Source organism: Schistocerca nitens, chromosome 4, assembly GCF_023898315.1.
Source record: "Schistocerca nitens isolate TAMUIC-IGC-003100 chromosome 4, iqSchNite1.1, whole genome shotgun sequence".
Lineage (NCBI taxonomy): Eukaryota > Metazoa > Arthropoda > Insecta > Orthoptera > Acrididae > Schistocerca > Schistocerca nitens.
This window is the reverse complement of record NC_064617.1, coordinates 358,718,923-358,791,011: the sequence shown is the minus strand read 5'-3', so window position 1 is coordinate 358,791,011 and position 72,089 is coordinate 358,718,923. Positions and strand designations below refer to the sequence as shown.

At 41.9% G+C, this 72,089-nt stretch overlaps 1 protein-coding gene across 1 annotated transcript; it reads left to right on the top strand.

Annotated features, from left to right (window-relative positions):
• The first annotated feature begins 14,903 nt into the window (after positions 1-14,903).
• Positions 14,904-58,712, top strand: LOC126252050 (monocarboxylate transporter 14-like). Its single transcript, XM_049952846.1, has 8 exons — positions 14,904-15,137; positions 23,382-23,508; positions 29,948-30,088; positions 35,041-35,549; positions 41,779-41,909; positions 44,390-44,688; positions 54,869-55,060; positions 58,025-58,712. The coding sequence occupies exons 1-8, from the start codon at positions 14,907-14,909 to the stop codon at positions 58,162-58,164; spliced, it is 1,770 nt and encodes a 589-aa protein (XP_049808803.1). The 5' UTR covers positions 14,904-14,906; the 3' UTR covers positions 58,165-58,712.
• Positions 58,713-72,089: the final 13,377 nt, after the last annotated feature.

Genomic DNA, 72,089 nt, shown 5'->3' with positions numbered 1-72,089 from the left:
ACGAACGCTGGTCCAACTGAGGCGCCAGGTGGAAATGGCATGGCAAGCCGTTCCACAGGACTACATCCAGCATCTCTACGATCGTCTCCATGGGAGAATAGCAGCCTGCATTGCTGCGAAAGGTGGATATACACTGTACTAGTGCCGACATTGTGCATGCTCTGTTGCCTGTGTCTATGTGCCTGTGGTTCTGTCAGTGTGATCATGTGATGTATCTGACCCCAGGAATGTGTCAATAAAGTTTCCCCTTCCTGGGACAATGAATTCACGGTGTTCTTATTTCAATTTCCAGGAGTGTATATTAACTTCTTTAGTATTTGAGATATTGAAGACATTTGCTTCACTGATGCACATCATTTCTCTGAGGTCGCAGTAGTATTCAGATTAGCTTAATTGTTTAACTGTGATTTACTGTAGAACTTCTAAGGGCTGTAAGTAGCCATATTTCAGACAGACTTACACTCCATCATTTCTGGTGTATCCGGCTAAGTGAGCAACCGACGTCCACATGCTCTGCAGTGTCCCATTTCCGGCTATGCCGACAGCCTTTGTAGCTGGGCAGAGCTTTGGCAGTCGCTTCGGCTGGACCGGCCGCGGCGTGCCCACTGCCCTGGGCCCGCTGGCTACTATTCAGCTGCGCAAGGAAATTCTTCTCCTCCCAGTTGTAGGTGGCAGAATGATCCCATCCCTCACCCCCCTCCCCCCACGTGTAACATTACAATACGAAGTGTTACACCTAGGTATTTCTATGAGTAGCCCGCACTCAGTTGCGACCCGTTTGTATTGTAGCTGTAAGATACTTTGCTTTCTCGTTTTCTTAAGTGCACATTTTTACAAGTATGAACATTAAAGCAAATTGCCAGTCTTCGCACCACTTTGAAATCTTATCAAGTTCTGATAGAATATTTGTACATCAGTTTTCAGACAATACTTCATTAAAAGTAACTGCATGCTCTGCACGAATCTGAGGTTACTATTTATATTGTCTGCAAGGCCATTAATGTACAGTATAGTGCATGAACACACCCTGGGCACACTTGAAGGCCATTGATATACAGTGTGATATATGAACAACCCCCAGTTCACACTTGGCGTTATTTCGTCATCTGTAAATGACTCTCCACCCACGATATCATGCTGTGTCAGCTCTAGCGAGAAATCCTCACTCCAGTCACAAATTTCACTTGATATCCCGTATGATCGCCCATTCGATAATAAATGTATGTGTGGAACTAGGTCAAATGATTTTCGAATGTCAAGTAATACTGCATCTACCTGACTGCCCTGTTCATGTAAGAAAAATGCATGTTGGGTATCACATAATCGATATATTCGGAATATGTTGTACATTACTTCTTACACAATGGTAAGCAGAGGTGGAGCAGCAGCTTTCGTCGTAGAGAAGCTGTACAGGTGCAGAAATGATTAGCGAACACGCAAATATGGTAAATAGAAGTTTTACTTAACTTGTAGCTTTCTCCAAGTGTTGCGAAGAAAACCAAACGTCGAACAGCAATAAAGTCCAGGTATTATAAGCAGCAAGATTCAGGCAGTGCAAGGCTTCTGCCACTAATGAATGAGCGAACTGTCAAACGCTAAGACCAAGACTGCTGAAGACTGTCACCGAGAGTGTCCCGTGTAGCTGCTGTTGCCAACACTGTATCTGGCGGCACAGCAGCCACTGAAGGCGTGCCTCAGCGGGCATGCGCCATGGGATCCACCAGGTCCCTGCGAGACCGCTGTCGGCGTCTGTCGGAAACATGTCTTTCCGTTGCCAATTGTGAGACGCCATCGGGGCTGGTGTCGATCTGTGATAATACGGGATCCATGCTGGTCGGCATGGAGGAGATCATTTTGTCCGAGATACGCTACCTCACTACGTTTGAACTCAGAATTTGTTCTAAGTTTCTACAACACTACTGATCGCTAATTTTGTAATTCCCTTCTTTCACCCTTCTTGTAAATGGGTGTGACCCACGATTTTTTCCAATTACAGGACATGGGGTTTTGTTCAACAGATTTACGGTATACTCTGGTTAAAAGAGGGGTTAAATCAGCTTCAAATTGGATACAAACTGTGATAGATTCAAACGGGCCCAGGAGCCACATCAGCAGAGTCAAGTGGATGCGCCACAAGCAGCGACAGTTTCTGTTTATACACACGATTTAGTTTAGTTCTTCTTCTCACGAGTTTGTGCAAATAAGTTCAAAAATGGTTCAAATGGCTCTGAGCACTATGGGACTTAACTTCTGAGGTCATCAGTCCCGTAGAACTTAGAACTACTTAAACATAACTAACCTAAGGACATCACACACATCCATGACCAAGGCAGGATTCGAACCTGCGACCGTAGCGGTCGCGCGGTTCCAGACTGTAGCGCCTAGATCCGCTCGGCCACTCCGGCCGGCTTGCAAATAAGTAACTTGTATATATCTATTTTACTGTGTAGACAAGTGTATACTAACTTTTTGCAAGTTTCAGCGTAAATTTTAGTGCATGTGCATTGCGTGAGCTGACTGTAGAGTGCAGTAAAAATCAAAAGTGGTGTGGTAGCAGTATCTACGAATACATTGTAGCCGGCGGCTGCTAGGGTTAGTGTTATATTCCTTGTGTTATAGACGAACATTGATTAAATCTGGGTGAGCCTATGCCCGTTGTGTAAAGGTGCAGGGAAACTGATCACTGTCTATAAACAGCTGGAAGCTGTGTTGGTCACGGTAGACAGATTTCTCGCTGCTGCCCTGGAAAGCGGTGGTGTGGAGGCTCTAGAAACGAATGATTTAGCACCTCAAGTACCGGCAGCTTTACCTATGATCGCTGACGTCAGCACTTTCTGATTCCGTCGACACTTTTCCTGACAGTGAGTGGCTAAAAAGCACGTTAGATCCTAGACGGGTCATATGTCGGGAGTGGCGTCGATATTCTTGAAAGGTCTGGACAAGCGCAGAGGGTTGGATTGCTTGTCACTGGCAGCTCCAACGTGACACGAGTGATGGAGCACCTAAAGGAAATAGTGGACAGTTCACGGAGCTTGCTAGGATGTCAAGTGTCTGGAGGAACCTCTGCCGGTAGTGAATAAAGGCATCTGCAAATCGTCGCTCATATCGGCACATATGAAGCCTGACTCCTGGGTTCAGAGGCCATCCTCGGTTCCTACACGCGGCTGTCTGCTTTGTTGATGATGTCGCGGACGGAGTGGCAGCAGACCTCCGTTTTGCAACATCGTTCGAAGAAACAATCGCGATACTCTGGTTAAATCAGAAACTCAGACGATTCTGTGGGGATCTTAGAAGCAGATTTCTCGACCAGCGGTATCTGGTGGGAATTTTATGCCTCTCTTTGTAGGTCAGGCGTGCACTACACGCAGGAAGCAGCTGCTAGTGTAGAAGAATGTTTGTGGCGTACAAATGTGGGTGTTTTAGGGTAGAGAAATTCCCCACGAGCCCGAAAAGATGCGTTCTGATTTCAGGCAAGGAAGAATACCACCCATTAATTAAAAAGAGTAGCGTACGTCACAGAAGATCGGAGAAAGAAACTGGCAGGAGCTCCTATGTAAGGCTCCCAGAACTGGTGTCTCTTGTAAACGTTAACAATGATGTATGGGACAGAAAGGCAGCTGAAGCCAGATGGTAATATCAGCGAAATTCTAAATGTGCATCGCAAACGTTGGTTGAACACCGTCGGTGGAGTCTATTTATAACTGTAAAAATTACGATAATATGTAGTGAGGATAGTACAGATAGTGAATTCAAAATAATTTGGGTGAAGATATGTACTGAAAGTGCATCAAACAGTGACTTAAAGAGCATAGATCTCCTGTCTCAGGAGCAGTAGTGGCGGAATTTTTGGTGGGAAACTTTGAAAAAGAATTCAGATGAAGTTCTACGTCATGTTATAGTATTAGATGAAAATTTCAACTAACCAGCTACAGATTGCGGGACTGAAATGATATTATGAATATTTTTTCCTTGTCCGCATGCCATCGAAAGTAAGTGCGCTGAATAAAATCCATTTTCTCGAGATTCCAGGCACATATTAATCTCCTCCCAAGTTTAAAGAAAATTCCAAAAGTTATCTAGGTTTTATATAAGGCAAGTTATGGTCTAATATGCACCAAATGTGAATTCATAGTGATCCCTATTTTTCACTGTATTTTCGAATTTCGTGCAGTACGTTACTTATATGTGACATATCGTAGTAACTATGGCCATTGTCTAAATAATGGGTCCCTCATCATTAGCATGACATAACGCTGTAAGTAAGGCGAAAAGTAAATATTTTAAAAGACTGGTTGCTGTTAAATCTCTTCATAAAGATTGCAGGATGCGTGCATCAATTCCATCAGCACAGCGCATCGCCATCTCGTACAGCAAAAGCGAGCAGAGAGAGTCTGGAAGGTATGGGTCCACATCTGTCGGGGCTGTTAGTTGGCTGCCACTACAAGCTGCCTCATTAGATAACAAGGGGATATTTTAGTGGTGGTTCAGACTACTTCATGCTATTTTCTTTTTGTGCACAGCCTTATACATGAATCAGATTTCACAAGACTATACCATATGCTGAATGATGGTAGCAACTTGAGCTGAAATATAACTTGCATATAAAAACTAAAAGCTTACCTTGACGTTAGTTTAGTGGTGGGACAAAAGTCTGGTTTTAACAACCAACTGGCCAATAGATTGCTTTTCTTTCCATTTGGTCGGTTTTTTAAGTCTAAAAAACAACAAAATGCAAATACTCTCTGCAGGAATGGCAGCTTTGTTAATGTACTAAAGGTTTGAGTACTTTTACTCAATGAGAGACGATCAACTAACACAAGTCTCTGTCAGTTATATCAGTTACACGAATGCTTTCCCTCACCTTGGTTAGAGTTATTTCACTTACATACTTTTTCAGCTTTTTCGGTTATAGGTGAACCATGACTAGGGTTACCAATTTTTTTAGAGACAAATAACGTATTTTATTTGAAGGATATATGAATAAAACGTTCGATTATGTTTCTAAAATTGAACTACTTAAAAAAATTATGCATTTATTAAGTTCCATTCGAGTGTTTCTTATTTCTGGCACTAAATATCGATTTTTGTTTGGTTTTAAAAATTTAATAACTATTGTTACATTATCAGCTTATGTTTCAATAAATGACAACAATTTTTATTTGAAAGTATTGGAGCTCTGTCTGTTTCTTCCTGCTGATTTGCATCCACCACCATTAATTGTCTTTTGGTAAAAATGAGGTGTCACAAACAGATAGTACTTTTTTTAAATTATTTGACGACTTCATCATTTCCTTTTAAGTGTATACTGTTACTTGTGAGAAGTATTTTTTCGCAAGATATTCTTGTCATTTGTTATTTTTCTTTAATTAATATAGTTCCAGAATATAGTTCATCCTTGCAGATAGTGTGTACCGCATTGAATTTGTTATGACGATGACTTTTTATACAGTCATATGCTTTCTTCCAATCCCACGCCACTGACATTTCGGCAGTCTGCTCCAGACACAAACTTAACTATTAAGAAAACCCGCACTGACTAATAACTATGGACGAAAAACTGGATTAAAAGCGTCTTATTAGCAGAATCAGAAGCAAATATCTGAACTGTAATAATAGTGACGACAGGCTATAACAAAGTATGGTCAAAAGTAATGATGTAACAACGCCAGTCTGCTCAGGAGTCAATGCGCCGGACTGTGTCGACTTGGCTGCTCCCACAGACTGCTTTTACTCAACAGAAATCGGTGAGTAATTCAACAGATACGTACAACTATAACCGAAGCTGTTGGTTTTTTTCCAGTAACCAACTGAATCGAATGTTTTCATTTGGTTGTTCCTATCACTATGCTAGTTGTAAGTCGCCCATTCCTTTAGTTGCCGGTAGGGATCTCTCTGATGAAGCTTGATCACTAGTTCATTGAAAAGCTGCGAGAATATGCTGAAAATTTCAATTTTCAACACAACTGAAAACCATCGCACTGGCACCTGCGTGTAAGAGCATTTCTTTATAATGAGCTTCTTAAACATAACAGTAAAAATCTCACTTCGCACTATTGGCCGCTAGGATCGTCTCTCCTCACGGGATGTGGTGTTTTGCCCTTAAAGAGCGCAGTTAGACTAAACTACATGGCCAATTCCTTTTGCTGCTTTCTTTCCTTGCTGCCCAAACTTTTCTCATTCGCTCGCTGTGTTTCGGTTTCCGGTCCTCTGTCAATGCTTCTTGTCGGCTTCGTGTCTTCGGCTTCATCCTGGTTGCCTTTTTGTTTGCCCATATATCTTTCATCTTCCGGCTGTGATCTTGTTTGCGTTCTTCGATCCATTTCTTTGGTCTATTTTACGCCTGTTCGTTTGTCACAGTGTATCTACTTTTCCTAATGATGTTTCTGAATGTTGTTCGGTCGTTTATTGTGTCTGGTGTGATGTTGAGTTGGTTTATGTCGTTTTTTACCTCTGCCACCCATTTGTTGTTTCTATTGGTTACCCAGTCAAAGATCTGTTTGGTCAGTCTGTGTGATGACATTCTGTATAGCTGTTCATAGAATTGTAGTCTGCGTTTTCTAATCTTTTCTGTGATTGTCTCCGTTGTGACAGCCTCCGTCTACGTGCCTCACCTTCCAACACCATTGGGTGATCTGCAATACCACATAGCAACAGCAGAGAATGCTGTAAGACATGACGGTACACGTTTGGGACGAGTTTGACAACCATATGACCTTTTTTTAAAGTGCGCCTCGAGGAGGGCACACCAAACAATTCTGAAAGGTAGACGAAAACCTTGAACCTAAACGTAAATGCAAATTGTGCCCCAAGTTTTTATGTTCATGTGTATACCTATGCAAAATCGGATGGTTTTCTTTTATAATAAAAACTTTGTAGTTGCAAGCGTAACTTAAAATTTTAAATTCACCCCAAGCTTCTAATTACACTCATGTAGAAGACATATGTGGCGAAAATAGTTTAAACCGACAGACTCTGTGAGGTTACATGGGAGACCAAAACAAATATTTTTCTCTAATGTCATACCTGTCTGTGAGCGGTATTCAATCCTGCAGAGAACGTATTTCCTTTTTAGTCGTAATGACTGGTTTGTTTTACTAACGGCTCCTGTTGCAGAAATTGCACAAATAGAGGGCGTACTTCACTCTTCCGTTATAGTAGCTGTTCCACGTTTAAATTTATTTGTATGTCTTGACGCACCGCAGTATTTGTTTACTAACGGAGCGATACACCGATGTGGTTGGAACTTACTACATAGCGATGGGGTCTTCTACATCCACAGTTCACATGTTTGCAGTGAGTTTAATCCACCTGCCACATTTACCAGCACTCATCAAGTGCGGTTCTACATGAACGTATGGGCTGGTCTTGTCGGCGACTTTTTGATTGGGCCATATCTCCTACCTAGTCCATTAAACGGTTGTCGTTATTACAATTTCCTCGTCACAGCCTTGCCAGAACCGCTGGATGTTGTGTCACTCCTCTTATGTGGTTCCAGCATGGAGCGCCGCCACATTTCAGTCTAGTTAGTCGATTCTTGAACAGACAGTTTCCAGAAAAGTGGATTGGCAGAGATGATTCTGTGCCATGGCCTGCTCTGGCCTTTTTTGGTATGGGAAGAGTTGCGCATTCTTGTTTACAAAACCGCTGTTCAATCATAGAAAGACCTGGTTTCCCATATAGTAGCAACAGCAGGAAAAATTGAAGACACTCCTGCAGTCTTTGACCGTGTCAGACCGAACATTTCCAGCCGGTGTAACCTTTGTTTACAAGTCAGTGGGGTCATTTTTGAGCCTCTAGTGTACTTGACATAATCGCGTCTTGTTAACGTTGTGTCTCTTGATAATAAAGATTAAAAATTGTTTCTGTTAGTTTTTGTCTACTGTAGGGCTTGATGTCCTAATAAAATGGTGGTTCACAGGAAAACACATGTCCCTTGTAATCTCCAATTTTCAGCCAGATAAAACTGCTTGTACGGGTTTAAAAAGTTCTCACAGCAAAATATGACATTAGAGAAGACATTTGTTTTGATGCTTCGTTCAACTTCGCGGAGTATGTCGGTTTAAATATCTTTCGCCCTGCTTAGGGTATGCATAAAGTCTCGATATCATTTCAAGAAGCCATAATTTTATAACTACTGGAGAAAGAGTATCGCGTTTGGTTGTAAAACATTTAGCATCTCTCAAAGTTACTTTCAGTTATGCCATTCAATGTGATTCCCACTTGTCGCCCGTAGAATAACAAGCCAATACTCGAGCTCTGCCTTTGTATGGTTCATCAACAATTCTAATTGCTACACTGATTCTTGCAATAAGGGTAGCAATGTCACTGACTGCTGTTGTGTACACGCTTAACCACACAAAAAGAAGTGTAAGGGGATGACATCGGGAGAGAGCGGACTCCATGTCATGGGACCATCACAAACCATCCATCTATCAGGAAATATGTCATTCAGCACATACCTCATGTTAAAAATCCACTGTGGAGGTGCACCATTACGCTTGAACATGGTGGAAGGCTGCAGCCTTTCAATATATGACAGCAGGGACTGCTCGAGCATGTCCACGTAAACATTATGGTTTTCTCTGCGAGGAACCACCTCATTATGCTTGTTTTTACCAGTGGTGTGCCCTCATGCTGGCGTCGATAATTCCGCAGTACTGTTGTCACAGATTCTGGTTCTGCATTCCAGATGATAAATTGCCCCTTCTCCTGGACTGTCGCTATTTTGATGCACTCCAATTCAATCTGCAATAAAGCATAAAAGGATTAAAAAACTTTTGGAACTGCTGAACGTTTTACAAGAAGCCACGATGCTCGATCCGCAGTAGTTACAAAATTATAATTTTTTTGAAATGATGCCAGGACTTTATGGACATGCTTTCTGAAACAAATCGAGCGAAGTGGCGCAGTGGCTAGCACATTGGACTTGCATTCGGGAGGGCGATGCTTCAAATCCGCGTCCGGCCAATTTAATTTTTGTTTTCTGCGATTTCCCTAAATCGCTTCAGGCAAATACCGGTGTTTCCTCTGAAAGGGAGTGAATTTTCTTCCCCATCCTTCCCTAATACGAGTGTGTGGTCCGTTTGTGATAACCTCCTCCTCTTTGAAACACCTTGTGTTTGTATTTCACTGCGTATTATGAGAATACCCGCTCGATACTTAAATCTAATTTATCAAACATTCGATGTACTTCCAACAAGGCTATTTTTCAAGTGTTACATTTTCGTCTGCTTCATTACTGCTTCAGAGGTACTAAACAGAGTCAATACTGAAAAGTTCCTAAACTAAAAAGTTTCTCTTCTAGCAAGCTGACTCATTGTGTGTCCATATTATGGAACAATGCATACCCAGTGCAACAACCTACATTCACAATAATGTGTTGTGCAAATAAACGCCAACACACAGCAGTTCAAGGTAATGAACACCGTTATCTTGTTTTTCACCTTACGGAACAGATAGCGGAAATAACTTTTGGTAGCAGAATTAGCTACAAGGCGGTTGATATATAGGATTCTTAGTCGCTACAGCACGAAAGTATGCTCCTTCTGCTGTGAGGAAGTATAGAGAGATTAGCTGTTCATAGGAACAAAATCGGTGTTCTCTAAAGTTTTGACTTTATTCGGGATGCTAAATTCCTATTACAAAAGTAATCGCGTTAGTTCAAGATCACTTTTGGTTGGAACAGTGGAGATCGTACATGTATGTGCTGCATTCGGCATCCTAATCGGGTTGTAAACAGCCTCTCCCCATGTCTGTCATACAAAGAATGCTTCAGTTAATGTGAAATCTAGTCACAATCAAGTCGTTGTTGGCCTACACTTTTTGGAGCACACTAGTGTTATGAAGAATGTGTGAGCCTGGAAAACCATACGAAAATAAGATCAAAATCAAACAAGTCAAATGTTTACGGTAACAAGCAAGAATAGTGTCTTGAAGACAATATTACATTGCGAGATGTTCCGTGATTCACTCATAGTAGGTAATCGCAATGACTGCCATGATCGTTTTCGTGGTGATATTTCAGTATAGTATAGTGCGCCCGCCCGGTTAGCCGTGCGGTCTAACGTGCGGCTTTCCGGATTGGGAAGGAGCGCCTGGTCCCCGGCACAAATCCTCCGGCGGACTTGTTTGGAGGTCCGGTGAGCCGGCCAGTCTGTGGATGGTTTTTAGGCGGTTTTCCATCTGCCTCGGCGAATGCGGGCTGGTTCGCCTTATTCCGCCTCATTTACACTATGTCGGCGATTGCTGCACAATCAAGTTCTCCACGTACGCGTACACCACCATTACTCTACCATGCAAACATAGGGGTTACACTCGTCTGTTGTGAGACGTTCCCTGGGGGGTGCACTCTGAAAGAGTGGTTCGGCGTGGGGCGTCGGAGGGGTGAAGTGGACTGCGGTAGTCGTCGTGGGGTTGTGGACCACTGTGGCTACGACGGGGACTGAACTTCTCCGTCGTTTCTAGGCCCCCGGCTAATATGCAATACATACAATATACGAGTATAGTGAAGTACAAAGGGTAACAGATATAAATACTCAAGGAGATGAACAGAAACGACATTTTCGCTCAAAGGCAACAATTACACTGAAGTCACTACGTTTCATGTTTGCCCCTGGACATCACAAAAGGCCAGATATTGTTCTTAATACCGTTGGTAATGCACGCTCTGCAGCGTTCTTCTATTTCTGGCCATAAATTTGATGAGTTCTTTCGGTAGGGCGCTCCATTACTACACTAGTGTGGTTGACAACTGCCGAATGGCCGTTGATGCATGTGAACGTCCTGCAATACATCCCCCCCCCCTCTCTCCCCCGGGTCCCACAGGTATTTGGTGGGATTTCAGACCAGACGCAAGAACAGGCAAGCCGATCCATTCCTCCAATATCCTCTCGTTCTAAGAGCTCCTCCACCTGAGCAGTCTGATGTGGTCGCACATTGACATCCACGAAAATAAAGTAAGGTCCGAATAACAACCCCGAAAAGACACACATGGGGAAGAGTACAGTGCCACAATAAAGTTGGCCAGTGAATGTACTGTGTTCAAAGATTTCGAGGTCATCACGCCCATGCAACATACTGCCTCTTCACACCATAGCACCTGGATCACCGAAAACATCACGTTCGACAATGTTCCTTGGTGCATCACGAGCTCCCACATTTCGCCGTATAAGGGTGAGTCGCGGTGACTTCAGCGTAATTATTGCCTTTGAACTATACTGTTGCAGTTCTTTCTATTTATGATGTGTGTTGGAGTGTTGCTTGGGGGAGGAGACCAAACAGCGACGTTATCGGTCTCATCGGATTATGGAAGGAAGTCGGCCGTGTCCTTTCAAAGGAACCATCCCGGCATTTGCCTGGAGCGACTTAAGGAAATCACAGAAAACTCAGATCAGGATGGCGGGACGCAGGATTGAACCGTCGTCCTCCCGAATGCCAATCCAGCGTGATAACCACTGTGACACGTCGTTCGGTCTTACCCCGTGATTGATAATACACGATTAACTCTACTTGATTTATTTGTTTGTATATCTCCGTTATCAGAGAATCTTTTTAGAGTTATAATTCTCAAGATTTATAATTATAAAGTATTTCAGGTCAAGGTGCAGCTTATAATTAAGAGGAGGTGAGTTACAATGTCTGTTTATGGTCTAACTTTCATCGAGGTATGTTAATTGGCAGTGACATGTCATGCTAATTCAGGATTTTTTTCTCCATACTGTAATGTAGTAGACAAATGAGGTTTTCTGCAATGAATGAAGCATGCATTGAAATTTTTTGTATTTTTTATTGAGAAATGTTAATGTCTTCACTGTAACTCCAGATGTGATTATGAGAAACATGAAATTAATATTTCACCGTGATCTGTACAGATGCAATTTTGGTTCATTGTAGGGATTTGCAAGGTAAAAAATTGGTGAAATTATAGATATTTGAAGAAAATGGCAATTTTTGGAGTCCTATTTCTTGGACCAAAAAAATATTAAATATCAACATAAAAAAATCGGCTGTGATGAACCGAAGAGAATTCGATTTGTTTCAAGGGAGACCAAAAATCATTAAAATCGGCTGAAAATTGTAGCGTCGGCGACAACCATGCCGAAAAACATGGTTTTGAGAACAACGCGTTTTAAGCTTGACAACTATTTGTCATATAAGAAAAAGGGGCAAAACTTGAAACGTACGGGATATCATCGATGTCTGGTCCATAGTAACTATCGCCCCGGCTAGTGGATGGTCGCTTTCCGCTACTTTGAACTGATAAGCCCTCATTTCCGTCCTCAAATCGCGTTTCGTCGCTGAGCGCATCGCCACTGGCGTCTCTACCTTCACATAATCAGCGCATTTCATCACCAATTTTGATTTGAATGGCATTTGCCACTTGCATTAATGCAGTATGGCCTATATTGAATAGATCGACTGACAAATTAGAAGCGATGTTGACAATTTCGCTTCGGCTGGATGTTATTATTGAAGCGTACCTCCAAACGAGACTATCGAAACTTTCGTTCACATTTTGAGCAAAACCGCTCAAACAACACTCCAGCAAATCAGGTTTACTCAAATCGGTATAAACAGGGGTGACGGCAACGATAACGACTTGGGGCAGTCGCGTTATATGTTTATAACTTTCCAATTCACCTTTTGCTTTAGCTTCAAACGCTCACAGAATCATTATTTTTTTGAGTTCGCGCGTAATATTTTGGGAAATAATTCTTCAATATATATACATTCGAACTACGTAATAAAAAAATTTCGTGTTTTTTCGACCGTCACCCTGTCGTTCCCCGTTAAGTTTTGCACACAAGATAGTTAATGCTACAGCCACATCATTTTAGAATGACTTAAAAACACACCAGTTTGCAAGAGGCGGCATGTGTGTCGTCCGACCCCGGATCTCCCTCTCCATCCCCTTGCGAACACTGTAAAGGTGCAACATTGCAACATAAGGAAGGGAAGAAAATATTTGATTATTTGCGCGAATTGAGTACGGAGAAAAAAACCTTATTAAATTTATACCTGTTTCGAGGGTGTACAGAACGCAAACTTTAATATACAGAGATGCCACTTTCGGCAGTAACAATGGCTCTAACAAGGCTAGGCATCCAAGCTAATTCAATTATATGCCACAGTTCATCAATCATAGTGGGTGGAATGTAGTGGCGTGCCTGCTTCTTGGCAACCCGTCTCTAGATATTTTCAGTTAGCGAGAGATACGGTTAACGTGCTGACCAGACAATAAGTAGCGTATCCAGGTAGGTGAGGGAGGATTACAGAGGTAACGTGTGGTTTTGCTTTGAACAACTGAACCGAAATTCGTATGAAACGACGGTGTCGTGGTACTCCTGTGTTGTCGCCGGTGCTCCACTGCCGGCTCACCTTTCTCTGCTCCCGCTTCAATAAGAGCCGCAGTTGACAGTCCACGGTGCTCCAGGTGCCACCGCCCCGAAGTGCAGACATTTGTCTAGTTGCAAACAATATCACTATTCAAGGTGCTTTACTGGCTGTCTGATCCTGCACGGCTGCACAAACAATAAGTTATGTCTGTCCTGTCGGGCGCCAGTCGTGTGAGCGTGGGGTGTATGGCTCTCCTGAACCCACCCTTTCCATATTCGAATGTCAGGAGTGGAATGGCGACCAACGAGAATAGCAACATCACAGAACGTTATCCCTATGAGTACTAATGATATCTTGAGCTCGTTGTTTTAAACTACGTGCAAATGCAACCACGTTCCCACATTTTAAGTGAAATGAACTGCGGTGGCTGTAAAATACTTTTGTTCATTATGACGACCGGTTTCAATCAACTGAAGACGCATCCTTACGTGATGTGTACAGAAATTGATAAAGAAAACTATTAATTTTTGTACATACCGCCTTAGGATGCGTCTTCAGTTCGTGGAAAACTGATCGTGACTTTAAATAAAACTATTTTACAGTCAGTCGTCTCCGTCTGAAACTACTATTATTATTATTTTTTCTCTTTAAAGTGGCATTGCCTTTTGCATGAAACCACAGATGCTACTGCAAGACAGAGACATTTAGTGGTACACTGAGTTTCCTCTGTGTAATCATATTTCTTTCAGTGATCGTATTGAGGACATTATTGACAGTGAAAGCAAGTGTATTTACAGTTACTGTAACGTAAGCTTGAGTTCGTCCTATTGCTGTTACGAGTGGTTTCGAAACGAAACCACTGAAGCAATATGTAATTTTGATACAAATTTATAAATTTTAGGCCCAATTTGCTTATTGTGTAGGACTATAATTTGTTTCAGGCACTATGAGTGCTTGAAATTTTCGAGATGTGTGTTTGTACCTAGGAAAAAAGCGACATTGTTTTCAAATATATTTCATCAATTGATGGGTGGTTGAAAATTTTATCTCCCAGTGGCTACGAAGGGAAACGACAACTTTAAAGGCATTGATTGTTTACTTGCTGTCAATTTCTTCTTGTATTCGTTGTTTACTGTGTTGATAAGGGTCACTCCCTTGCAAAATTTTAAAATTCAATTTTTGTTTTTAATATTTGTGACTCAAAGGTTAAAGTGCAGTATCGTCAGGCCACTGGCACTGTCGAACTCCGACGTGTGTTTGTAGAAGTTCCTTCTTTCTGCAAGAGGCATAACACTGTCTTTTCACAACCAAATCAACATACTCATTCAGTTTCTGAACAAGAAACCCGTACGTAAATGCAGTTGACAATACTTCTAACAAGTTCGCTCTGTCGCAAAGAAATTTTATCATTTGCGCATACTAGTACACAGAATACGCCATGCCATTTCGACGTTTGTTGTATACGGTACACACATTGTTGAAGTTTTAATGACCAGCAGTACATTTCTTTGGTGTTGTACGTCTGGCGTTTCGTTTTTGTTACAGCTGTCCCGCTATAGCGACAGACAAAGATGCTGATCGACGCACAGAAACAGCAGAAGAAAGAAGCTGAGGATCAAAAGCATGAGAACGGAGGACTACAGCAGGGACCGGAGGCTCCGGAGGGCGACGAAGTCCCGGGGAAGGCCAAGGCGTCCACTGGCCACAAGCAGAAGGAGGGGCCGGCCGCGGGCGGCGGACACCCTCCGGCTCCAGACGGAGGTTGGGGGTGGGTCGTGGCCGCCGCCGTCGCCTTCAGCGCCGTGAGTAGCACAGCGCGCTGAACTCTCACCTGCTCTACTCACAACCACACCAGGCTAGCTCTGTAGCGCAACCAGCCCAACCACCTTTCCTAAAGGCAGTACCACTATTCAGCTATCTGCGTGGATAAAAGGCAAAGTCCCTATTCACTGACTCACACACTGACTCATCATCGCCCACCCCAAACCACTAATGGCAGAAACTTGAAATTTGCACAGGGCGCTGACCTCATACTGTAGACGACATATAAGAAGGGACTTTTCGAAATTCCACCCCTATAAGGGTCAAATAGGGGTAGAAAGTTTTTTGAATATATGTCTCTATTAAGGCAATTTTGAAGCCAGGCATTTGAAAATTGGTATTTCTTATTGAGTCAGTAATAAAGAAATATGTGTTTCAGCAGTTTTGTAAATTTAACGTCTGTAAGTGTAAAGTATTGTTAAATAACTACTTAAGTAGTTTTGAAGCTAAATCAAAGAAAATTGGTTTTAGACTTCAAAATTGCAAATAATAAAATGCGTCCTTCAATGTTTTTGGAAATTCAATCCATAAGAGGGTCAAATAGGGGGTGAAGTGTTTTATGAAAATATTTCATTGTGCAAATATTTTTAAAACCGAATCTTCGCAAGTTTTACTGTTTTTGGATATTCATCTCGTAAAGGAATGAGGTACAGGCAGACTGATCCGCTGACTCGTCATTTTCCAGCCCAAACCGCTAAGTGTAGAAACTTGAAATTTGGAGAGAGTGTGCATTTTATACTGTAGGCAAAGTTTAACAAGGGATTGTTCGAAATCCCATTCCTAAGGGCGTAAAATAAGGGCTGAACATTTTTTGAAAGTATCTCTCTATTAAGGCAATCTTGATGCTAAAACTACAAAAATTGGTAATTGGTTCCCATCAGGAATAAAAAATTACTTGTCTCAGAATTTTTGTAAGTTCGACATCTAAGTGGGTAAAACAGTGGGTGATATCTTTTTAGAGCATAAATCATTATTGAAGAACAACTAAAGCAGTTTGAAGTTACGGTTATGAAAGTTAGTATTTGACTTCTCGGTTAGAAATAAAAAATACGCGTTTCATTGTTTTCGGAATTTCAGTCCCATAAGGGAGTGAAATAGGGGGTGAAAAGTTTTATGAAATTATTTAATTACGAAAACATTGACTTTCTTTTTTTCTTTTCGTCACCAGTCTTCTGACTGCTTTGATGCGGCTCGCCAAGAATTCCTCTCTTGTTACATTCTCTGCATCTCAGAGTTGCACTTACGCCCCACGTCCTCAGTTACTTGTTGGAAGTATTCCAATCTCTGCCTTTGCCTACAACAGCCCCCTCTAGTACCACGGAGGTTATTCGCTGATGCTTTAGCACATGTCATATCACCCTATGCCATCTTCTTATCTACGTTTCGCTCACGTCCCTTTCTTTGCAGGTTCTGTGGAGAACTTCATTTCATATGTCTACCTAATTTTCAACATCCTTCTCCAGCTCCACATCTTATATGCTTCGATTTTCTTCTTTTCCGATTTCCACAAAGTCCATGCTTTACTACCGTGCAATGATATGGTCCATATGTACAGTCTCAGAAATTGACTCCTCAAATTATTTCTTTTCTGCTTGACATTATCAATTTAGGGAGCGATCGAGATTAATGTCGAAACAGAAGTGCAACTTCAAACAGCTAAGATCACTTGTGTGCAGTATTTATTGCGATTACCGGTTTAGCAAAAAACGTTGTCATCATCAGATCTGTAAAGCATAGATGAACATATTCAAGCACACTGACATCATATGTGAAGGGTCATAATACAGTGTTACATAAACATCGACTATACCATGGAATATAACATATCCTTTGCCGTACATTGTTTACTTGAGAATCTCAGTCTTCATTCTGCTAACATGAGTTCGTGTAATCAGTGCAATATATTCGTTATTTTATGTAATAGTTATTGTTCTCCAGTTCATGAAGTATCATTATCATATGACGTGTAATATGTATATGATGAAAATTCAGTGAAATGTGCTGCAGAAGGCATATTATATTCCATGGTATAGTCCACGTTTATATAGAACTGTATTACGACCCCTTACATCTGATTACGATATTCTTGAATATGTTGATCTATGATTTACAAATCTGGCGATGCAAACGCAGTTTGCTGAAACTGTCATCACAATAAATGCTATACAACAGCGTTCTTGGCGGCTTGGAGTTGTACTTCTGTTTCTACTCAAATTATTTCTTATGTTTGATACTAGTAGAATTCTTTCGGCCAAGAAAGCCTTCTTTGCCTGTTCTTGTATACTCTTTATGTTTTCCTAGCTTTGTGGGACATGTTATACACTCCTGGAAATTGAAATAAGAACACCGTGAATTCATTGTCCCAGGAAGGGGAAACTTTATTGACACATTCCTGGGGTCAGATACATCACATGATCACACTGACAGAACCACAGGCACATAGACACAGGCAACAGAGCATGCAAAATGTCGGCACTAGTACAGTGTATATCCACCTTTCGCAGCAATGCAGGCTGCTATTCTCCTATGGAGACGATCGTAGAGATGCTGGATGTAGTCCTGTGGAACGGCTTGCCATGCCATTTCCACCTGGCGCCTCAGTTGGACCAGCGTTCGTGCTGGACGTGCAGACCGCGTGAGACGACGCTTCATCCAGTCCCAAACATGCTCAATGGGGGACAGATCCGGAGATGTTGCTGGCCAGGGTAGTTGACTTACACCTTCTAGAGCACGTTGGGTGGCACGGGATACATGCGGACGTGCATTGTCCTGTTGGAACAGCAAGTTCCCTTGCCGGTCTAGGAATGGTAGAACGATGGGTTCGATGACGGTTTGGATGTACGGTGCACTATTCAGTGTCCCCTCGACGATCACCAGTGGTGTACGGCCAGTGTAGGAGATCGCTCCCCACACCATGATGCCGGGTGTTGGCCCTGTGTGCCTCGGTCGTATGCAGTCCTGATTGTGGCGCTCACCTGCACGGCGCCAAACACGCATACGACCATCATTGGCACCAAGGCAGAAGCGACTCTCATCGCTGAAGACGACACGTCTCCATTCGTCCCTCCATTCACGCCTGTCGCGACACCACTGGAGGCGGGCTGCACGATGTTGGGGCGTGAGCGGAAGACGGCCTAACGGTGTGCGGGACCGTAGCCCAGCTTCATGGAGACGGTTGCGAATGGTCCTCGCCGATACCCCAGGAGCAACAGTGTCCCTAATTTGCTGGGAAGTGGCGGTGCGGTCCCCTACGGCACTGCGTAGGATCCTACGGTCTTGGCGTGCATCCGTGCGTCGCTGCGGTCCGGTCCCAGGTCGACGGGCACGTGCACCTTCCGCCGACCACTGGCGACAACATCGATGTACTGTGGAGACCTCACGCCCCACGTGTTGAGCAATTCGGCGGTACGTCCACCCGGCCTCCCGCATGCCCACTATACGCCCTCGCTCAAAGTCCGTCAACTGCACATACGGTTCACGTCCACGCTGTCGCGGCATGCTACCAGTGTTAAAGACTGCGATGGAGCTCCGTATGCCACGGCAAACTGGCTGACACTGACGGCGGCGGTGCACAAATGCTGCGCAGCTAGCGCCATTCGACGGCCAACACCGCGGTTCCTGGTGTGTCCGCTGTGCCGTGCGTGTGATCATTGCTTGTACAGCCCTCTCGCAGTGTCCGGAGCAAGTATGGTGGGTCTGACACACCGGTGTCAATGTGTTCTTTTTTCCATTTCCAGGAGTGTATTTTGTTTCCAAGCTAACAGAATTTCTTAACTTCATCTACTTCCTTGTTACCAAATTTGATGTTAAGTTAATCGTTAATCTCATTTGTGACATTACTTATTATTTTTGTCTTTCTTTGGTTTACTGTGAGCCCATCTTCAGTACTTAGATTGTCCATTCCATTCAACCCGCCCTTAATTCGTCTTCAAGTTGAGGATGCCAGTGGCCATCAGCAAATATTATCGTTGATATCCTTTCACTCTGAATTTTAATCCTACTCCTGAAACTTTCTTTCATCACCGCCATTGCTTCTTGGGCATATTCGAGCACGATATTGTTAGTCTGAAAACTTATTGCCCCCCTTGGTTATTGCACATATCGTATGTTACCAGTCTTTCCCTATAACTTATTTCTATTTTTATTAGAATTTCCAACATTTTGCAGCGTTTTGCATGGTTTAAGGCTTTATCCAAGCCAACAAATTGTATGAACCTGTCTTGATTTTTTTAAAACCTAGTTTCCATTGTCAACTCAGAACTTCCTCTCTGGTGCCTTTACCTTTCCTAAAGCCAAATTGATCGTAATCTAACTAGTACTCAATTTCCTTATCCATTATACTGTATATTATTCTTGTCAGCAGTTATGATACATGGGCTGTTAGCTGGTAGTCTCACACTTGCCTGCCCTTGCCGTCTTCAGGGTAGTTTGGATGATATTTTTTGGAAAAGTCTGATGGTATTTCTCGGGTATTGGGTATTCCACATGTCAACTTCGGTAGTCGTTTGGTTGCCACATCCCCTAAATATTTAAGAAATTTCGAAGCGATGCCTCTTATACCTTATTTCATCACAAGTCTATCAAAGTTACGTTGAACTCTGACTGTAATACTGGATCCCCAATGTCTTCCTTATTTACTGCCATTTCTTCTTGTATCAGGCCATCAGATAGTTCCTCCCTCTCGTAGAGGCCGTAAGTGTACTCTTTTTCCCTATCCGCTCTCTTCTCAGTGTTTAACAATGCTTCACCGATTGTTAGAAAGGCTAAATTGCAAGAATGGTACTTGTGAATATCAGGGTTACACATTAAAGTCTCTACCGCACAAAGTTTTCAACTTATTACAAAGTATACTCCGCTACAGAGAAAATTCATTGTAGCTCGGTTTTGCTTGCTGTTTAAATATCTCTTTACGCTGATTTCTAATGTTCACTGCTTGGAATTTGATTTCGGTGCAACAAACGTCTTATAGTTACAATTTACAAATAATTCCCATTATCTCCTTTATCATTTAGAAACTACTTTCACTGGCGCATAGAGAAAATGCCCGAAATTTTGCCTTAGAAATGACATTGTAGTTTAACTTCCTTCTTTGATTCTGGGTGCTTCTACCTTAGTAGAAGATGTACTTGCACTGCTCTAGCATCTTTCATCTGAATATGTTCCTTCATATCTAAATAAAAAAATAAAAATAAAAAATCCAAATAATCTTACTGGCACAGCATTTCCTCATTTCCATCATTTCCAGGCTGTTAGACAGTGTGTCCTTCAGACGTAAGTAATCTTTGAGTATTTTCTATTTATTATACACAAACCTCTTCTCCACAGCCTCACCTGTGTACTTATTTGACACATATATCGAACACACCTCCTCCTCCCTTCTGTACATTCACCTATTCCACTGTCTGTTCACCTCATCCTCCTCAGTTCCTACACCCCCCCTCTCTCTGACCATATCTTTCTCCCTCCTCCCTTTGACGACATCCTCCTTCCCCTCTCTTTTCCCATCTCTGCCTCCCCTTTTTCCTTTTCCGTCTGCACATTATTGCTCTAACTTACTGCCTGCCTCATGCTTCTCCCCTCCTCCCCCTCTCTTTCCTCTTCCCCCTGCTTTGTTCATCACCCCCTCTATCCATCTCAACCTGTCCCAGTCACGCTCATCAGCATGTGTAGGCCCTGCAATACTTTTCAATAAAGTAGGCTGATATTACTCCCACAACACACATTTCATGCAGGATAAGTTGGATATTAGGGGCTTGAAAATCATTTATTTTCCCTTGACATACAGGCCACTACGCAAAGCACGTTGATAAAGCAGGCTGATACTACTCTAACACAACGCACAAGTCTTGTATGACAGCCTACATGTTATAGTCTGGAAAACTGTTTCTTGCCCAAGACATGTAGGCTCTCCTACAAAGCAGACTGATTTGGCAGAGCAAATCCAACATAAGATGTCTGTCATGCAGGGGACACTATATGATAGGGACTTAAAAAAAAAAAAACAATTTTGGTTTGTATCTACACTTCTATTGGAGAGAGGACGTTATAAAGCCCACAGTGCTCATACTCGTGATATCTGTTGTTCCTGTGCTAAATTTGGTTGAAATCTATCCACGAACTTTGAAGGACAGCTGAAACATACACACATACTTACACCCTGCTTTACTTCTGTAATGGGTTTTTGCTGAAGTAGTTTAACCATCCATTTTTCTAATGTCTTTCTTTACAATACATCATAATTTAGTAATCTGAGGCTTCTCATCTACTAGGGATAGTGTTTCGATTCTATGGAGGCTGGATGTCTTGCTAGTTTTCATCCCAGTCTCCTAGCAATATATTTCACAACTAAATCCGTTAGAGACAAAGTGCATGTTCAGTTGTGGATGAATGGGTACTGGAAGAACAGATAAGTTAAAAAAAATATCCTGCTGTCCACCTAGAGTGACTTAGTGTCAAGATTCCCAGAAGGGGATTTGAACCACTTTCCTCTTAAATATAAAGACTACCTCGTAACTGCTACACCACGTCTTTGGTTTAATACACAGAGATATAGAACTATGTACTTCATCTCTTCAGTATACGATACATGGATGGTGGCAATACAATTTATTTCATTGTTTTCACAGTACCATATCAGAATAAATAACACTGACTTAATGCAGAAGAGAGAATGTAATGGGAAATCATGAGTAAGAGGTAAACATGCTGTAGTACAGTTCCGTAGCTCTTTGTGATCGTTAACTGGAGATATGGGAACTAGATAATAGATTGAGAATGTGCTATAAACCTACATCGCACACCAATTTACAGTGTGTGGTGAAGGGTGCTCCCTGTCACCTTTCCTGTTCCAGTCGCGGATGGTCTGCGATATGAACAATTAGCGGTAAGCCTCCTCGTGAGCACGAATTTCTCTAATTTTACCTTCGGGATCTTTTCGCGTGAAAAGGAGGAAGCAATATATTGCTCTTCTAGGAACGTAGTTTCGAAACTTTAATAGTAAACCACACCGTGTTGCAGAACGCCTCTCTTTCAGCATTCCCCATCAGAGTTGGTTGATTGTCTCTGTGACGCTATCGTGCTTACTAAATGAACCTGTAACAAAATGTGCTTTTCTTCTTTGGATCATCTCCATTCCCTCTATCAATCCCATATAGCACAAATCTCAGACTGGCTAGCTGTTTTAATGTATTGGTCGAAAGAGTGTTTTGTAAGCTACTTCCTTCGTGAGTGAATTACACTTCCTGAAGTTACTTCCAATGAATATGTCTGGTATCTGCCTTACCTGCGAGTGGAGAGCACGTGTGAACCCAAGACAGTGGTTTTTAATTTTTTTACACCAAAAATAGAGGTTAAACAGAGGAAGTAACTACAAGGGTGGATGTTGCACTTGTTTACATCAAACCTTTATTTGCGTCATATCACATGACTCGAAATTTCCCTTGCCGTGTTTCGTAAGACACAAGTTGTGTGGAGCGATTAGTTTTATGCTATCATTCTACTTTAAATCACTTTGTACGCACAATTCCATGTATTTAATGGATGTCATCGTTTGCACGGATTCTTCTGGAATCATATAATTAAACAATAAAAGAGCTTTCTACTTATTTGTCCATAATAGGTTAAATTTATTGATTATGAGGTCACTCATTTCGGCACCTGTCATTTTGACGGTTCTGTGAAAATTTAAAGAAGGATGCACAGTACGATGTTTCTCAATGAAACCATTTTGGAATGAAGAGCTTAAGGTTTTCGGATTTTACCTGTCACTCACCGTGTCGAGCGTCTAGATAAACGCTTTAATCCGTTTACTGATTTAACATCAGACCAAACCTTATTAGGATTTTCTGTCAGAACGGTTTTACTTTCGGATTCGGTGAACGCTTCACGGGAGACTATCCTCAAGCTAATTTTGGTTTCATTCAATTTTTGTTTGTCTATGAGGCTTCAGTTACATTTTCAATGAAGCTCTTTTCACTCAGGTAGAAGCTATCCAACGCTGCTGCCAAAGTCTGATAACTTTGCTTAGCATGCACCTGTCTACAGCGTATTATACAGAAGTGTTGAACTTTGTCCTTGTGTACACACCGTTTTCATGTTGGTCACTCATATAATGTGAAATCCATTTATTATTACAGTTGTTAAGCAGAAATGTAGCCAATGGCTAATGAGTTTAACGCCAGATAAAATGATATTCTCTAAATTGTATCGAGGATTTTCATTTGCAGGCGTTGATGATTATACCCATCCTGTCATTCCCGTTCGTCTTCGCGGACTACCTGCAGCAGCTCGGCGAGGGTGCCGAAGCGATGACCACCATTGTCAGCGTCTGGACCTGCGTCAGTTCATTCATAGGTATGCTGTTCTCTGCTGTGTAAATGCTGAGCAGTCGAGGGCGCCCACTTTGCAGGCCATTATATTTTTTCTTTTGCATATCAGGCAGTTTCAGGTTCAGCAATCACCAGTGGCTGTACGAGGTGGGGCTCCTACTTCACTGCAATTACAGGCGCCCATCCATAACAGATTACAGCATTGACCCCACGGTGCTGAGTACACTGAGGTGACAAAAGTTATGGGGTAGCGATATGTACATACACAGACGGCGCTAATATCGCGAACACAAGGTAGAAAAGGGCAGTGCATTGGCGGGTCTGTCGTTTGTACTCAGGTTATTCATGTGAAAAGATTTCCGGTGTGAGAATGACCGCACGGCATCCCGCCCGGCTAGCCGCGCGGTATAACGCGCTGCTTTCCAAGGAGGAAGGCTTGCCGGCCCCCGGCACGAATCCGCCCGGCGGATTAGTGTCCACTGGCGGCCGAACCGCACCATAACCCTGGGTTCGGTGTGGGGTGGCGGTGGGGTGGGTGGACTGCTGTGACCTGTTGTGGGGTTGTAAACCATTGAGACTACGGCGGGACGAAGGTTCTCCGTCCCTTCTAGGTCCCCGGTTCAATACACAGTACAATGGCCGCACGGCCGACTTTGAACGTTGAATGGTAGTTGAAGCTAGATGCAAGGCACATCGTTATGAAATCCAGTATTCCGAGATCGACAGTGTCAAGAGTGTGCCGAGAATACCACACTTCAGACGTTACTTCTCACCGCGGACAACACAGTGGCCGCTGGCCTTCATTTAACTACCGAGAGCAGTGACGTTTGCGTAGAGTTGTCAGTGCTAACAGACAAGCAACACTGAGTGAAATAACCGCAGAAATGAATGTGGAACGGCCGGCCGGAGTGGCCGTGCGGTTCTAGGCCTACAGTCTGGAGCCGAGCGACCGCTACGGTCGCAGGTTCGAATCCTGCCTCGGGCATGGATGTGTGTGATGTCCTTAGGTTAGTTATGTTTAAGTAGTTCTAAGTTCTAGGCGACTGATGACCTCAGAAGTTAAGTTGCTTAGTGCTCAGAGCCATTTGAACCATTTGAATGAATGTGGAACGTACGACGAACGTATTTGCTAGGACAGGGCGGCGATATTTGGCGTTAGTGGGTTATGACAGCAGAATACCGACGTGAGTGCCTTTACTAACAGCACGACATCGCTTTCAGTGCCTCTTCTCGTGTCGTGACCATATCGGTTGGACCATAGACGGGACTGGTCAGACGACTCCTGATTTCGTTTGGTAAGAGCTGAGTGTGGTGCAGCCTCTATTAAGCCAAGTTGTTAAAAAGGCACTGTGCAAGCTGGTGGCGGCTCCATAATGGTGTGAGCTGTGTATACAAGGAATGGACTGGGTCCTAAGGTCCAGCTGAACGGATCAGTGATTGGATATTGGTTATGTTTGGCTACTTGGAGACCAGTTGCAGCATTTCATGGAATTCATGTTCAAAACAACTATGCATCACGCCACTGGGCTACAACTGTCCGCGACTGGTTTGAAGAACATTTTGGATAATTCGAGCGAATGATTTGGCAATCCAGGTTGCCCGACATGAATGCCACTGAACACTGATGAGACAAAATCGAGAGCTCAGTTCATGCACAAAATTCTTCACCGGCAACACTTTAACAGTTATGAGTAGCTGTACAGGTGTGGCTCAGTATTTCTGCAGAGGACTTCAAACGACTTGTTGAGTCCATGCCACGTAGAGTTGCTCCACTACGCGAGGAAAATTGATGTCCGACACCATATTAGGAGGCATCCCACGACTTTTGTCACCTCAGTGTATATTAATGTCTCCTAAAATTATGAACATCAGAGTTCAGCGATGGCCCACCATTTCAGTGACTCAATCCTCTAGTGAGGACCATCAGTTGGCGAAGAAATGCGTGCATCTCGGGCGATTAGGAAACGTCAAAATTCGTAGATCAGTTATTAACGACATCAGACTGGTCTTCCTCATTGGTTTGTATGTAGGGCTTTTTGACTGCCTGGTTTCCCCTTCTCTGTGCCTTCTACGACACCATTTAACGTCCGTTTGCTGTCATTGGTCAGATGCGATGTATCATTCCGCCAAACCGTTACTGTAGTTCTCATGTGACACGGCTTGTGCGAGACCCATTGCGCTCGCAGAAGGATGCAGAATACTTTGCAGTGTCGCCTCTCCAGTTTGCTCCTGGTGTCTGTCTTTCCCACGCCTCACGCCCCAGCCGTTGCTTACCATGCTAACTGGCAACGCCGGGGTGAGCGCCAAGTTGGGCCACTGTTTGTACTTCTGACTCTCTCTAGTGTTCCACATGGTGTAGTCGAGCGATGTTTGGGTTATTAAAGTACGGAATTACAACTCAAACATTTATTAATTAAACACTTACAATTTATTAGTAAAAAATTTAAGGGAAAATCTTAATTCCTACGGAATAGAGCAAAAATATTACATAAATACAGTCATATGAAGAGTATCACTGGCAGCTACTTATACAGAGGGTGCGTCCACAGGTTACGTCAGTTCACATAATTTGCTGTCAAATGTACAGTTCGATTTTAGAAATGGTTTAACAACTGAAACTGTAATATTCTCTTTTCTCTAGAGGGCTCTGGACGGATTAAATAAAAGGTTGCGAACGCTAGGCATTTTCTATGATTTAACTCAGGCGTTCGTTTGTGTTGATCGCAAAATATGGCTGCAGAAGTTGGACCATTATGGAATAAGGAGAGTAGTTCACTACTGGTCACCTCTTACTTTAAGGATAGATAGGACTGCGACCGGCTACTACGTACAACCCCAACGGGGCACAGTTAAGTGGGGGGGGGGGGGGGATGGTGGGGTGACCAGGGGGTCGGTGCTGGAGCTGTTACCGTTACTTATTTATATATAAATGATATGCCTTCAGTATTACAGGTGATTCTAAAATATTTCTGTTTGTTGATGACATCAGCTTGGTAATGATGTTGTGTGCAATATTGACGCAGTATTAAATAATGCAGTTCAAGACATAAATTGATACTAAATCACAGTAAAACTCAGTTTTTGCATTTGGTAATAAGAAATTCAACAATTCAACAAGAAGTTTTGTTTGATTATACAGAAGGGGCATGTGATTGGTGAGACTGACCAGATCAAATTCCTGGGCGTGGAGGTAGCTGTCGTGGAAGACCCATATTCAGAATCTTGTTTGAAAACTAAATTTTACTTCATTTACAATTAGAAGAGTATTATCTTCCTTCCTGCCCCTCCCCAGATATGGATATTATAGCCCAGTTTAATCGAAGTTAGCTTTTCAGAATACATTAATAAACCCACAAACTACACTCTGCACAGTAATTATTCTACACAAGAGAATATGCCTTAAAACAAAACTCTTTCAGAACAAGGCTCAACATGTAACAAGTATTTCCATAAAATAACTGAAAATTACGCCCCATTAACCCACTATCATGACCAGCCCCACTTACGTTCTGGAACCCCAAGGCAATGTGTCAAAGATAGAACTACTAATCACTACAATATCTGTCTTAAAATACATTACATGAAATTTTTACATCACACTTTCTGGCCACGACTGTGGTCCAGGATATTAAATCAATTAAATACAGCAAACACTTGCGTAAAACTTATGTTACTATCTCAATTCTCACAGTTGGGCCGTACAAGATCAACGACCAAGACCCACAGTGGTAACAACTGCAGAAACTTCAGCTCCAGTGCTCAGCTAGTTATGTCAGCAACATCCACTGCCATACGGGAGGCGCTGTTACGTCTGCAAGCTCAGAACAATTTTCCTTATTTAAGCCCGTACACACGAGTTCGGAAACGAAACCTCAGATCAGCAGGTAAGAAATCCACAATCTCGGAGGACACAGTATAGATTAAACAAGCCACGTTAGGTAACAGAAGAAACGTACCGCACGTGTTTAATACTCCTTGGAATGCCGTATAACTAATCGAAAAGATTTCCACTCCTTGAAGTTCAACCCACTCTAATACTCCAAGGTGTCGTAGCTAATTAGACAGCAATTCCAGCAGAAATGCTATCCAGCAGCGTGCCGCAGAAAACGTGGCCGAGAGTCAAACGACTACGACGCCTAGCTTCCCGACGCTGCGTCAACCAACCGGAGCCCTCAGTGTTCAAGTACAGTATTCCGACACGATCACAGCAGACTGCCTGCTCAGGCTGTCCGGGCGCCCTTCAACCAGTCGTTTACAGCTGGCGCCACCGCACGAAGTCGAAGAACCTCATGACAACTAGAATTTGAAGCCAAGCGGCACACTAGACAAATTTATATCTGCTCAACAAACTGTCGCTATTGCTTCTCAATTTAAAACTGTGTTTTTTCATGGCAGCTCTAACAGAAGCTTCATTCTTGAAGTATCTCGATCGTACCTATACTAATATGAAAATCAACGCTAAATGTTCCACGTCATCCACAAAGTGCACGCTTCAGTAAGCGCAGCAGAATGACGTTTCTGATATTGGTAACGGAGCGTCACGTGCTACATTGCCCTACGCCAGCAACCATCGTCCCGTCACCTGTGTCCTTACATGCACACAGCCAGGGTGCTACCAGGCGAAACTGTAATAAGTAATCCCCAAAAACATCTAAAGAGCATTTTTTATGCAATAGGCTTTAAAGCAGCAGTTAAGGTCTAGTTTAATTGTATAGAATTTTACTATACAATGTAGGGTTGAAGTAACGACCAGCCCTGGTTTTGCAAGAGTAGCACTAATTACCTATGGCTGGACGATTTTCGTGAAGCAGTCTGTCTATTGGTGAAAACCTGTCAGAGTTCCCACAGTAGTTCCTGAAATTAGCCTTTACATACAGATAGAAAAACGCAGCGGGACACTTTAACTTACTAACATACAAAGATGAATTCATAAGATGACAAACTGAAAGGAATGTAAATCATGAAGGTATTCTACATGATTTATTAACATTGATTTGAACAACTATATTTTTTAAAGAAATGAGCGAAAAGTTGAGATTCATGTCCATGCAAAGGTCGGTAATTCAATACTAAATGTCAACTATGTAACAAAAAAGTCGAGATGTTTGTTAGGAAAACGAAAAATGTCGAAAGGAACGTATCAGAAAAAGGAGTCACCTATATTTCATTAAAATACAACATTTTCGAAAATAATCAGCCTTAAAATGAAGGTTTTATATACTATTATTGCCGAACACGATGGTCTTCCCTGTGGGTAGTTTCTCGTGGCCGTCTGGAACCCGGTCTTCTTGTGACAGTACATTCCCGTGACCACCGCTGCCAGTAATCATGTACAGTGGCTACATTCCTGCCAAGACTTCCTTCAATATCGCAGAAGATACACCCAGCTCCTCGTAGTATGATTACATGCCTTCGGTCAAACTCAGTCAGGTGTTGCTAAAGGCGTCTTTATCGTCTTAAAGGCATTCTTTACTAACATCAACTCACCACGTCCTATCTCAAAGATAAATAACGCTTACGACCTTTACAGCGTGTATTTAGAGAAAACCTGATTAGCATCCTTATATTGGCGCTACTAGTGCCGCTCTTATGCGACTCTCGCGAAATCTTTCAGATGTTGAAACACGCCTACCAACTTTTGTTTATGTCTTATAACTCCTTCATGGTGGTTCAATCCTTTTTTCCATCAGTGCATATTCGAAGCAGGCGCCGCCTGATCTTCTGTTTCCTATGTTCAACAAAAGCATATTCCAATATCGGTTCGTAATAAATAATCTGTCTCACAAACTCAAAGGTATTATAACACTTCGTGGGGACGTCATACGAAACATACTGTTACGTAAGCGTGTGGATATTGTCTTGACAGTATTACCCATATCCTTAAATAACACTTTGTACTTTTGCTAGTAAAATACGGCTCTGAGTACTCAGTGAGTCTCTTCTACACCAGATAAAGACTAAAAATAGAGTAATAGTTATGATAAGAGGCTGTTGGTATCAGAAATTATAGTTACATCTGGATATTTACCAAACAATAAGTTACATGAACCAGAGCGAGAGAGAGAGGAAGAGGGAGAGGGAGAGAGAGAGAGAGAAATACGAAAGCAGTGTGAGTGCTCACTGATCTGACCTAACTCGCATTTACTGTAAATTCGTTTCCTGAAATGTCGCTTGCCTCATTGAAGCGGCTTTCAGAGACAAAAATTTTAACGGATTGAGAAATGTCTTACATCAACCAGGGCATTAGGTTAAACCCTGCGTCATATCTGTAATAATCAATTGATTTCTATCAGGCACAAATGACGACCTTTCATCGAAACGATGCAGTCACCTCATTTCAGTTAAACCACACCACAATGATATAATGTGTCTTTATGGTTGCTTGCTTCCACCCAAGAAAGGCATTTTGTTTTGGCAGATTTGTAATCTCTAATCGAAGAATATTTTGCCTCTGTGTGTTCCAGGACTCTTATGCAACACACTCTTCAGGAGATTCTCCTTCAGACAGATTGCAATGATGGGCGGCCTGCTATACGGATTAGGAAACGGGTGTATTGCACTTGGGACGTCTCTCGTGCAGTTCATACTTTGCTCTGTTATCATGGGTAAGTACAATGATTGCCCCAGTAACTGTCTATATTACATTGCACTTGAATAAATTAAAAATTGTAGAACTTTGTGATTATCCTTCATCGTGAGCATTAAGGCATATATGAGACACTGATGGCATGTAACGGGCTGCGGATGTGACACACTCTCGCGTACTTTAATAATTGATTGTTTAAATGTCTTGACACTGGCTGAAGTTTCAGTTGTTTTCTTTATTTGTTGGGCTATTGCAAAATTTCGGTTTTAGGCTATTTTCAAGGATGCTAATAAACAGAAGCTATACGAACTCATTGCCTTAGTAGTAGGTTAAAAGTTAAATGCAGTATAAAATCAAATCCTTAAATATGCTAGGACTAATTAAAACTCACCGTACAAAAATTCAGTAGTGGCACGTTATGCCATACTGCTGTATGCGCATGTTGTATACCAGGCCGTTGGGCCACACATATTTATTATTAATCCAACATGACGGTATAGTTTAGGGTCGGGACATTCGTTATGCTTAACGGCCATGAAAAGCGAGCGCTTACATCTTGAAAGCCCCCGTATTCACCTTCAGAGGATAGGTCTCAGCCGGCCGGTGTGGCCGAGCGGTTCTACGTGCTTCACTCTGGAACCGCGTGATCGCTACGGTCGCAGGTTAGAATCCTGCCTCGGGCATGGATGTGTGTGATGTCCTTAGGTTAATTAGGTGTAAGTAGTTATATGTTCTATGGGACTGATGACCTCAGATATTAAGTCCCATAGTGCTCAGAGCCATTTGAACCAATTTTGATAGGTCTCAGAAACTCCACAACTTGTTGAAGGGATTCAGAAGGCGATATAATCACACGGTTTTCTCATGTAGAAGGTGAACTGGGACCATATGATGCAAGTTGAGCGCAGCGTTTAGAACAATGAATTTAGACTAAGCCCCAATTCATGAAACTAAGTACTGTTACATGAATGTTCATGATCCAATTATCAGTTTGTAAATGCTACCTGACTGCGAAGTAAGCAAAAGAACTAATCACAATAACAAACACATACAGAATATCCACCCAACGTCAAACAGATATGTGTAGCTTGTGTAACTGAACATCCAAGAGGGTGTAATCACTTATAAATGCCTCTCAGAAATGTAGAGTGTAAATGTGGTTAGCTTGTAGCTAAGCAGGGTGCAATGGGCTGATTCCCCTTGAATGTAATCACAATATTCTTATCTGAAAATAAACCGGAATGATGTAGCACTGAAAATAAATATCTCACCAAAGTAATTGAATATGGTACTGATGTAGCTCAGGGAAAAATCAGAACGTGCTGTTGCAAAAGCTAGATGCCTCTTATTATGTTCTGCGCTATTACATGTATACATCAAAATACATTCTATAAAAATCCGCCACAGCAAATCTCCGTCCCTGCGTCATCGACGAAACTCTCCTTGACCTGACCTGAAAATTATACATGCAAAGGGTGGGATATTTATTAGTAATTCATGGGAGAAAGTGTGCATGACTGAACTACTTCATTATATGAACCGTAGATAATCAGTAAATTAACGGAAGAGGATATTAGCAACACGTGAATTGAACAGTGAGTCGCGTAACACGTGCTTCAAGATTACTCACGAAAATTACAAAAATGACTGAAGAGAACATACACGGGAACCACAAATCAGAAAACTCAAAATAATCAAACAGTTCATATGTACCACTTGGGCTTTACAGTACGTGTATGTGAACGTGAACAGGATTTCTGGCAATCAAAGAAATACGAGTTTTCTATATACGCCTTCCAGAAACACAGTAAACAACCTAAGAAGCAAGAGAGGATGACGGAAAGTGAGTGCGCAAAGCATTAGGTTGAATCACTACGACATGGTACTGTAAACAGCTTCCAATTTGCGAAAAGTAATCTACCTCTGGACCTCTGATATACCACGTGACTAAATACTAGACCGCACTCGCAATTCATCACCACTGCAACACACGAACTGACAGCAATTAAGAGAGCAAATACCGGAACCCCCCCCCCCCCCCGGCTGAAATATATTACACATTGCGTACTAACAGTCACTGAAAATAACAGTGACTCAGTAGTTAACCGTGCTCGCAATTAATTACCATTGCCACGCACGAACTAATAGCATTAAATACAAAATATCACGACGTTGGCATCAGATTTACCACAATTCTGCCCAGCGTCACCCTGGATGTGTCGCACAATGGAAAGGTCGCCCGAGACGCTCTTTCCCACATTTCACCCCTTCTTGTGACGCCTACTTGATGGAGGTCATAACCACGACGCTCAGGGTTGAAATCATGCCGTTTTCTTATGTGTGGTCGACGAAAGCATTCCAGATTCAGCGCCGATCAAAATCGACAAGAGTATGCCCCAGGGAGTGTCATAAAGGGCATCAATAAAATCATTCCTTACCCTGGAACGTTCATTTCCACGAATTTCGCGGTAAAAAAACAACAGTTCGCAATCCGATGAGCAACAGGACGATGTTCTTGACAACCTTTGATACAATTTACACCTGCTAGATGATTAAACCCTTCTCTAAAGGCATTATGGGGCTGCAAACCCACTGAACATGATCTCATCCCTTTGGAATGCAGCGCGAGCGCAAGTTTTCTCTGATGTACAAGTTAGAACCACTAGGGACCGTACAAAAGCATTCGATGAAATTTGAGCATTAGACGGAGCAGCAAACGGTGCGTATACCTTTCCAGCCCTCCTGTTCTACGTACACCTGTGGCGAGATCACAGGAAGGGATGAAGTGGGGTGCGACTTGGGCACATGCGTGAATAAAATGGCGAGGAGTCCCACTAATAAGACCCCCCCCCCCCAGTTCACCAAAAGCGTGTGTCACCTTTGTTGACAATTTTAGAAGTGAACCTGTAGAGAGACAACCTGTGAGATAGCGTAGGTGCCCGAAGGCAAAAGCACTGGAAAGCGTTGGTGCAGGCAGGCAGCCCCCAGACGCACCTCCAAGAGTATCCTTCCCAGCAATAAGCATTCCGTGTCTCTCTCCTAAGTAACAACATTGTTACTCTTACTGTAATTATTACAGTATGTGTGGAAATTTAGTATCAGTTTCGGGAAGGTGAAATACTAAACACATCAAAAGAAGTTTTGCATCACCTCGTTTCCTAGAGTTCCGGAACCTGTACAGAAAATTGGAATAGAGATCAACATAAACATCGTATTGCGCATTAAAACCACACATTGCATGTTGTACCACCATACAGCGAGACCTTCACAGGTTGTGGTAAAGATTTCTGTACACACCGGTACCTCTGATACCCATTAGCACGTCATCTTGCATTGATGCATGCCTGTATTCGTCGTTGCGTACTCTCCACAAGTTCATAAAGGCACTGTTGGTCCAGATTGTACCACTCCTCAACAGCGATTCGGCGTAGATCCCTCATAGTGGTTGGTGGGCCACGTCGTCCATATACAGCTCTTTTCAATCTATCCAAGGCATGTTCGATAGGGTTCATGTCTGGAGAACATGCTGGCCACTCTAGTCGAGCGATGTCGTTACCCTGAAGGAACTCATTCACAAGATGTGCACGATGGGCTCGCGAATTGTCGTCCTTGAAGACGAATGCCTCGCCAATACGCTGCCGACATGGTTGCACTATCGGTCGGAGGATGGCATTCACGTATCGTACAGCCGTTACGGCGCCTTCCATGACCACCAGCGCTCTCCGTCCGCCCCACATAATACCAACCCAAAACAGCAGGGAACCTCCACCATGGACAATGTGCCTAAGGTGTTCAGCCTGACCGGGTTGCCTCCAGACATGTCTCCGACGGTTTCTGATTGAAGTCATATGCGACACTCATCGGTGAATAGCACGTGATGCCAATCCTCGGTCTATTCGGCATGTTATCAAAAATGGCTCTGAGTACTATGGGACTTAACATCTATGGTCATCAGTCACCTAGAACTTAGAACTACTTAAACCTAACTAACCTAAGGACAGCACACAACACCCAGTCATCACGAGGCAGAGAAAATCCCTGACGCCGCCGGGAATCGAACCCGGGAACCCGGGCGTGGGAAGCGAGAACGCTACCGCACGACCATGAGCTGCGGACTCGGCATGTTAACGGGCCCATCTGTACCGCGCTGCATGGTTTCGTGGTTGCAAAGATGGACCTCGCCACAGACGTCGGGAGTGAAGTTGCGCATCATGCAGCCTCTTGAGGACAGTTTGAGTCGTAACAAGACGTACTGTGGCTGCACGAAAAGCATTATTCAACTCGGTGGCGTTGCTGTCAGCGCTCCTCCGAGCCATAATCCACAAGTAGCGGTCATCCATTGCAGTAGGGCGGCCTGAGCGAGGCATGTCATCGACATTTTCTGTCTCTCTGTATGTCCTCCATGTCTGACCAACATCGCTATGGTTCACCACAAGACGCCTGGACACTTCCCTTGTTGATAGCCGATCCTGCTACAAAGTAACAATGCGGACGCGATCGTATCGCGGTATTGACCGTCTAGGCGTGGTTTAACTGCTGACAACACGAGCCGCGTACCTCTTTCCTGGTTGTGTGTCTGGAACTGATCGTCTGTCGGACCCCCTCCGTCTAATAGGCGCTACTCATGCATGGTTATTTAAATCTTTGGGCGGGTTTAGTGACATCTCTGAACAGTCAAAGGGACTGTGTCTGTGATACAGTATCCACAGTCAACGTCTATCTTCAGGAATTCTGGGAACCTGGGTGATGCAAAACTTTTTTGATGTGTGTATATTAAATTAATTAACTATGTTTTATTGTTTTTGTTCTGACTGGGACTCGTTTCTAAACTCTTTCACACTTTCACACTTTTTGATGTAAGAGGGTAGCGGTGTTCCCACAGGAAGCATTATTTCAAGGGGCTGCCAACGGGGCACTATTTCGTCCAATGTATTCGTTCAGTAGAAGTAATCATGTATCGTTCTTTTGCAGGTGCTGGGTCTGGACTCATCGCACCAGCGATTTTTACCTCAATCAATTCATATTTCGACCGCAAAAGGACTTTTGTCATGGGCTTCGTACAGTTTGCAATAGGCGTGGGAGGAGTAGGAGTGCCCGTAATGGCACAAAAACTAGTTGCTGTTCTCGGCTTCAGAACCACTCAGTTTATAATCAGTGCGCTTGTTCTGTTGATTATACCCGCAGCTCTCCCTATGAAACCTCTAAGATATGAGGAGAATGAGGGGGGTGCCGACACCCATCGTAAGTTGACAGACCAGGAATCCGGACCTCATGTTGCCGGGGAAGAAAGGAAGGGAGCTATTGGAAAGATAGGGGGAGTGGATTATGAGAATGAGGAAGCCAATCAAGACAGTGAGGAGCAGAAAGAGGCTTACAACGGCCCTATTAATCTGGACGAGGAGGAGAGGATGCCTGCGGATGACGTGGTGACGCAGCGAGAAGAAAAACGGGATCTTCTCGAGAAAAGCAACAATTCTAATGTGAGTACAATGACCTTGCCACACACATTTCTCTATTTCTTTATTTACTTGAAGTTTAAATACAACAACCAGAGCACAGTACTAAAGCTGTAAGTAGTTACTACTTACGGAATCCTTAGTCGTAAGGCTTAGCAGAATCGTAAAGAAATTAATAGCGCCTAGCGGACTCCTAAAGGATTTCATAATTGTACAGTTCACTGTGAAATGCAATGAAAATTTTACTGAATGTCCCGCAAAATATTTAAACAATAAGCAATGCGTATATACTTTCCTGGGTGGCTGATCTTTATAGCTTTCTTAAATACAATATATTGCATTTAAGAAAATCGCAATCATTTTCAGGCCCTGTTCAACACCTTTTGTAGATAGCTAATACATGATCTAAGCATAATGCAGTCGTAGTCAGTGTAATCTTCGTAGAGAAAATATACTCTAGAATGCTGTGTAAACAGAAAACTAGCGGAAGTGTAGCATTGTTTTCTCTCTACTACTTACATATAAATGAAACAAGTAGAAAGTAGTAAAACTATGGTGTTATATAATTCTGTAAAAGGCATACATAACGGTAAGAAAAATTTGCGTCAAGCTTGTGAGACTGACAAGAATGGAACAGTTTGTGGCAGTATATACCATAATTTATAAGGACAATTCAAACAACTATAAACACTATAAAAACAGCTACTGATAGTACATATCACTTCTTGACAACTGCAAAGGGACAGAGACATTATTGGACAGGAATAATCACGGATTCGTATACCAAATAATATACAGATTCTCTGCAGCTGATATCTGCTGGATGTACAAAGAGATTCTGATCATTAGGTCCAACAATTTGTTTGTGCCACACGCATAACAACCATCTATTTCAGAGCAGCATGTAGTTATCGCCACATGCGTCAATGTTGGCAGTTACCAGAATCCGACGCTGTTGCCCTGTCTACTGGCTCGCAGGATCATTGTGTGCTAAGACAGTGCCAATGTATTGCCCACAGCGGCTGATCAGTTCTCAACGTCGTACACAGCTTTTTACTGGGAACCATATTTGCATTTCACAATAAACACTTGCTTTTCTCTTTTAATTCAGCGGTGCTTAATACTAGAAAAGTCACATCTTGTTAACTGTGTTAACATAAATGAACAGAAAAGTAGAATACAGACCTCAATTAACAACGATCAATATTAGACTTCTTTCACGTTAGTTGTCCCACATATCAAGACAGTATAGTCACTAAGATACCGCACACTTTTGCAGCGTGCCTGTATCGAATGTTTGTGCCACCATGTAGACCGCTGCAAACATCTTCCCTCACTCTGCACTAGCGATTTTTTGCTAGGACAAGGAAGCCGCACATGTTTCTCAAATCGAAGGAGCATGGAAAGAGAACTGATTAAGCCGTTAACTCTCCCTAATAAAACACCGTGTGGGCATTTTGTGTTAATATTATTGCTGGGAGGCTAACTGGCTTTATTTCTCTACACACAACCGTTCTGTAGTAATGTGAATCGAAAATAGATCAGTGCAACGCATCTCTGATTACTGTAGGTTATGAACAATAACAATCAATTTAATAATTAATTCTTGAAAAATAGTAATACGGGTTGTCTGTAGAAGGAACGACCTGTTGACGCTATCCTGAAGGAGGATGAATTAGAGTTCTAGAGAAACGCAAGAACACTTGAGGCAATATTGAACTTACGACTTGTCTGAGAAGATGGATTGAAGAAAAAGCATTTAACTAGGTGAACTGGAACATAATCTTTGGAACTCTGAAATTATCAGGGATGAAATAAATGGTGTGAACGATTATTTATGACTTGTGCTGAAACCCGAAGCGGTTATAAGAGTTGAAGGATATGAAAGGGAAGCCTTTGTTGGCAGTGACACGGATTTGTAGCCCGTCCCCCATGTTATTAATTGCCTACATTGAACAGGCAGTGAAGGGAACTAAAGACAAATTTGGAACATGTGTTAAAATTTCAGGCAGAAAAAATTAAGTTTTTTCTTTCAGTAAGGGTCCAGAGCTTCTACGATTTTTTAAAGGATTTAAATTTGCTTTTAGCTTTTTAGTATTTTATTACGCGATTGCAATATCAGCATTAAGCCATTTTCAAGCATGAGATTCTGAGAATGTAATTTGTTACCGCTATTCCAGACAAGTTGTTAGAGCGTACTCGTAGATACGTACTTAGTATTAACCTTGTGAACGAGGGGTGAACCGCGTGTCGAATATATATTTAAATGTGGTGAATATCGCAACCAGCCACACTAGGTTAAATAGTTTACAAGATTTTTGTTTTAATTGAAATATTCTTGTGCAGTGCCGGAGCTGATGCTGCTTTGATAACACTGAAGTAACTGGAAACTTAGCCATCTGAAGATGGGTATGAATGCCCGAAGCTGGTTATGGCTCTAAAATAAAACCATTCGTGTTTGGTAGATAACATTCGTTAACGGTCGCGGAGTTCACGAGATCTAGCATGGATAAAATAACCATTAAATTTAGATGTTGGTAAACCTTTTCTGAAAGTATTTGGATGGAGCATAGCCCTATATGGAAGTGAAATTTGGACGATAAACAATGCAGACAAGAAGAGTGTATAAACTTTTTAAACGAGATATTACAGAATGCTGCTGAAGATTATATGGATAAGTAGAAGAATCAGTGAAGACGGTATTGATGACACAACTTTCCTTAAAGAAATAATGGTTGGATAGGACAGATCCTGAGGCGTCAAGAATTGTTAATTTGGTAATGGAGAGACGTGGGAGGACAGAGAATGATTTTACAGGGCGGTCAAGGTTCGAGTGTATCAAGAACGTTCAAATGGATGTAGGTCCCAGTAAGTATGTAGAGTCGAACCGACTTGTACAGCGCTAACTAGCATGATGAGTTCCATCAAACAAGTCCTCGGACTGAGGACCACAACAGCACCAACGAGAAACCGCGTGAGATGAGTCAGTAGTTAGCACAAATGACTTACACTCGCGAGGAGTATGACTCAAGGCCCTGTCTTGGGAACCTATCTGTAGGTTTCACTGATCGATAAGGGGAATGCTGGAACGATTCCTTTCAAATGAAAGCGTCCTATTTCATTAACTATCTTGGTCTTATTCCAGGTAGTGCTCCGTTTCTAATGACCTCTTCGTCGACGGACCGATTAATTTTTTGATCATCCTTCCTTCTTTGAACAACAAGAAATGATCATGGCAGGGACATACTGATGAATAAAATTGTATAACAATGTAATACATCTGCTGAAAAATACAATTTCTACTAACAGCCTGATTATAGACTTAAGGGATTTCAATAAGTTAACATTTTTTGCACATTTTTGGTTCACTGGCTTCTAAGAGGCAATATTTTTGCAACCCACTTTAAAATATTGATAACGCAAACGAAAGTTTTTAGAATTATCTGCGGATTCTACACGCATACATCACGTAGGGGGACGGAATGCAGTTCGCGATGTTAACCACAGGCGCACTCTATATTTATTGAACGATTTTTTTACCGATCCATTTCTGTTTGAGGATTATGCAGATACTCACACAGGCAACAACAGTAACGAGAATCCTTTGCAGTACCCTCCTGTAAATCTAAGCGGGCACAGATCTCTTACAGACGCCTCTTTCACAATTTTCCCACAAGAAAGTCTATTAGACAAGACAAGAGTTACCAAATCACGATGAAAGTTGTTTCTCCTGAACGCGGAGGAGTTCGTGAACAGATGTCAAAGTTGGCCGTACGCTCATAATACAAGCGTGACTAAATAGTGTTATAACGCTGAAGACCAAATAAAGTAAACAAAAAAAGAAAAAAAAGAATACAAGTGGCTGACACGGGAACCAAGCGTGGGCGTCATGGACGAAGTCCTAGTGCAGGTGGTTTGGCGTTGCCTTGCTCTGCTTATTACGAAGTGTCAAATGTGGATAACTGATGAGTGCTCGTGTAGTGTGGTGTTGCGCTTGTGTTGTTATGGCTGAAGCAATGAGGGTGAATGAAACCTGGTGTTATCGCATAGTCTGCTCTCTTGAATACCAGCAGAGGAGACACAGAGGTTAACCTGTCAATCAGATACGCCGATCGCCATCAAACAATATACTTGAGGCACTTCGCAGGGTCTTTCTAATTTAACGCAGAACACTGGCGCAAAGTCAGGTGATGTGGAACCTTTCCTCCACTTACTAGCCAAATACTGGCGGTGAATATCCCTTCCACCACCAGTATTGAACTGGCTACCTCCGAAGTCCAGTGAGCTCGGTAATGGAGGTGGTTTCAATAGAGATAATTAACAAACTACAAACCTGTAAATGACAATCAGGAGCCATTTGTCCTCTTACATATAAGAGCTCGTCGAAGGTAAGGAAAACTGTAGTTGAACGTAATGTTGATAACGTGGTTGTTAGAGTCGGAACATTGACTCGTATTGGGCAGGTTTGTTGTCCTTTTGCAATGGAATCATCTCGTCATATCGTCATAAGTGATTTAAAATCTTCTCTTCCACGGCCACCAAACAACGTGTGATAAGGCGATAATTAGTGTTCTGGAAGTACCTTGTCAACATCTGTATACCAGGCAAGACGGTGATAATGAGGTTTGGGTGTCCCTTCTCCAGTATCCCTAAAGTGTCAGTAGGATGTGTTGTGCCATTACAAGGAATAAATTAGGGACATATCTCGCCTGGGTTGTGTCAGCATGGCTGGTAGCAGCAACTTCCATTTATGCACAAATAATTTATAGGGACTGTCATTGCTGTTGGTGTTGTTAGCGCTGTACGCCTTCCTGCTAGAATCGAGCGAGGTGACGCAGAGGCAAGACAGTAAATCCGAAAAAAGAAAGGTTAGAGTTTAATATCCCATAGACTGCGAAGTCATTAGAAACGGAGCAGAATCTCAGATTAGACAAGAAAGTGGATGAATATCGCCCTTGTTATTTACAGAGGATCTATCTCGGTATATGCCTTAATAGATTTAGGGTAATAACCGAAACCTAAATTAGGATGGGCTGAAACGGGTTTGAACCATAGTGCTCCCGAATACGAGCCCATTGTGCTGACCTTTGCGACACCTCACTCGGTACTGGATTCATATTTGGTAGGACGGCCATCCATCTACGTCTACATCTACACCTACTACGCAAACCACCGTGAGGTGCGTGGTGGAGGGAATCCTGTACCACTACTTGTCATTTCCTTTCCTGTCCCACTCGCAAATAGAGGTGTGGTAAAACGATTGTCTATATGCCTCCATATGAGCCCTAATTTCCGTTATCTTCGTGGTCCTGACGCACATTGTTTGTTGGCGGTAGAAGAATCGTTCGGCATTCAAATTCCGGTTCTCTAAATTTTCTCAATGACGTTTCTCAAAAGAAATGCCGCCTTCCCTCCAGTGATTCATATTTGAGTTCAAGAAGCATCTCCGTAACACTGACGTGTTGTTGGAACCTACCGGTAACAAATGTAGCAGCCCGCATCTGTATTGCTTCGATGCCTTCCTTCAGTCCAGATTTAGGTTACTCGTAGTTTCCTTACAGAGATTAAGCCCAAAGCCTGGAAGGCGCATTTCAAAGGGCACGACGTATTTCCTTCTCCGTACTTCCCCGATGCCAGCTTCAGCGCCGTCCCTAATGACTTCTTCATCAACGCCATGTTACACCTAGAGGAAAGAATCCTCAACAGAATTTAAGACGAGGGAGTGCGTTGGTCATTCTGGGAGTATCATGTCCCAATAATACAGGCAATCGTGCTCTATTCATCCTTGCTTAACTGGACATTATTGTCTATCAGAACTGAACCTAGGCCATAATGCATCAAGAACAAGACATATATGCTGTTGAAGGCTGTCATTCTCAGTCGTATGAACCGCAATACCCATAGCATCCTTGTTAGGCACACGGACTGACAATCGTGCTCCACTCGTGACAAGATACCACCCGAAATCACTACTATTGCGTCTCCACGTCCGTCTCCGTCCAAAATAATGGCAGGCTTGTAACGAGTCTCTGGTGTGTCAGATGATTCACCCCTCGGTCCAAACTTCGACTCACCCGTGAAATTGACGCTTCCCTACAGCTCATGGTTATACTACAAAGGGCAAGACATCTGACCACACGGCTGCCCTGCGTGAGGGGAGGGGAATCTGATACCTTACCCTGGATGCAGCACAACCTTCCCAGTTTAATTAGCTGCTTCTGAAACGCCTTCTGTGTGTGATGTATTTTTGCAGGAGCAGCGGCGCAGCAGCAACGTGGCAAGGATCAGCGACGCCGTCCTGCGTCCACGCATCTCTATTGCCAGCTTCAACAGCATTCCTTTCCCGGAACAGGACATGCAGACGACGGAAAACCAGTCCAAAAGGTTAGAGTGCTCTCTCTTCCCATTTGTACAAGTCATAAGCAAGCAATAATCAATTGACGACACCATCATAAGAGACTAACATCAACAGAAGCCTCAACAGAAGTATATCCACAAGAAAAGAATAGATTACGTTTGACTACAGAATCGGTGAACAAACACTAGAAACCGATTGATGTCAAGCACCTGGGAGAATTCTGTCCAGAGCATTTTAATGTATAACAACTATATACAGGGTGTCCCAGCTATCTTGTCCACCCAAAATATCTCTGGAACAATAACAGTTATTGGAAAACGACTTCCACTGGTATCAATGTAGTGCTGGGGCCCATGAATGTACATATTTGGAAACATTCTAAAACGAAAGCATATGTGTTTTTTAACACAAACTTATGTTTTTTTTTAAGTGGACCTCCTATATTTTTTCTTCAGCAATCCATAGCATGACAAAGCACATACACAATGGCGTTGATTGCATCGCAATATTTCCATTACATCCCGAGATATTGAGACGCGAAGTTGACGCTTGAAACACCCGACATGCGCTGCTAGCACACGTCCTGAGGCTCAGGCGTGAACTCCATGCTGCCCGTAATCGCGATGTGATTGACAAGTAAGTGTCCCTCATGATAAGTATGGATGTGTGATTACACTTGTCAACGATTAAGTTGTTGAGTGCTTCATTGGAAACAATAACTAAACGGGCAAGAGATTACACTGGATCAGTGTTCAGTGCCCATACTTATAACTGAGGCACGAAATAGCACAACTCATCTTCAGAAATTCCATCTGTAAATCTGTTATACCATCGCTCACCGGTCGCCATAGGGAAATTATTTATTTTATGCTGTAACCAGCTGACCAACTGAGATGATTTTCATTTATTTTTCTGTCTCATTTACATATATTCTATTAGATTACATGGTTCGATCACCCTGGATTGTCCTTAGATCTATGTAGTTGTGTCAGCAACCCGTCATGTCTACTTAGAATCACATATCAGATATTTATATCTGAAAATGATTCAGAATGATCGAAGCGCGTATTCTAATAAATAATGCGCAACTGAGAGGGAACGTTAAATGAAAATTATTTTAAATATCGAATACAGTTGCTGAATCTCTGGAGATGATTATGTCGACTATAGTGACAACTAACTATCGCTATTCTCTGTTGCACAGCTGTTCGATTATAACAATGATCAAGATGGTGAAGCAGGCAGTAAGTTTCTATCCATATGTCAGTACCAGATATGTTCTATCATAAGAAAAGTAAGTAAAACTTTGATTTGCTATTATAATGACAAATTTAGTTCATAATTTCTACTCGAATCGTACATGACGTAGTAACAGGTAAAAGTATTTCCTTTATAATAACATCGAAGAAAATATTACTGATATTTGTGTGTTACTAATTGTTGTTCTCTAGTCGAATCTTAATTACACTTGTACGAACAGAGATTTAGATACCACATTGAAGCTCCATGGGTTAAGTCTTCACAGCTCCTTTAACGGACTGGGCAAGATGTTACATTTATAAGTCACAACTAAATTTTCTGCAAAACAGCATAGAAATGGGAAGTAATAAGTGTAAAATACAGATCTCAATAACTGCAATGATAACATTACAAAAATCAGATGTATTTTCTTGTTAAAATGTGATAGGCAGATAAAGGCAGCTTTTCTTCTTCACGAAACTGAAAGAACTATGTGTAATGTTGTCCTAGAACAGCTGAAAATTTCTATACAGCTTCCACTCTGCAGATTGCAGCAGCTTTAGATCATCTGTAGCAAGTCATACCCAAGCTCAACACGACAAGTACGACTGTTCCCAATTCATATTACTCCCACTGCATTGAATGTAGCCTTGTATTATCAGATTATTGTCCGAGCCTTAACGTGCCTTGTGCGCATCCATATTCTTCTAGCCGAGGCAGTGTAACATCAGTTGTTGGATATTTCAATACTTGGGGCCACTGCAGCTGTTTGAAGTTCACTGAACTCATCAGTGGCTACACGGTGACTGATGATGCTCTCCCTGGAAGCTACAGGCCAGGAGGCGCAAAGAGTGGCAGTCTTTATCTTGGTAGAAGATAAAGTTAAAAATAGTGGTATTTTTCTCTCTTGGTAAGATCAATTCGTACAGAGTTGCAGTACATACGTACCTAATTATGATTCAGTTTCATTAAATTTTCACGATGTTTCCTTTATAGTGTAGAAAAAATAAATCCAAACGTAAGTAACACCGACAATATTCAGTAACCAACCTCACAAAAAAATAGATAGATACTGTTATACGTATTTTACTAGTTAGCTGTCACCTTGTACAACTTAACCGAGTATGCAAAAAATGCTAACACGAAAAAGTCAACAAAAGTATAAGCCTTAACTAGGGTGATGTTTCTTGAAATAGTGTGATATTCTTCCTGTTGCAGCAAACACATTTTACTATGAGAATCTTTTAAATTGTGTATTTTTTTGTAGGTGGTGGACAGTAATCATAGACCTGTTGGATCTGCGGCTAATGCAAGACCTCCGATTCACTAACGTCCTCATCGGCACGTCGCTGGTCTTCTTCGTAGACATGATGTTCATGACGTTGCTGCCGCTGTACCTGTTCCACAACAACCTCAGCCGCGAGGAATCCGCATTCTGCATGTCAGTGGCGGGCGTGGCGGACCTGCTAGGGCGATTCACCCTTGTAGTAATAGGGGCCTGTTGCGTCCCCAACAACAGAATCGTATTCCTCATCAGTGCTGCCGTGTCTGTTCTCCTCAGAACAAGTGAGTATCTCAGCGAACCAAAAGCATACGATTTCATGATGTACAACTCACAGCCATTGTTGCCATTTTGTAACATGGTACACCGCTGCTTATGAAACGTTTGATCTACAACAGCTGACAGAATTATTATGTCTTATACCAAACACACAGAAAACACTAACTACTAAAATTAAAGCAGTAACGAGATAGTTTCTTTGATAGTTAATAATATTATTTTTTTAGTGCATTAAGCGATGGCCTGTGCTGCGTACGAAAAAAATTGTTTGGAGATATTATCAATCAAAAGGAATGAAAGAAATTTGTCTATGTAAAGAGTGTCGCTTTCATTCGGATATCATCTGTTAGTCGCATCGTAGAAGGATTTTAATGCCTACGATGAATAGAAGGCTTTCAGTGATGTCCAGATGGCCGCGCTAGAAGATATCATTAAAATCAAGCATACATTGTATTTGTTCTACGGTATTACTTTTATTGTGTTAACCGGTTTTCAGCTTACAAGGCCATCTCCAGACATTTTCAGAGTAGTGTCACTAAAGAAACTACAATGTTTGTAAACAACACTGGAAGAGAAGGTACACATCTAGATTGAAACAGAAACGTACAGCAAATAACATATTTGACAGCTGTTGGAAATGCAATGTAAAAAGTAAAAATTTGAACAGTAAATAAATAAAAACGAAATAAATAGGAAAAAACTGTGACACAAAACAACAACAGCAAGTCTACATAACAGTTTGTATTAATAAACAAAACCAGTAAAATAAAATTAGTGTACTGTTCATGTTTTTTACGTTTTAAAATGCAGTACCACCACACTCTCAAAGATTAAATTTACTGTATGTTCCCTCCACTCCTCCAGTTTCCTGCATCTACTCATTTCTATTTATATTATTGATATTGCTTAAGTTCCGTATACATTCTGCATTGATAATTCTTTCTTCTTGTAATTGGTTTGTTTATTACTGTCCATGTTTTATACCTCCTCAAGCCTTGTGAAGTATTAATTTTATTTTATTTTACTGGCTTTGTTCGTTAATATAAACTGTTATGTGGACTTCCTGTTCCTGTTTTTCCCTGTTAACTCGGTTTTTATTTATTTACTATTCAACCTTTACTTTTTACATTTCATTACCACCACACAGTCAAAGATGTTATTCGCTGTACGTTTTTGCTACAATCTAGATGTGTAACTCCTTTCCAATATTGTTTACAAGCACTGTAACTTCTTTGGTAAATGTCAGGAGATGGCCTTGTAAGCCGAAAACCAGTTAACACACTAAAAGTAATACTGTAGAACAAAAGCAAACTAGCGCTTTTAATTTATTATAATGTTGTTCTAGCAAAAACCGACAGAAGATTCAGTTAACATAGACTGTATTTTGCGTAGCTCTTTGCACGTGTCTTCCCATTATAGTTCTCCTCCTGACAGTGCAGTAAATGAAAAAAAAGAAATAAAATAAAGGAATACACGATAAAGATTATGTAGTGGGGTCAAAATAAATGCAATTCGTATTTTTTCATATTTTGTCGAGTTACACTTTTAATGGTTAAAAAACACATGGCAAGGTAATTTGGCACGTTAGATTTATATATATATTTTACAAAAATGTTGAAATGTAATTAACGGCCGGCCGAAGTGGCCACGCGGTTCTGGCGCTGCAGTCTGGAACCGCGAGACCGCTACGGTCGCAGGTTCGAATCCTGCCTCGGGCATGGATGTGTGTGATGTCCTTAGGTTAGTTAGGTTTAACTAGTTCTAAGTTCTAGGGGACTAATGACCTCAGCAGTTGAGTCCCATAGCGCTCAGAGCCATTTGAACCATTTTTGTAATTAACGTATTGAAACCTGTATAATTAATTTATGTAATAATTTGAAATTTTGCAAAAATGTGAACTTTTGTTACAGTGTAAATTAAATAAGCCTTACATAGAATCCATTCATGTGTAGTTAAGCTGGTTTGTGAAACGCCGTTTTCAGAAGTTAAGGTGAACACAATGTGTTTTCGGAGATTTTCAACATATTTTTAATGAATTATCCAAACACTCAATTTTATTCTAAGTATTCGTTTTATTTATTTTGGTCCTGTGTTTTGAATTATTATTCTACGTTTTAAATCATGTTTTTACCTGATCATATGTGTATTTTGTTAAATGAAAATAATAAGTCATTCATTATTATGATACAAGATCATTACAACAATGGTTATCTGTAAGGAAATGCTTAAGACAAAAATTCTGTTTTACAATATAAACATTACATGAAATTTTTTCATATAATACACACAACAGATAACACAATATAAAACAGAATTCACCATGATTCTCAAATTGTGGCGGGCGATCCTCTAATTATCCTGATTTGCATGGGGCATATCTCAGTACATTGGGAAACATCGATGAAGAGAACTGATTATATATTACTGACTTCAGCTTGATTATACTGTTTTTAATCATTCAGCAGAACTAGATCTTCCAACATATGCAACTAATGCACTTGTCCCATCGACGCTTTAGGGATTATCAGATGAACGAGTTCCTTGTCCTCGAGGAAGATACTCGAAATGTCAAAGTGGTTGTTTCACACAGACCAGACTAGAATCTAACAATAATACAGGTTTTTCCTCCACGATGGGTAAGAAAACCTCTATCACATATCTTTTGACGTGTTCAGACGTTAGTTTACCAGATTTCTACGACGCCACAAGAACAAAATGGTTCAAATGGCTCTGAGCACTATGGGACGTAACTTCTGAGGTCATCAGTCCATTAGAACTTAGAACTACTTAAACCTAACTAACCTAAGGACATGACACACATCCATGCCTGAGGCAGGATTCGAACCTGCGACCGTAGCGGTCGCGCGGTTCCAGACTGTAGTGCCTAGAACCGCTCGGCCACTCCGGCTGGCGCCACAAGAACATTTGAGGCTTCAAAAAGAGATTCTCGAATTCTCGGACCATCTCTCCATTGGTTTCTCTTAAAACTACAAAAAAATGGAGTAAGAAATTTGTCAACTGCAGAGACTCCAGGCTGAATAGTGTAGCTGTGAGTAACTGATGACAATTACTGCACACTGGATTCAATTTTCTTTGCACTCTCTTGCGACAATGTGCATCTGGGATGCAACTCCAGGTGGAATCCACAGTGATCAGTGTTGTACACATTTTCTGTCCACAGAACTCTGATCTTCTCCTTAGCTTGCACTCTAAATCTTAAAATGGCCTTGTCGAAATCATTTTATCATCTATAAGGTTTCTAATTATAAAATTTGTTATTTTCCCAGTCATAATTCCGTGCAGCTGACTTGACTAATAATAAATGATTAGGTATTTTGATTAGGTATGTTGAAAACACTCTGACAGCATATTGTGCACAAGTCATTTTCCAGAAATGGCGTTTCAGAAACTACGTTTATTACACATTGATAGATGTGGCATGAAAGCTTCTTTAATTTATGTTGTAATAAAAGTTTTCATGTTGCAAAATAATTAATGGTGCTGGAGTACTTTGCAACATTTCCAATTGTTGCAAAAGTCTGTTACATACAATGAAGGATTTCACGATCGGATGTTTCAACTGCCGAGAATTCTTCCGGGTTGTATGGCCGTGGTCCATGTTACTCTTCTATCCCTGACGTTTCGTTCAGAGCTACGTTGGACATCTTCGGAGGTGCTCCTGGTTGTGCTGAGTCTTGCCGACTGTCGGCAAGACTCAGCACAACCAGGAGCACCTCCGAAGATGTCCAACTAGCTCTGGACGAAACGTCAGGGATAGAAGAGTAACATGGACCACGGCCATACAACCCGGAAGCATTCTCGGCAGTCGGTTACATATTTTCAAGTTCTTTAATTACATTCAAGCTTCTATAAGAAACACAATCATTGTATTTCCCTGTTTCTAATATATTCCCTCTACACCTATTACACAAAATCAGTCTTTATGGCGTGTTTGAACCCTTAAAAGTGAAACTGAGCAGAAACGAAAAAACTCGCTGAAACAAGGCCATTACCAAGGCTAGAGGTATTAGCGTGATTGTTCCCGGGGGTGACAATTCTTTTCTGGTGTGTTTATCATTAGCACACTATGAGAAAAATTTGACAGTTTCTATAGCAGAACATCAGCATTTACCATTTGTTAAATTGTGCATTGGTGCTCTTCCTATATTAGTTCTCACTATCTCTCCATGTTTTACAACAAATTATCAATATTAGTTCGCTAATCTGGTCTAAGAATGTTATTTTATATTTACCTATAATACCGTGATTGCTGCCCTTGTACACAGATGTAAACTAAGAAGTCTGCCCTGATATAACCCTGAGAGAAGGTTATGAATCATCATATCAAGCGAAGCGATACACCAAGAATTACTACCAAGAGAATGAGTGTTAGTATTCCATGTGTATCGACAGAGCGAAGCGACTTATTAAGGAGTTATTTCTGTGTCACATGCTAACAGAAACTAATGCTGCCTCCAGTTTTAAGACGTACTAAAGCTTACTGCATTATGGAATGTAAGACGGCGACCGAAGTACAGAGGGAACATGGAATTGAGTTTTTCGTCGTAAACCATATTAATTGTAGCCGCAGTGACGATGAAAGAGATCGAGGTTAAATATTCGTTCATTTTCTACAGCCCAGTCATTGTCTGTTTTTGTGTTTGTGATAATACGGTTAGGGCTAAATACTGTTTAGTAACATGAAACCAGTACCATTTAAGAAACTTTAATTGAGAAACAGTAGAGAGGTCAGTAAAATGATATGGGTTGCTCCACCATAAAACGGCTTAGTGCGAGTAGGATTTGTCAAGAACAGGAAGGTAGGGCAGACACTGTTTTGCTATGAATAGTTCAGTGGTAGGAGTATCCTTATCGGAATGGATGACAAACCACCGCCAGCAACAGTAGTTCAAGTATGCATATCGACGTCACAAGCAGAAGATGAAGAGCCAGAGACAGTATATCTGGATATTGAAAGTGTAACTCAGTATGCATACGGAGATGATAAACTAATAATGGAATGCAGTGGCATGAGAGGGAATACAAGAAAAGTTACGTGAGAACATGGGCTCGGTAGCAGAAATGAGAGAGGAGATAGACTAATCGAGTTCCGTAATAAATTTCGGCAAGTAATCTCGAATGTAGTGTTCTTTGGAGGAGGAGGCATACTAGAAAAAGACCTTGAGACACGGGAAGATTCCAGATGCATACCCTCATTGTGGAACAGAGACATAGAAACAAAGTATTGGATTGTAAGGCGTACCAAAGAGCACATACACAATGGAATCATTGTACAGTAACGATTAAGAGTAGACTGAAGTTAAGAGAATTATTTGGACGAATTAGAGTGTAATGAAGTGGGATACTGAAGTACTGAGGAATGATGAAGGACATTTGAGATTCCCTAGGACTGTAGATCGGAAACTGCTATAACAAGTATTACAGTGGGTAATTCAGTTGAAGAGGAATAGACACTCTGAAAAGGGCAGTCGTAGAAGGTGTACAGACAGATATCAGTACAAGGAAGAGAACTGCTAGAAACCTTGGATAATCTAACAAATCAACTAGACGGACGAAAGAAGGAAATTAAAAAATATCCAGGAAAAGAAAGGAATACAGCAATATATAATTCAAAAACCACTTAGTAGTGAAATTTGTACGAAGTGCAAGGAACCCAAGGCGCAATGGCTGCAGGAAAAATTGGAAGAAATAGGAAACGAAATAGTCAATTGTCGTTAAGCACACAGAAAAGTCAAAACAGCCTTCCGTGAATTGAAACGAAAAGTCAAAATTAAGAATGGACGAGGGAATCCACTATTAAACCCAGAGGAGAGAACAGATATGTGGGAAAAGTACCTTGAAAGCCTCTGCGATGGGGAGGAATTGCCTGATGACATAACAGTAGAAGAATTGGGAGTTTGTGTCGAAGACATGAAGTATCCAGTTTTACACTCAGGGTTTAACTGAGGTTTGGAAGATTTGCTGTGAGATAAAACGAAGTAGGAGAAGTGGCAACAAAACGACTACTCATGTTGGTTTGTAGCATCTATCAGCCTGGAGACATGTCATGAGACTTTCGGAAAAGTATATACACGGTTACAAAGAGAGTAATGACAGATAAGTGCGAGGATTGTCGCACAACTAACAACTAATGCGTCGACAGCGCTGAGAAGAATAATATACAGAATAATGAAGAAGAAAACTAACAATAAGTTAAATGACGATTATTTTCGATGTAGGAAAGGTAAAAGTATGGAAGGTAGAGTTATGACGTTGTGCTTGATAATGGAAGCAAGATTTAAGAACAAGACACTTTCATCGGATTTGTCAACTTAGGAAAAGCGTTCAGCACTGTAAGAAGGTGCAATGGTACGTATAAACTGTGAGGAAAGAGGGGTAGTGTATGATATGCACAAGAATCACCACAGGACACTAGTTGCGGAAAACAAAGTGCTCGGATTAGAAAGGGTTTAAGAAATCCATGTAGTCTTTCGTCTCAACTCTTCGATCTGTAGACTGAAGATGCAATGACGGAAATAAACGAAGGTTTAGGAGTGAGATTCAGATTCCATGTGAGAGGATATCAATGATAAGATTGGTTGATGACGTTGCTATTCTCACTGCAGAAGAACTGCTTAATGGAGCAAACAGCTAATGATCACTGGAGACTGATAGACAGTAATCCGAAGAAAGATGAAAATAACGAGGAGTAGCAGATATGTGATTGGCGTTAACTTAACAATAACAATGAGAAACACAAAGTAGACAAAGTGAAGGAATTCTGGTAACCTGAAAAAAAAGACACATAACAGACAAAGGAAGGTGGACACACATAGACAATGAGGGCATTCCTGAATAAATCAAGTTTGCTAGTATAAATCACAGGCATTAATTTGAGGAAGAAATTTCTAAGAACGTACGTTTCGAGCACTGTATGGTACTGAATCATAGACAGTGTGAAATTCGAAAAAGAAGGGGATAAAAGCATTTGAGATGTGACGGATAGAAGGAAGTTGAAAATTAGATAGACTTTTAAGGTATGAAGAGATTAACTGCAGAATCTGTGACGAGAGGAACATATAGAAAATACTGAGAAGAACAAAGAACAAAACGATAGGGCTTGAGTTAACTCATCAGGGAATAAATTCGTTGGTACTAGAGAGAGCTGTAGAGGGTAAGAACTGTAGAGGAAGGCACATATTGGAATATATACAGCAAATAATTGAGGACGTTGGTTGCAAGTACTACTCAGATGAAGAGGTTGGCACAGGAAACCATTTCGTGCCTGGGTACATCAGTCCAATCAGAAGGGTGATGACTCAAAGCTCTTAAATTAAAGTTATTTGGATGTGCACCACATACAGACAAATGTTTATTTCATTGCATTCATTTGTAAAAGTACCTTATCTGTAACCAAATTAGAAGTAGTCACAATCAAGCTATAGTAGCCCAATGCAAACAGTACTGTAAGGTGCTTAAAAATGTTATTAGGAAGGCAGAGAGTCTTTGGTACGCAAATAGAATAGCTAATTCACAAGATAAAATTAAAACCATATAGTCAGTTATGAAGGAAGTGTCTGCTCAGCAGCACAGGGTCGACGATATAAAGTCAGTTCGTAGTAAAAATGTTTCTGTTACTTATTGATTGGCGACTCCATAGTGTCCTGTGCACTACGACCAGATAATGGGTATACTTGGAAGGGTAGACAGCATTGGTCGCATATTTTTGTTTATTATCACAAAATCGATTTTCGGTCACTTAGTGACCATCTTCAGTGCTGTAATATATAACTTAAATTAGTAAGCACTGGTGTCAATAAGCTTACGGCGATCACATAGATCTGAACGATTAAAGTGCTCAGTAGTAAAGCCGCTTTATAAAAAGGTAGAAAAGGATAATTTAGAGAATTTTAGACCTATTTCTATGCCATTAGTGTCTGCTAAAGTTACTGAAAAGGCTGTTTATATACGGATAACTGAACATTTTATATCACACAATTTGCTATCAAATGTACAGTTCGGCTTTAGAAGTCGTTTAACTACTGAAAATGCTATATTCTCTTTTCTCTGTGGGCACTGGATGGGTTAAACAAAAGGTTTCGAACGCTAGGCATATTTTTTGATTTAACTAAGGCATTAATTGTATTGATCACAAAATATTGCTCCAGAAGTTGGACCATTACGGAATACAGGGAGTAGCTCACAGATGGTTCGCCTCTTACTTTAGCAACAGACAGCAAAAGGTCATTATCCACAGTGTTGAGAATGGCTGTGATGTGGGGTCTGAGTGGGGTACGGTCAAATCGGGGGGTGCCCTGGGGATCAGTGTTGGGGCCACTCCTGTTTCTTATTTATATAAATGAGATGCCCTCTAGTATTATGGGTAACTAGAAAAATATCTGTTTGCTGATGACATTAGCTTGGTAGTCACGGATGTTGTGTGAACATTGGCTCGGTTTCAAACAGTGCAGGTCATGACATAAGCTAAACCACAGGAAGACTTAGTTTTTACAGTTTCTAACATCTAATTCAAAAAAACCTGACGTTTTAATTTCTCAGAATGGTCATATGATTAGTGAAACTGAACAGTTCAGATTTCTAGGTGTTCAGATAGAAGCAAAATGTCGTGTAAAGCCCATGTTTAGGATCTTCTTCAAAGGCTTAATGCTGCCATTTTTACTATTCGAACGGTAAGTAAGTGATCGTTGGACCCGATAAATAGTCTACTTTTCTTATTTTCATTCGCTTATGTCGTATGGTATTATACAGGGTGTTACAAAAAGGTACGGCCAAACTTTCAGGAAACATTCCTCACACACAAAGAAAGAAAATATGTTGTGTGGACATGTGTCTGGAAGTGCTTACTTTCCATGTTAGAGCTCATTTTATTACTTCTCTTCAAATCACATTAATCATGGAATGGAAACACACAGCAACAGAACGTACCAGCGTGACTTCAAACACTTTGTTACAGGAAATGTTCAAAATGTCCTCCGTTAGCGAGGATACATGCATCCACCCTCCGTCGCATGAAATCCCAGATGCGCTGATGCAGCCCTGGAGAATGGCGTATTGTATCACAGCCGTCCACAATACGAGCACGAAGAGTCTCTACATTTGGTACCGGGGTTGCGCAGACAAGAGCTTTCAAATGCCCCCATAAAATGAAAGTCAAGAGGATTGAGGTCAGGAGAGCGTGGAGGCCATGGAATTGGTCCGCTTCTACCAATCCATCTGTCACCGAATCTGTTGTTGAGAAGCGCACGAACACTTCGACTGAAATGTGCAGGAGCTCCATCGTGCATGAACCACATATTGTGTCGTACTTGTAAAGGCACATGTTCCAGCAGCACAGGTAGAGTATCCCGCATGAAATCATGGCGGTGAATCGAGGAAGTACAGTACATACTGACGAAACTAAAATGAGCTCTAACATGGAAATTAAGCGTTTCCGGACACATGTCCACATAAAATCTCTTCTTTATTTGTGTGTGAGGAATGTTTCCTGAAAGTTTAGCCGTACCTTTTTGTAACAGCCTGTATTTTCGGGTAGCGCTTCCCATTCTAAAAGGATATTTTTGGCTCAGACGCGGGCGGTTCGGGCAATAAGTGGTGTAAGTTCGCGAACGCCTTGTCGATCCCCGTTCACTAGTCTGGTTATTTTCACATTATATTTGATAATATATATATTATTCACTGTCTTTACTTGTAAACAACATCAGATTTTTTCCAAAGAATAAGCAGCTTTCACTCAGTTACTACTCGGCAGAAATCAAACCTGCATTAAGCTCGGACTTCCTTAATTCTTGTGCAGAAAAGTGTGCAGTATACTGCTGTATCCATTTTCAATAAGCTACCACAAGAATTCAAAAATCTTAGCAGTAAGCCACGCGCTTTCAAATCTAAGCTAAAGAGTGTCCTCATTGGTCACTCCTTCTGTTATGTCGAGGAGTTCCTTGAAAAATTAAGCTGATTCTTGTTGTGCTGTTGATTGTGTTTACTTAAACTAATGGCTTGACTTGTATCAGGTTCTTAAACATTTTATTTTTATGTTATTATGTTTACATTGTAATTTCTTGAACTGACATGTTCCATGATTTTGGAGATTTGCTCCTCAATTTGGTCCTATGGAACTTGACGTATAAATAAATAAAGTCAAGGAAGTAAATATTCCTATGTTTGCAGTGTACATCTTCTTCGCGGATTACACGTCCGTTATGGTGCTGTCTGCATTGCTGGGCTACTCCAAGTGCTTTATCCTGTGCGTCTTCACACTGGTCCTGGGAGAGGTGTGCAGTCCAGATCGCTTCCCTGCTGCCTTCGGACTGCAGAGTGTCTTCACTGGGCTCCTGAACGTTGTCTTCGGGCCTCTCCTAGGTAAATATTTGTAGGGCCTCCCTAAAAGTCTCTGACGTTTCGACACGTAGATATATGTGTTTGGGTTGCACATAAGGCTTTTTTCGGATTAATCGACTCTCCATCTAGCCCAGAGATCTATAGCTTTAGGATATACTCTATCATCTACTTTTTTTTAATCACCAGTCTTGTGCCAAATTCTTCATTTCAGAGTTACACGTGCTCCCTTTGTTGGATGTGTTCCAATCCCTGTCTTCTCCTACAGTCTTTCCCTCTACAACTGATTCAAATACGACGGAAGTTTTCCTTGATGGCTTAACACATGGTCTATCACCCTTGTCTCCTCTTGTCAGTGTTTCCCATATATTCCTTTCTTCATCGATTCTGTGAAGAACCTCCACGTTCCATATCTTGTCAGACCACTTAATTTTCAACATTCTTCTATAGTACCACATCTCAAATGCTTCGATTCTCCTCTTTTTCGCTTTTCCCGGAGTTCATCATTCACTTCACTTCCCACAGAATGCTGTGCTCCAAACGCACACTCTCAGAAATTTCTTCCTGAAGTTAGTCCTAAGTTTGATACTAGTAGACGTCTTTTGATTAATGGCACCCTCCGTGTTAGCCTACATCTTATATCCTCCTTGCTTCGTCCTCCACATATTATTTTGATTTCAAGGTAGCAAAACTCCTTAACTTCGTTTGCTTCATGGTCGCCAACGTAGATATTACATTTGTCGCTACTCTTATTTCTGGTGCTTTCGTATTGCTTCGGTTTAGGCTCAATCCACATTCTGTTCTCATTTGACTGTTTATTCCATTCAGTATGTTCTGTACTTTTTCAGTTTCATTGAGGATAGGAATAACATCAGCACATCTTATCATTGACAACCTTTCTCCCTGAATTTTGATCCCATCCCTGAAACTTTCTTTTATTTCTGGCTTTTCCTCTTAGACGTGTAGATTCAACAGTAGGGGCGAAAGACTGTATCCCTGTCTTACATCCTTTCTAATTCGAGAACTTTGTTCTTGATCTTCTATTCTTATGTCTACACCATGTTATACTATCTAATGGCTAGCTGCTAAATATTAATCACTTCTACATTCAAAAGATCGAAATCAAGTAAATACTACACATTGTGTATTTTCTGTTGAAACTGCGAAAGGGAACTAGCACCACGTATATTTTTGGGTGTACATCTTGTTATTTAAGTATTGCGTATTTTCTCATTCTTAAATTTTATCCAGCGTTATCACATTAAATCGATAGAATTTTTGCTTATCATGGAAAAAAACATTTGTTGATCCACAGTACGGCAATTTTGTAAAATCACCCACTTTTTATAGAAAATAAATGTGGTTTATTGCTATGTCTAAGAAAACTCAAATACTTCTCAAAGATTCTGAAACAAACATGAAGACAGTAAGACAGACCTCGCGGTTACTGCCTTGATAGTAATGGCATCTTTTTAATAATTAATATAATATTTTCAATTATCAGATAATAAGTGACAATTGGTTTGTCACTTTACGAATGAATTTATAAATTATCATGCGTCGTAATTTACTTAACACTTCCTCCAATTATTAATAATATTACAGACTTTCAGGGAATTTACAGTTTCTTCCATCGATGCACATTATTTTACATTAAATTCACTCTGCATTTGGTACTTGTTTTGGGGATTAACAATTCCTCAAATGTATGCAAGGGTTCTTTAATATGGCGTTATTGTGTAGAATCATATTCTGAACAAGAATACTTTTGTATAAATTCTGTGATATTATGTTGTATCTAACAACGACGTAATTATTGAATGCAAAAGTGCGTTTTAGATTTTTCAATAACATAAATAATCTCTCATTCACTTACCAACATGTTAAACATCTACTTATCAGCATCTTTCCATGCCATGGCTAGCCTTTAGATTATGGAAAACGCATGTGTTGTATACTTTAATGAGCCTCTGTATTCGCTACTATATTATTCAGCTATTGACTGAATTACGTTTCAAGAAGATCCTGACGTTTTGGTTCACGACACAAAGAAGTACATCTTACAGGTGAGGTTTCAGTTCCTTGTGAAATTTGATGAAACACATCAAACACAGTGACATAGTTTGAAATAGACTTAAAAACAGTGGAAGTGACTTAAGCAGAAACTTGTCGAAATCGTCAAAAGTGAAATTTTTGTGGAATACTGAAGTGGCTATGGAAAGTACAGGGTAATGGGTTATGGATTATACTGGCGTAGTGAGCTACATATGAATGATATGTCATCTCAAAAGCTTAGTCTTTCACCAAGTTTTACATCCTCGGACGAACATACATCCAGAGTTTCAACTTATGGAAATATCTCTGCAAGTATTTTAAAATAATTCACTTCAACAACTGAGATTTTCGTCACTTTACCTAAGCACAGGATACAAAGAAAGACTTATCTCAGCATATGTGAAGGTCTTCACTTCTGCATCTAGGAAAATGCACAGCAACACAACATTTGATGTGTAAAAAAATTTCGTAAGTTGTGCACTATTAATGCGTAATGACATAATCGGCTTCGTGCCCCGAGTCACGTGACTTAGATGTTGGTCTCAGTAAAATGACGTCATGCGCAGTGTCCACTCTATATATCTTTGAGTTCACCATAATTTTTTACATTTGCCACATTACGTGAAATGAATTGCAAAAATAGTATTAAACTGTACAGAGCAAAGCAAATGAAAAAAAGAGAAAAACCCATTTTAGATTGAGCGTTACAATTACATATTAGTTTTATTACAGGAAGTAATGTAATGTTATTTCAATAATTTTCTTGCTGTTTTTATAGTTCAATCAATAATCAAATCAAAATAGTTTATAACATATTTTGTCACAGCAAATTTAAGCCTTTCGAGCGTGTAAAACTTGTAATTTAAATGTTAAATTCCGTACTACAATTCACAGGCATCAGCACATTAATACACATCCGTTTCTGTTTTTCAGGTAAACTAAAGGATTTGACTGGCAGCTTTAGTTCAAGTATCTGGGTTCTTACGGTCCTTGGCCTGCTGTGTGTAATACCGTGGACCCTGGAACTTGCTGTGACTGAAATAAGAAAACGAAAGAAGAAGGCGCACGTATGAAAGGAAGCCAAGCATCTCCTCGACCCTACTCTGATCATCGGCAGAAGTCTCCGCCGTACACCGTATCACCTTGCAGATATCAGGACTAGGCCGTAGATTGTGCTAACTGTTAGTATTGCCCTGCATACATCACCGGAAGACGCGTGATCTACATATGTCTCGCTAGTAACGCGTTAATTGAGACGAACTTTAAACCAGGAGGTAGATGTGACAATGGGCACTTTAAGGACGTGAATGTCCATAAGCTCAGCTACTAAATTAGCGCAGAGATCGATTTTAACTGCGCATTTGACACGCCATCACCTGTAAAATGCAACTCGTCTGACGTTTGGCAGTCACGTCGTACCAGTGTTGTGGCGACATTGTTCGTGAATTTATGTGCAGCCCGATGGTCCTCAGGTCTCAGCTTAATAATTCGTCACATGAAATGTGCAGATACACGTACTTTTATGTTTTTGCTGTACAGAACAAACATCATTAACTTAATATACGTATGTAACGCGAATTTATTTTCATTCGAATACATTTTGTAATGTTTTTAGAATCAATATTGTTCTGACACAGCAGATTTGTTAGATATTTTGATAATGCTTGCAAGGTTAACAGAGGTTTCCTCTCATAAACTATGTCGTTTTCTCCTTGTTATTCTCCTGTACCCAGTTTCCTACAGGACATCGTTTTCTTTTATGACGAGCTATATTTACATTTTATATATTATGACTGACTACTAGTCATGCTGTTGCAATAAAAGTAGACATGTGCACACAGTAGTCCGGAGGTGAGTACACGATGAATTTAAAAGAAATCGTAAGTTTGAAACTAACCTTCATTAACATAAAGTCCTCTAATGTCCAGAGAAAGAGCTTTTGGACTTTGTGAAAGAAGTACTAGACTGAAAATGGTCCACCTATAATTACTTGTTACCTACAGCATGTTTAAAAATTTGAAGGAAGGTCAACGTTGTGCGTAATATTGATGGTTTATTGATAGCAAAATCGATTTTCAATCACATAGTGATCATCTTCAGTGCTGTGGTGTACAAGTTAAACTCATAGGCACTGGTATCAAGTTATAATCAGTAACCAAAGCTAAGAAACGATCATAATAGAGTTAGGGTGATAGTTTGCTAGCTTTGGTTACTGATCATAATTTGATACCAGTGCCTATGAGATTAATTTGTACACCACAGCACTGAAGCTGATCACTATGTGATTGAAAATCGATTTTGCTATCAGTAAACCATCAATATTACGGCCAACGCTGACCTTCCTTCTAATTTCACGTATATTCCGGAAGTAAAATAGTCCCCCATTCGGATCTCCGGGCGGGGACTACTCAAGAGGACGCCGTTATCAGGAGAAAGAAAACTGGCGTTCTACGGATCGGAGCGTGGAATGTCAAATCCATTAATCGGGCAGGTAGGTTAGAAAATTTAAAAAGGGAAATGGATAGGTTAAAGTTAGATATAGTGGAAATTAGTGAAGTTCGGTGGCAGGAGGAGCAAGACTTCTGGTCAGGCGAATACAGGGTTACAAATACAAAGTCAAATAGGGATAATGCAGGAGTAGGTTTAATAATGAATAAAAAAATAGGAATGCGGGTAAGCTACTACATACAGCATAGTGAACGCATTATTGTGGCCAAGATAGGCACGAAGCCCACGCCTACTACAGTAGTACAAGTTTATGTGCCAAATAGCTCTGCAGATGACGAAGAAATTGAAGAAATGTATGACGAAATAAAAGAAATTATTCAGATAGTGAAGGGAGACGAAAATTTAATAGTCATGGGTGACTGGAATTCGGTAGTAGGAAAAGGGAGAGAAGGAAACGTAGTAGGTGAATATGGATTGGGGGTAAGAAATGAAAGAGGAAGCCGCCTGGTAGAATTTTCCACAGAGCACAACTTAATCATAGCTAACACTTGGTTCAAGAATCATGGAAGAAGGTTGTATACATGGAAGAAGCCTGGAGACACTGACAGGTTTCAGATAGATTATATAATGGTAAGACAGAGATTTAGGAACCAGGTTTTAAATTGTAAGACATTTCCAGGGCAGATGTGGACTCTGACCACAATCTATTGGTTATGAACTGTAGATTAAAAGTGAAGAAACTGCAAAAAGTTGGGAATTTAAAGAGATGGTATCTGGATAAACTGACTAAACCAGAGGTTGTACAGAGTTTCAGGGAGAGCGTAAGGGAACAAATGGCAGGAATGGGGGAAAGAAATACAGTAGAAGAAGAATGGGTAGCTTTGAGAGGTGAAGTAGTGAAGGCAGCAGAGGATCAAGTAGGTAAAAAGACGAGGGCTAGTAGAAATCTTGAATTTAATTGATGAAAGGAGAAAATATAAAAACGCAGTAAATGAAGCAGGCAAAAAGGAATACAAACGTCTCAAAAATGAGATCGACAGGAAGCGCAAAATGGCTAAGCAGGGATGGCTAGAGGATAAATGTAAGGATGTAGAGGCTTATCTCACTAGGAGTAAGATAGATACTGCCTACAGGAAAATTAAAGAGACCTTTGGAGAAAAGAGAACAACTTGTATGAATATTAAGAGCTCAGACGGAAACCCAGTTCCAAGCAAAGAAGGGAAAGCAGAAAGATTATATAGAGGGTCTATACAAGGGCGATGTACTTGAGGACAATATTATGGAAATGGAAGAGGATGTAGATGAAGATGAAATGGGAGATATGATACTGCGTGAAGAGTTTGGCAGAGCACTGAAAGACCTGAGTCGAAACAAGGCCCCGGGAGTAGACAACATTCCATTGGAACTACTGACGGCCATGGGAGAGCCAGTCCTGACAAAACTCTACCATCTGGTGAGCAAGATGTATGAGACAGGCGAAATACCCTCAGACTTCAAGAAGAATATAATAATTCCAATCCCAAAGAAAGCAGGTGTTGACAGATGTGAAAATTACCGAACTATCAGTTTAATAAGTCACGGCTGCAAAATACTAATGCGAATTCTTTACAGACGAATGGAAAAACTAGTAGAAGCCGACCTAGGGGAAGATCAGTTTGGATTCCGTAGAAATGTTGGAACACGTGAGGCAATACTGACCCTACGACTTATCTTAGAAGCTAGATTAAGGAAAGGCAAACCTACGTTTCTAGCATTTGTAGACTTAGAGAAAGCTTTTGACAATGTTGACTGGAATACTCTCTTTCAAATTCTGAAGGTGGCAGGGGTAAAATACAGGGAGCGAAAGGCTATTTACAACTTGTACAGAAACCAGATGGCAGTTATATGAGTCGAGGGGTATGAAAGGGAAGTAGTGGTTGGGAAGGGAGTGAGACAGGGTTGTAGCCTATCCCCGATGTTATTCAATATGTATATTGAGCAAGCACTGAAGGAAACAAAAGAAAAATTCGGAGTAGGTATAAAAATCCATGGAGAAGAAATAAAAACTTTGAGGTTCCCTGATGACGTTGTAATTCTGACAGAAACAGCAAAGGACTTGGAAGAGCTGTTGAACGAAATGGACAGTGTCTTGAAAGGAAGGTATAAGATGAACATCAACAAAAGCAAAACGAGGATAATCGAATGTAGTCGAATTAAGTCGGGTGATTCTGAGGGAATTAGATTATATAATGAGACACTTAAAGTAGTAAAGGAGTTTTAGTATTAGCAAAATAACTGATGATGGTCGAAGTAGAGAAGATATAAAATGTAGACTGGCAATGACAAGAAAAGCGTCTCTGAAGAAGAGAAATTTGTTAACATCGAGTATAGATTTAAGTGTCAGGAAGTCGTTTCTGAAAGTATTTGTATGGAGCGTAGCCGTGTATGGAAGTGAAACATGGACGAAAACTAATATGGACAAGAAGAGAATAGAAGCTTTCGAAATGTGGTGCTACAGAAGAATGCTGAAGATTACATGAGTAGATCATGTAACTAATGAGGAGGTACTGAATAGGATTGGGTAGAAGAGAAGTATGTGACACAACTTGACTACAAGAAGGGATCGGTTGGTAGGACATGTGCTGAGGCATCAAGGGATCCCCAATTTAGTATTGGAGGGCAGCGTGGAGGGTAAAAATCGAAGAGAGAGACCAAAAGTTGCAGCAGGTACTGGGAGATGAAGAAGCTTACACAGATAGAGTAGCATGGAGAGCTGCACAAACCAGTCTCAGGACTGAAGACCACAACAACAAGCCATAACTGGACCATGGCTCGGATGCGAAGCAATCAGCTTACCTACGCCACTGCAGCTCTACTTTTCTGCTGCGCCGACGATGTCACGACACTCCAGTGTCTGCTGTGCCGAGCTATGTGGTAACCACTCGGAGTCTTCCGAAAGTATCTTGGTATTTGGCTTACGAGCAGGTAAGCTCCCTCACGTAAGTTCGCCGGGCTCGCTCGAAGTGGTCCGTTTCCGCAGCTTCTTGCATTAGCTGCAGAAGATGTCCCACTCTCATGCTGCCATGACCTGTAAATTATTTGCGGTGAAACAATGTGCAAGGTGTAAGAAATGGGGAAAAAGAAATTACTCTGGAATTCTGATTCTGAACTAACTGCAACAAAGAAGAAAGAAGAAAGACATAATTTGCAATGCAGCTATTTACAGATAACATTAATTCATTCACAATATTCCATAGATCCCATAAGGAAAGTATCACTTTATAAATTGTAAGGGAGAAGAATAGAAATGTCTTATGACCTCTGAATGAACAATTAACTGACTTTAACCGTACCACTACCAAGATTTTCTTGTTTCACTTAGTACCACTCAGTTTATGATGACCCCAGTTGTAGAGGTGCAGTATACGTTCTGGCAAAAAAACTCTGACTCAGCATCCATTAGCACCTTTTGGCCAGTGTCATATTAAAAGCCACTGAAGACATGTGCCGAGGTCACTGAGGTAGGAGAGATGGAGGTTGTACAATGGGAATCAAGCTCCATCCCGGCCCCATTTTGCTCTGGTCAAATAGGAATCATTCAGGTTCTCTGCTCTGCTCTGGGCGGACCCCTTTGATCCATTTTGTATTGAATTCTGCCCTTATAATAAATTATTCCAATTATCAAAATGATCTGAACGATCAGACGGGATCGCACCAGCATTATACTGGCGTTACACATGTGTTATGCCAGCTTCGCACTGACATCGATGTCATCATTTGGTCTCCAAAAGAAAAGTGGTTCAAATGGTTCTGAGCACTATAGGACTTAACATATGAGGTCATCAGTCCCCTAGAACTTAGAACTACTTAAACCTAACTAACCTAAGGACATCACACACATCCATGCCCGAGGCAGGCTTCGAACCTGCGACCGCAGCGGTCGCGCGATTCCAGATTGAAGCGCCTAGAACCGTTCGGCCACAACGGCTGGCATTTGCTCTCCATTCGAGGCCTGTGATCTATGAGAAGCAGAGGTAAACAAGTGTCAGGACTTGACGCGTATCAGCTGTTGTGTGCGTGATCACGATTGCGTCAACGTCCTGGCTTTAACATTGAAGCATTAAGCGAAGAATGTCTCTTTTTGTGGATGAATTATTTCAAAGTATTTTTCTTATGCGAATGTGAGCTCTTTTATTAAAAAAAATATTTCAAGCTGCCTATGAGAAATGCAAAAAAACGCGTATGGACTGTACATTTACATCAACAATATAAAAAAAAACAGCTTGTCGCTGAAACGAATCGGAGAAATTCTATTCTCATGTGTTTTATAAAAAAGCAAGTTGAATCTCCCCACTTCTCTTGACTTCATCTAACTAAGCAGAAGTGTCTCTGTAGTAGATATACCTTTGATTTATAATTAATTATGTTTACATATTTGTTACCTTTTATAGCTAAAAGCACTCCTCGCAATTATTAAGTTGTACATGAATTATGATTTTGTAATATTTGTTTCAGAAAAAAATAGTTCCAACCGGAAGCTCAGCAGGTCATTGCAGAGAGACGCAATGTGCCAAATACAATTCGCATTCAGCCATTGATTTCATTTTGCTATAAGCAAAACGCGTCCTTGAGTCTATTTGCGGATCATTTAACAGTGACTTGCTATTATGTTGTACAAGCGCAAATTACGTATGATCTGGCCACTGTCTCCGAACTTTGAATTTGCTGCTCAGAAAAGTGAGGGTCGTGTTAAATTACTGCGGCTCGTAAATGGTAAAAGTTTCGGGAGCCAATTTTATTCTGAAATCGTTGCATTCTATTTAGATGCGCATGAGATGCAGTCGGAAGAATGCGCGCCACCATCAGCAATGACCGTTGCTCTATTGCTCAATGGCAAAAGAACTAAATTCATTTAACAATTTGACTTCTACAAATTTTGCTACTTTATTCAAATACCGGAGCCCAAAAAACGCATCATTGACGTGCACTTGCCTCATATGTAGCGGTAGTGTTTTAACATGCGTCACGCGACGGCTCTTTGAACCTGAGAGAGATGCCGCCGGTACATGCCATGTTATATGAGGGCATACTGGATGCAGCGTCTGACGGCCATGCTTATTCCACTTCACATTGCACGCAGAGAAACTTTATCGATAACCTGCCTCCATAAAAAACTATAGAGGATCAATAAATTAATGTGAGAACCTTGTTTGTTCCATCTAATTCTAGTATTCTCAATGCATATATTCAGAAACCTCGCACAGAGAATAAATGTAAATAGACCGCCTAAAACGCAGCAACACTACGAAACACTTTCAGCAGGGACTTGGGACTATCCTATACCACAGCGCATCAACTGTTGCCGCTATCAATACCATGGCATACCTGTTCTATTAAGGTACTGTTATTTTGTATGACTTACAATGTAAATGCATAGATCGAGGGTTCAACGTAAACTGAGACTAATAATTTCACACAACGAATGAGGCGTATTATTCACCAATCAAACAGTTCCTGTGCTACTAGACTACCCTAAAACAGTTAAAGCACACATCAAGTGGAATACTGTGGAATCAAACATAATGTTTGATAGCCCTCCCATTCATAGTACTGTGAGTATGTGTATGGATTTTTACAAAATGTATGGTATGCACTTCAGAACGCCTCTGAGAACGTTTCTGCAAAGAATTTTGATGGGTATTGTGCCTGTATATGGTATATCATCTCACAGAGTTTCGTGCACCTTAGGTAGAACACATCGACATTGTGGCATAGTCATAATCACCAACGTACAAGGTGAGCCTATTTTATTTCACGAATCTCTGATTTGTGAGAAACGAAACAGTAAATCACCAAATTTGTTTGCGGGGCGAGAGCACTACAGTCGCCGTTGTTGCAGAAAAAGTGCCACTCGAGGGGAAGTCGCAATGTGAGCTGTGGTATCACGGGACAGTATGGAACCAAACCACCTGACAAAATGGTTCAAATGGCTCTGAGCACTATGGGACTTAACTTCTAAAGTCATCAGTCCCCTAGAACTTAGAACTGCTTAAACCTAACTAACCTACGGACATGACACACATCCATGCCCGAGGCAGGATTCGAACCTGCGACCGTAGCGGTCGCGCGGCTCCAGACTGTAGCGCCTAGAACCACTCGGCCACCCCGGCCGGCAGAGCACCTGGCACAAGGAGTATGGATGCGTGGCACATAAAGTTTAAACAGAGCGGCGGTGTATTGGATCTTTCGCGAACAGAGGGGATACGATGAGTGAACCAAGTTTCGCAGCTGTGTGACAGACGTCCTTCTAAAGGTAGTCGATGTGCATCTCGTGAACTAGAGATTTCTTAGGACCACAGTGCGAAGAACTCTACATATAAAATCCAGATGGGATAGGCTTTGCAACCAGATGACAGAACTTGTCCAAAGACTTCGGTGGCTCTGATAGTGACACGAATCGACACTAGCAGTCAGTATTATTAACGAATTTGTTTTTCAGACGAGGCTACATTTCACATACAAGTAAAGTGAACAAGCACAGTGTGAGAATACAGGATACGGAGAGTATGCATGTTGTCTTTTCAATCACTTTAGGGATTCCCATAAAATGAATGTGTTGTAAGGTTTAATGCACAACAGAGTCATTGGCCTTTTCTTTTTTTGTCCAAAAAGTTGGTAACACCTGACATACATATGGATTTGCTAGAACAGTTTCCGGAGCACAACCCAGAGACTTGTACGCTGTTGCGATTTCCCACTGCCTGGTCTGCAAGATGCCTTCTACCCAAGCGATGGAGTGTTAAGGTCGCCGCACAGCTGTTATTCTACTTCAGGCTGTACACAGGAGAAAATTCTGCTAGAGGTCATTATTAAAAAATTGGTTATCTTCTAAGAAGTCTCCTGCTACTCGCTGATTAAACGTATCATTTAATACCGGGCCGTTATAATTAAAGTGCAGCTACTCACAAATGTTCAGTGTGCGTTGTAATTATCGTATTTTAGCGAAACTTGATAGATACACTGATGCATTAATGTGGAACCGATCTACGCTGGAAAATACACAATTTGTACCACCAGATATAAATGTGGCCCTGTGAATGTAAGAAAAACATATAGAAATGTTTCAATATGTAATGGATTGGAAAGGGACGGGGGCAGAAAAGGTCAAAGAAGTGAGAATGGCAGAATGTTGATTTTATTGTTAACCGCCGCTTACACTACTTGTTCAATATGAGCACTTGAGACGTCGACGAGGTGTCGCATCCGTAAAACGACACGATCAGCAGTTGGCCGCAGCTGTTCTGGTGGAATCTGAGTTGCGTGTTCCTGTATACTGGCCATCAAAACAAGTAGAGACAGAACGTGCCTCTGGTAAATGCCTTCTACACTCCTGGAAATGGGAAAAAGAACACATTGACACCGGTGTGTCAGACCCACCATACTTGCTCCGGACACTGCGAGAGGGCTGTACAAGCAATGATCACACGCACGGCACAGCGGACACACCAGGAACCGCGGTGTTGGCCGTCGAATGGCGCTAGCTGCGCAGCATTTGTGCACCGCCGCCGTCAGTGTCAGCCAGTTTGCCGTGGCATACGGAGCTCCATCGCAGTCTTTAACACTGGTAGCATGCCGCGACAGCGTGGACGTGAACCGTATGTGCAGTTGACGGACTTTGAGCGAGGGCGTATAGTGGGCATGCGGGAGGCCGTGTGGACGTACCGCCGAATTGCTCAACACGTGGGGCGTGAGGTCTCCACAGTACATCGATGTTGTCGCCAGTGGTCGGCGGAAGGTGCACGTGCCCGTCGACCTGGGACCGGACCGCAGCGACGCACGGATGCACGCCAAGACCGTAGGATCCTACGCAGTGCCGTAGGGGACCGCACTGCCACTTCCCAGCAAATTAGGGACACTGTTGCTCCTGGGGTATCGGCGAGGACCATTCGCAACCGTCTCCATGAAGCTGGGCTACGGTCCCGCACACCGTTAGGCCGTCTTCCGCTCACGCCCCAACATCGTGCAGCCCGCCTCCAGTGGTGTCGCGACAGGCGTGAATGGAGGGACGAATGGAGACGTGTCGTCTTCAGCGATGAGAGTCGCTTCTGCCTTGGTGCCAATGATGGTCGTATGCGTGTTTGGCGCCGTGCAGGTGAGCGCCACAATCAGGACTGCATACGACCGAGGCACACAGGGCCAACACCCAGCATCATGGTGTGGGGAGCGATCTCTTACACTGGCCGTACACCACTGGTGATCGTCGAGGGGACACTGAATAGTGCACGGTACATCCAAACCGTCATCGAACCCATCGTTCTACCATTCCTAGACCGGCAAGGGAACTTGCTGTTCCAACAGGACAATGCACGTCCGCATGTATCCCGTGCCACCCAACGTGCTCTAGAAGGTGTAAGTCAACTACCCTGGCCAGCAAGATCTCCGGATCTGTCCCCCATTGAGCATGTTTGGGACTGGATGAAGCGTCGTCTCACGCGGTCTGCACGTCCAGCACGAACGCTGGTCCAACTGAGGCGCCAGGTGGAAATGGCATGGCAAGCCGTTCCACAGGACCACATCCAGCATCTCTACGATCGTCTCCATGGGAGAATAGCAGCCTGCATTGCTGCGAAAGGTGGATATACACTGTACTAGTGCCGACATTGTGCATGCTCTGCTGCCTGTGTCTATGTGCCTGTGGTTCTGTCAGTGTGATCATGTGATGTATCTGACCCCAGGAATGTGTCAATAAAGTTTCCCCTTCCTGGGACAATGAATTCACGGTGTTCTTATTTCAATTTCCAGGAGTGTATTAGATATCCTCAGAGCCAAAAGTCGCATGGATTCAGATCAGGTGAGGCTATGCACCTGGAAAACCACTGCAGATAACACGTTTGTGGAACGTTGCATTAGACAGATCTTTCACTGGGTGAGAGACAGTAGGTGTTGCCCAACTCGCATGAAAACAGTGGTTTCCACACAGTTACTCTTTTTCAAAGGAGGTATCACTTGCTGTACAAGGAGGTCAACATAACGTGCACACGTCACGGTACATCTCACAGGTCCTCTGGAACGTATTATATCTTCAAATTCAGAGTGGAGCTGACCGAGAATAAAGGTGACTGTGAATCCACACCACATAGCCACATATGGCGAGTGCAATGGCTCTTCGTGTGCAAAAAAATATGGTTCAAATGGCTCTGAGCACTATGGGACTTAACATCTGAGGTCATCAGTCCCCTAGACTTAGAACTACTTAAACGTAACTAACCTAAGGACGCCACACACATCAATACCCGAGGCAGGATTCGAACCTGCGACCGTAGTAGCAGCGCGGTTCAGGACTGAAGCGTCTAGAACCGCTCGGCCACAACGGCCAGCCTTCGTGCACAACACACGACTTAACAGCACCCAAAGTTCGCCAGTTCTGTGTATTTATTGCAAACTATATTGTAAAGTGTGCCTCGTCACTGTATAATTGCATGGTCACATGTCATCAGCCTCGATGCGTGCCAGAAACTGGAGAGCAAATTCAGAATTTTGCTGCCAACCACTAAGTTCTACCTGCTGCACAGCCTGGAACTTGTACAGGTACCAGTGTAAAACAGATCGTAAAACTTTCCGTACTGTTGACCGTGGGATGGACGACTCTCGAGACGGAGCTCCAACATTAACACTACCCGGGGCACGTGCTGCATGGTCAGTTACAGGAAGAGCTACCTCGTCAAAAACGTCCACCGGGATAGGACACTTACGTCTTCCAGGTGCCACACGAGGCTTACCCATGTTTTTTTTCCCTTATTGAGTTCCGATTCCCCCCTCCCGAAGGGAGTGGGCTGGCAGCAGCTCAGTACGCCGCTCTTCAGCCTACAGCCTACGTAAGAAAAAGATAATAAACAATAAAAGCAGGCGATAAAAACGGTGACTTAAATTATAAAATGGCGGAAAATTGTGGAAGTTAAAACATAAACAAAGGGTTAACGATGCTAATAAGATACACAGGAAGCAAACAGGTAAAATAGTAGACAGACAATTGAACAAACACGGCGACAGTCTGGTTTCTGTTCGGAAGAGATATAAAAAAAAATCACAATCAGCGACAGTATGATTTCTGTTCACAACACTTCAGCAAGGATGCACAACAGTTAACACTCACTTAAAACACTGCACTAAAAAGTCAGCACGAAGATGACACACCACAGCCAAGGGCTGATTGGGGGGGGGGGGGGTGTACCTGGACAGATGATGGGAAAAAAGAGGGGAGAAGAGGAAAAACGAAGTGGGGGGCGGACCGACAGAGGGAGAGGTCTCATAAGGGGAGGGGGCAGGGCGGACCGACAGAGGGAGAGGTCTCATAAGGGGAGGGGGCAGGGCAGATGCGAGAGGGAGTGGGTTAAGGCAGAGGAGGGGAACGCAAAAGGACTCAGTGGAGGGAAGGGAGGCAGAGAGAGGGTAGATAAGGAAAAAAAAGGATGGAAGGGGGGTATAGGGAGTCTGCGTAAAGGACAGAGGAAGGGAGGGGGAGGTGAGGATCAGAGTTGATAGGAGGGATAAATGGAGGGAGAGAGGGCTTCATCCAGGAGCGAGAATCGACAGAGGCCACCTTGGGAAAGGAGATGAAGGGTGTAGAGGTGGAGGGTAGAGGGGACACAATGGTAAAGGCGCAGCAGAGGGCGGAGATTGGAGAGGAGAGAAGCCACCAGGGGATGAGGGGGACCAAAGTGGCCGGAGGTATAGAGGACGCGGACATGTTCAAGGAAAAGGAGCAGATGGGGGAAAGGAATCGGGTCACAGAGGATCCACATGGGAGATGGGAGGCGTACACATAAGGTGAGGTGGAGTGCATGGCGTCTTACACATGTTTTAAAATTTATTATCAGTTTCTTTAAACCATTTAATGACATTGGGCCACTCCTCAGATCTTTCAGTCTGCTGTACTCCCTCACTGCAGCACCAATTGCTGTTCTAATAAAACAGTTTCTCTAACAGTGCAGGACTTCTGTTCTTGATATCCATACCGTTCAATCACGTTATGGCTTGTCAAATGAAAGCTTGGCTTTTTTCCGACACAAAAACAGTGTGACAGTGTGCACCTCGCGGCCACGATCAGAACTAATTTGTTTTCCGGTATAAATTGCTTCCGCAGTAACGCATTGGAATTTCTACAAATTTCGCTGCCATACCCTAATCACAGTCCTCAATCGACCTCCGTGAGAAGCTACATTTTAATTGTAACCATCTGGTAATACTTCCAGCGCTGAAAAGAAAGTTATTTTATAAGGAAATCCAGTACCTACATTTCGTATCCGTAGCGTTAACTTAGGCAAAGAACACTCTGGCATTTAAAAGAATTGCTACGAATGACAGCCGTTGGAGTATCGTGCACCACAGCGCATTCCTGACTAACAAAATGGGGGAAATGGAGTCAACGTATTTAATCTTCGCCCTTCAAGCGTGATACACAGCAGTAGGAGAGGTTTCCAAAAGCAAGTTGTGTAGCTGCCTCTACAGCCACAGCACCCACATCATAATATTTTCACATCGACGCATAGCTGCCTATGGAAAACCTAACCACTCGTATCAAACAACAGCTAGTGGACTTCCCACGTTAAGTGCCGTTCTCAGATTTATTCCTACTGCAATATGCAGAATACCACGATTCCTCATCTTTTTCTTCTTCTTCATGTGTTTTCGCGCTGTTTACAACAGAGGGTGTGTTCAACAGAACGAACAGCCACCTGTGGGAGAAGATAAAACTTATAGCATAAACTATATATTATCCGAACAGTAATATGAGATCTGTCATCAGAAAGCGTCGCTTGGGCGCTAGGTAGTGCTCTTCATTTAATATAGTGCGGTAGGACCACACATGTATAGTCAAAGAAGGCCTATACGTTGTTTCTTAATTATCCGTGATACTCCCAGCAATGAGACACTTTTTACGTCACAGGTGTAAGCCAACTTTCTTGAGTGTTGACTTTTCCCGCGTTTAAATGTTGTTATTGTAACACTATCACAGCTATCAGGTATCTATAATCTCAATGGTATATTACAAGAACCCACTTGTATGTGTGCTTTGGTATTCCACGGAAGAAAGTCGATGCAATTCTCGAGACAATATTACCCTGAACGTCGTATATCTCGGGCACACATTACTTCGTTGCCGCACCTAATGTGGCTGTGTATATGTTTCTTATCTCAATAGCTTTCTAGATTGTTTTGCACATGTTCAAATGGTTCAGATGGCTCTGAGCACCATGGGACTTAATTGCTGAGGTCATCAGTCCCCTAGAACTTAGAACTACTTAAACCTAACTAACCTAATTACATCACACACATCCATACCCGAGGCAGGATTCGAACCTGCGATCGTAGCGGTCGCGCGGTTTCACACTGTAGCGCCTAGAACCGCTCGGCCACATCGGCCGGCGTTTTGCACATGTTTACAAAGATTCTCGCTACGCTCTGGATATTGCTTCTGGACAAACTTTCACTTCCTTAACTCTGCCATTATCGGCCGCAGGAACGGCCTGTTTGTTCCACTAGACTCCACCTCACTGGCAGTACGAGTGAT

Bases quoted from the DNA above. Each gene is read 5' to 3' on its own strand.
- LOC126252050 (XM_049952846.1), top strand. From the start codon at position 14,907: ATGCTGATCGACGCACAGAAACAGCAGAAGAAAGAAGCTGAGGATCAA. The intron at 41,910-44,389 runs GTTAGAGTGCTC...ATTTTTTTGTAG, and splicing joins ACGGAAAACCAGTCCAAAAG to GTGGTGGACAGTAATCATAG. The intron at 55,061-58,024 runs GTAAATATTTGT...TCTGTTTTTCAG, and splicing joins TGTCTTCGGGCCTCTCCTAG to GTAAACTAAAGGATTTGACT.